Source organism: Quercus lobata, chromosome 4 (genome assembly GCF_001633185.2).
Source record: "Quercus lobata isolate SW786 chromosome 4, ValleyOak3.0 Primary Assembly, whole genome shotgun sequence".
Lineage (NCBI taxonomy): Eukaryota > Viridiplantae > Streptophyta > Magnoliopsida > Fagales > Fagaceae > Quercus > Quercus lobata.
In genome coordinates, this window is record NC_044907.1 from 33317346 (window position 1) to 33389434 (window position 72089).

The 72089-nt window shown below is 36.0% G+C and overlaps 4 protein-coding genes across 4 annotated transcripts in view; 3 read left to right on the forward strand and 1 right to left on the reverse strand.

Moving 5' to 3' along the window:
* Positions 1 to 30638: 30638 nt before the first annotated feature.
* On the reverse strand, positions 30639 to 31217 carry LOC115985070. The gene has a single exon (XM_031108041.1). It carries the CDS (start codon positions 31215 to 31217, stop codon positions 30639 to 30641), a length of 579 nt encoding a protein of 192 aa, XP_030963901.1.
* A 9898-nt stretch (positions 31218 to 41115) lies between these two features.
* On the forward strand, positions 41116 to 42485 carry LOC115985072 (UPF0481 protein At3g47200-like). Its single transcript, XM_031108042.1, has 2 exons — positions 41116 to 41994; positions 42030 to 42485. The coding sequence occupies exons 1-2, from the start codon at positions 41116 to 41118 to the stop codon at positions 42483 to 42485; spliced, it is 1335 nt and encodes a 444-aa protein (XP_030963902.1).
* A 2556-nt stretch (positions 42486 to 45041) lies between these two features.
* Positions 45042 to 49240, forward strand: LOC115984197 (putative disease resistance protein At4g19050). Its single transcript, XM_031107160.1, has 3 exons — positions 45042 to 45718; positions 45983 to 46471; positions 48931 to 49240. Exons 1-2 carry the CDS (start codon positions 45143 to 45145, stop codon positions 46007 to 46009), a joined length of 603 nt encoding a protein of 200 aa, XP_030963020.1. The 5' UTR covers positions 45042 to 45142; the 3' UTR covers positions 46010 to 46471; positions 48931 to 49240.
* Positions 49241 to 67369: 18129 nt separating this feature from the next.
* LOC115983514 overlaps positions 67370 to 72089 on the forward strand; it is a 5880-nt gene continuing 1160 nt past the window's right edge. The window contains exons 1-2 of the mRNA XM_031106222.1: positions 67370 to 67470; positions 71340 to 72089. The exon at positions 71340 to 72089 is cut by the window's right edge and continues 1160 nt beyond it. Of these exons, the coding sequence (XP_030962082.1) occupies positions 71720 to 72089 (370 nt within the window). The 5' untranslated portion in view covers positions 67370 to 67470; positions 71340 to 71719. The remainder of the gene's footprint in view (positions 67471 to 71339) is intronic.

Here is a 72089-nt window from a genome sequence, read left to right on the forward strand (position 1 = left end):
TTTCCAAAATTGATTTCTCAAAAACCTTTTTCAATTAAACTTTATTCTTGAGTTGTGATTACCTAAACTATTGTGTTCTTTTGATTATTCTTGTCTTATCAATCTAATCTTTGTGTTGTAGGCACTGAGAGGTTGGTTAAACAAACTCTAAAATCATAATTTAAAGCAAGGTGAGTGTTCTTTCCATGAAATCTTTCTTTGTTCAATAAGATTCACATGGATTTCTAAACAAAGTTTTTATATTTGTTTTATTTGATTTGTTTGATGTTCATGATTATGTTTGATATGTATTAATCTGATTTTAGGTTGTTTGTAATATGTTCTTCTTGTTCTTATATTGTTATTCCAATCCCTAGGTTAGTTTAACATGTTTATTGATTTAATGTAATTTAGTTTAATTGTTTGTTTTGTTTCATGTGTTTGTTGTTTATGTTGATGTTTTAGGTTAGTTTAGTTTTTTAGGGTTTCTAACATGCTTGTTTAATCTCACATGTTATATGTTTGTTTGATTAAATCTATAAAAATGTAGTTTTTTTTTTTTTTTTTTTTGAATTTGTATTAAAGGCTGCATACGCATACTTGAGTATGCGCACGCACCCCAAATCCAGATTAGGGTAAAATCTTGTATTATCTTTGATCATTTTCCATATGTTATTTGATTATGTTTGACTTTGTTTTAGGTTAATTATTTAGGTTTAATTGCTTTCCATGTTTGTTTGAATCTCTTGCCATGTTTAGTTTACTTTATAATCTTTCCTCGTGTGTATGTTTTAATTGTTATCTTCTTCCTTTTTAGTATAATATGATTGACTTGTGTTTTATTTGTTTCCTTTTATATTGTGATGTGATATTTGATTATTGGTGTCTTATTATTTTCCATGTTGTTTGAGTATTTTTTGCCGTGTTTAGTTTATTTTATTTTCTTTCCTTGTGTGTTTTATTTAATTGTCAACTTGCCATGTTTATTTTATTTTGTTTGTTTGTGTTTGATTTGTTTCCCTTTATATTATGATATGTTTCTAACATGTTATGTGTGTTATTTCCTTAAGTGCATGATGTATGTTTAGGATAAGGATTATAGCTCTCTTAATAAACTCTTTAAGTTAATATGGCCTAGCAACACATAATGGGGGCCGGCCCACAAGCCGGGCAATCTTGGGTGCCTAATAGCTTCCCAAGCCGTACCCAAACTTTGAACCCATAATTTGGTACGTGGACCCATGTGTGCAAGTGATTAGGCCAAAAGGCCCAATATGGTTCCTAAACCTAATCTAGGTGATGACAACATTAGTCCACACATGCCGGACCCCAAAAATTCCAAAAATATTATCTTTTCTCTATGGGGCCACGGAAACATCTAGAATGACGTGGTGTAACCTGTTCGAGCATCTTAACACTTGAATGCCTTTTTTGGTCATAATGACCAAAATTCCCTTGGTCAACCCTAGGTTGGTTGAAAGTCCAATTGGGTCAAAATCATCCTAAAACAACATTTTTCATGTTTTTACATCGAACCTGAGTTAGTCGGAGATTTTTGTCAAGTTTGACCAAGTTGACTCGAGGTTGACTCTTGGGGGGTACTAGAAACTCTAATTTTGATTTGACCATCAGAACGGGTTGGGACTAGTGTCATTGTGAAGATTGTTAAACTCCCTTTCCAACGACTATTCAAGGGTTGAAACAGGAGTTAAAACGGTTGAGATATCCAGAAAATTGTACAAAGCACGTCAGCATGCTTCCTAAGGCCATAACTTTTGATCCAATCGTCAGATTTTCAATTTAATTAGTATTTAGGAAACTAGACAACCAGAGCTTTCTAGGGACATTGAGATCAGCTCAATCCAAGTCCATAAAGACTTTCAAATACGAATCCAAATCTGGACCAAAAAAAGCCAAATCTATTGATGTCAGTAGAGGTGGCTGGTGGCCCTTGTGTGGCCGCCAGCAGCAGTCGGCACGCATACAAAGGCCGTCAGAAGCTGAAGGGTAAGATTTTTTCTATAAATACTTCTAAACCCCTCATTTTGCAAAAAAGAAGAAGAAGATTTTGGATAGTTTTGGAGCATTTTGCTAGGCAAATTCTCTCTTTTCTCTCTAATTTCTCTCCCAAACACCTTTGATTATTCTCTTTTCTTCACAATCACAAGGTAGTGTTCTTGCACCCAATCTTCCTCTCCTTGGTTCCGTACCTTGGATTTGAGGTTTAGGGGTGTGGATGTAGCTTTTTAGCTACAATCCACACCCTTTTCTTTTCATAGCTTTTTCTTGCTCAATAATATACTTTATTGCTTTTTCTAGCATGTTCTTGTTTTGTTATGCTTCGTAGCATGTTTTTATGGTTTTTCTAGCATGTTTCCCTTCTTTTTTCAATGATTTATCTATTTGATGTTGTTGGCTTGGCCTTTTTGGGCTAGGATATGTCTAAATTCCATGCTTGTTCTTAGATCTACATAATTATGCTTAGATCATCATGTTTGTGCTTAGATCTACTTGCTTATGTGTTCTTTGCCATGCCTATGTTTAGATGTATGTGTTATGCACTCCGTGCCATGTTTGTGGGCTTATATCTATACGTTGGTTGCTTATGCCATGTTCTTCTATAGCCCTTTTGTCCCTTGATATCTCTCTTTCTTGTGTTTTGGCCCTTATTGGCAGGGTGTAGATCAAGATCCCTTGGTCTAGGCCTACATCAACACGCCTACGCCTATATCAAAGGGTTTGGATCATTTCCCTATATGCATATGTATGCTTGCTTGCTTCTATGCTTTATGTATGTGCTTGCCTCTCTAGATCTAGGCTTTGCCATGCTTTATGCCCCCTGTGGGCTTGTTCTTATGTGGTTACATCCATCCCCCTTGTGGCCTATTGGGGTGTAACCACTTGTGAGATGCATCCCTATGATGCTAGTTTGCTTAATGCATACCCTTTCTCCGCCCTGTGTGATGTTGCTTGCCATGCTTGCTTTGTGCCACCTGTTTGGCTTTCTTTGCTTCTATGCATTCTTTTTGCACGCTTGCGTATATGTTCATGCATGAGTCTCTACTTGTTTATGTCATCAAGCCTAATTCCTACTATATTGTGCGAGTTCACACTCATCTTTGATACATGAGACCCCGAGTCCTTTTTAGGAATTTTGCTTGACGGCATGTGTGTCGTCCATACTCCAATCTAATGGAACTATGGACACTCAATCCAAACCTATATTTGTCCTTCTAGGACACCCACTTTTGTTTGTGTTAGGGACATATTTATGTAATTAGCTAATCCTTTGACAAAACATTCTTTACTTGTAATTAGGTAGATCTAGGATGGGTTTAGTATTTCAAGAAACAAGTGTTCAAGTTAAGTATTGAAACCATGCAATTCTGACCAAGAAACAAGTGAAGGAAGTGTTGTTCATTAAAACTCGACAGAAATCTCGACAGAATCCTTACTATCGAGATATAATGTTGAAGCTCGACACAAGTTGTATCTGTCGAGAATTACGAAACCAGAGTTTTTAGATTTGATTGCACGCATATCCTTACATATTTGTGTAGGGTTTCTTTTCCCACAACCCTAGACATATATAAGGATTATTTTAAGGGCCGTCATAAGATGATGCAAGAATAATACATGCATTGTGTGACCGGAGGCAGAAATTGCTCTAGTTCATCATTCCCTCTGAAGAAGCTACTGCGCCTTTACGCCGAGGGTTTTGTGACCAAGGAGTGTCTTGATCTTCATTGTTGATAAACTGAAGAACTTTGTAGCCAACATTTTCTTCAAGTTGGTGGAGTTAGTCACATACTGGGATCTGTGCATCATTGGTTAGTCACGTACTGGGATTTGTGCATTGAATGGAGAGATTGTCATTACAATACAAGTCCAATTGGGTATTGGGGTAAGGGTTCAACTGTAGGTTGGTATTTTTGGGATAGGCTAAAGGGTTTGGTAAGATTTCTTATACTTGTAACTATTTGTGATTGATACTAGTGGCTTCTCGGGAATGGTGACCTTAAATTCACCCGGTGGGGTTTTGCCTCGGAGGTTTTCCTCATTCATAAACAAATCACCTATGTCAAATTTATTTTCTAATGCATTTAGTTATTTGGTGATTTGTTTGTGCTACCACGCCATTGCATGTAATTTGATCTAATTAATTAACTTGGGTAATTAATTAATTTGCGAAGTGTCAATTCATTTTAACCCAACAAGTGGTATCAGAGTGGGCACACTCTGATTAGGTTTTAATCTTTGTTGTGTGATCCATTGACCCCTGTTCGTCATAGATAGAGGACAATCTCTTATTATACCTCATTTATTTGATGGCACTAACTATGCATACTAGAAAGTACACATGAGAGCTTTCTTGCAGTCTTTAAATGAGAAAGTATGGCAAGCTGTGGAGATTGGCTGGACTAAGCCAAAGGAAGCGTCTGCTGATTGATTGGGATGATGTAAAGATCAAAGTGGCAAACTTCAAAAGCAGAGCATTGAATGCTATATTCAGTGTAGTCACGAATGAGGAGTTTAAGAAAATATTCTTGACTGAAACTGCAAAAGAAACATTGACCATTCTCTAGACGACCTATGAAGGAACTAAGGCTGTTAAAGATTCCAAGCTTCAAAGGCTTACTACAAGCTTTGAGGAGATCAAGATGAATAGGGACGAGTCATTCGATGAGTTCTATGTGAAACTCAAGGACATAGTCAACTCAGCCTTTAATCTTAGGGAAACTATTCCCTAACCCAAGGTTGTGAGAAAGGTGCTCAGATCTCTCCCTAAGAGATTTCATGCCAAGATAACAGCAATTGAAGAATTGAAGGACATTGACTCCATTCCTTTGACGGAGCTGATTGGCAACTTGCAAACCTATGAATTGCGTTTGACTAGACTTGGGAAAGGAACCAAAAGTAAGAGTATGGCATTGAAGGCCAAAATTAATGAGACTGATGAGTCTTCAGATGATGAAGATTCCAGGATAAAGTCCTACATCACTAGGCAGTTCAAGAAGTTCATGAAGAATGCCAATGTGAAAGGTTTTGACAAAGACCGTAAGCAATCTAGCTCTTCTCAATTCAAAAGTCAAGATAGAGGGAAGAAGGGTGCTAAGGATGGCGGTCAGTACACTATTCCCTCCGGACCAAAGTGTTTTAGATGTCAAGGTTTTGGACACATGAAACAAAAATGTCTAACATATCTCAAGTTGATTGGGAAAAGCAAGGCTCTTGCTGCTACCTTGAGTGATACCGAGCCTGAAACTGAGTCAGATAATAGTGATGTCGAGAGAATCTTGAGTGCTTTCACTACCACAGTGGATCCTATTGAGGGGATCGTAGAAGCAGTGGAAGAAGAAAAGGGCTTGGTGGAATCCAAATTTGAGAAAATGGACGATCAAGATGACATCCATACAGCCTATACTAAGTTGTACAAGGTTTCTGAGAAGCATGAGAAACTGTATAGGTTGGCCACCAAGAAGCTGAGTGATGTGGAACTAGATCGAGAGGAGTTCTCTACCAAGGTTGATGAAGCTAATCAAACCATTGGAGCATTGTGATTTGAGAACAATTTCTTGGCTGAAAGGACCAAGAAGCTTGAAGTAGAGCTGTTTCAAGTCAGAGCTCAATTGGAGAGGACTTTCAGTGCAAAGCTCGATGAAATGCTGAATGCTCGAAAATGTGTGAAAACACAAGAGTTATTTAGACCCCCAAATTAAAGTTATGGCTCGGTTGATTTTACTCTAACTTATACTAAGTGCGGAATAGAGTAAATGTGAGCGGATAAACAAACAAGCTACTCTAACCCATAATCATTATAACACAGCTGTAAAATGATAGGTAAAAGAGTAGAGAAGAAGAATGAAATACAAGATAACACACCGATATGTTATTAAAGAGGAAACCGAAGAACTCGGTGAAAAACCTCTCCGCCGCCCTCCAAACGGTAATTAATCCACTAGACAATCAGTTGAGATACATGAATAGCAAAGGACCCTCCAAGCCTAGTCTACCCAATGCACCTAAGTCCTCCAATCTCCCACTCCAACAAGGTTGAAAGTTCAAAAACTTGTATAAACACCCTTGAACGTTTAAACCCCCAAATTACAACTTAACCAATTCAAGCATTATGTCAAACAACAAGTGTGCGGAAACTTAACATAAGCTATAATATGGAATTGGTTAAAAACTATCTAAGCCAAATAGAACACAATCCACAGCAGATAATAAAAAGGCAAAGATAGAGAGGAAGGAAGATGCAAACACAAAGACAACACGCGATGTGTTATCGAAGAGGAAACCGAAGCCCTCGGCGTAAAACCTCTCCGCCGTCCTCCAAGCTGTAAACAAACCACTAGAAAATACAGTTGGGATACATGGACAGCAATAGACCCTCCAAGCCTAATCTACCCAGTGCACCTAAGCCCTCCAAACTTCTTGCTTTAACGAGGTTGCGCCGAACCTTTTTCTTTTCTAGCTTCCTGGATTCCGCTACTAGACCGTAGCATCAACCAATGAAGATTGGTTCCTTCCTAACTGCTTCCCAGAAATCCAAACAGCTCTCTCACAGTAATGATAATGGTGAGAATCAGGTTTGGTATAATGCCTCTCAAGAATTTGACAATGGAGAGGAAGAGAGTTGAGGAATTTGAAGAGACTCTAATGTATAGATTGTGGGTGAATCAATCTTGTTTTTCTTTAGGGTTTCTCTCTTAAAATTCTCTCTGGAAGCTCTCTTACAATCGTGGATAAAAGGGGTATTTATATTAGAGTGGAAGAGGAATGTGAAACGTCTGGTTTTACAAAACAGGGGTGGCTCGCGGCTTGACCTCGCGGCTTGACTAAGTCGCGAGATCCAATCGTGAGATAACCGTATGGCCAATTGTCTTGTTTTGTCCTGTAGTGCTCCTGCTTGCATGACTGTTCACCTTCCAGCATGCTTGGCACGTGTGCTGCGTCTGGTGGCTTGAAGCCGCGAGTCTCTGTTTTCTTGCACACTCTTGAGCAATCTTCACTCTATCTCACTCACTACCCTTACATCAAACCCACCTAAATGCATGGTTACTAAATGCTGAATTACAAGCAAATTTGGCACGGAATAAAGCCAATTAGATGGTTGAATAAATTCAACCTTACAATCTCCCCCTTTGGCTATTCCGTGACAAAACCCTAAAACAGACTCTAGACTTAACATGTGAGTTGGGAACAGTTGAACAAAACTCACTTACACCTAACTCTAGAAACTGTGAAGCACTTGAATCATATGAACATAATACTCCTGAAACACAACAATACACCATGATCATTGTAAGTAGAAAATCATAAAATGCATATGAAATAGGCAATATGTGATCAAGCAAAGATGGAGTTAAGAAACAAACCATGGCTTGATCAACCAAGTGAGCACCACAAGGTAGTGATCACAGTGCTCATTCACACTTGGAATGAACACAAGGACATACAAGTTAACAAGCCCAAAGCAAGACACTTGTATGTTCAACACTCAACCAATGCATAATACACAAGGTATATGCATCTAGGAACAATCCACAAGGGCACAAAAGTGACAGTACATAAATCAAAATGCAAGACATTTAGATTAAAGTACTGATTTCAACATAACATAAAGGCTGCATTAAGCAAGGTACATACCATAAAGCCTACAAACCATGCATAAAACATTAACCCTAAAAGCTTACAAAAGCACATGGGTACAAACACAAAACATCCTGAATAACATCATCAAAATATATAAAAGATTAACCAAGAGTATGAGTTATGAGTTAGAAACAACTATACACCAAAAACACAGTGTATCAAACCCATAAAAACACTAAAAGTCCAACAAAATAAACCTAAACCTATAAGTTTAGAGGATAAGACTTAAAACAAAAGTATGACAAAAGTATGTGTGTACTCCCCTTATCACTATGCACACTTCCCTTTGAACTTTCTCCCTCAATGCTCTCCCCCTTTTTGGCACGAATAGCTAAAGGCTCTCGTCCCACTTTTGTTGAATAGCATTTAGCTGATTCTCCATAGTCTCAAGACGCATTTGAACATGGTTGTTTGTGGAGTAGAGAAGTGCCACAGTCTCATCAATGCGTTTCTGAATATGCTCAAGTACACTGCCGACTCTATCAGTATGAGGAGCAGTCTGTGCTTGCGGAATACTAGCCTGTGAAGCTTCAGGAACAGCACGCGAAGTAGATGTGGTATGTGCAGGTGTCTCTGATTCAGGGGCAGATGGAGTAACCGGAGAGATGTGAGCACTCCTTGGTGTTTTAGAGGAGTGACTTCTGCTAGCTTGAAGAGTGAACATGGAAATAGGATGCTGATGTGTCAACATTTTTCCATCTACAGGGGGAACAATGCCTTCACGAAGAATGAGCTTCATGATGAGACTGCAAAATGGAATAATTCCTCGAGCTGCAGTTCGAACCACGGTCTTCCTTAAGGTGTAGTAGATGTGAGCACATATATTAATGGGGGCTCCTGTAATAAGGTCACAAAGGAATAGAGCTCTCCCAAGATTGATGAATGTAGTGTTGGACAGTGGGTAGAGATTGGTGAACATGATCAACTTCAGTGTGGTCAGCTCTGGTGCAAACTTTGCGGTGCTGATGGATGTTCCTGCACTAGATACTTCATGATCGGATCCTAGGATTTGTAGAATTTCTTCAACTTCTGGAGTTCGTTCATCGTAAGGAGTTAGATCCACATTCTGAGGTCTGGTGATGTCGAGAAGATCTGCGATGGAGTCTGGGGAAACGCTAAACTCTGTTCCTCTAACCCAGAAAATGAGTTGAACTCCAAGATCAGTTGCATTGGAGAAGCATTCTTTGACTAGCTCATCCATTGGATCATCAAAGTTCCCAAACAAGTTTGCCCAATCTCGTTTCTCAAAGATTCAAGGGATAAAAGTGGTCCCTAAGGTGTTAAACTCCACCACCCGTTTCACTATAGGAGTTGACTTGTCAAAAATGTTTGAGTAGACATGTGAGGTAAGCGGAGTTCTGAACCTATCCTCATTGGGGTCTTGAGATGCCTGTGATGATAGTCGAGTCCTTTTAGCAACTGGTGTTGCTGGATCGTCAGCAACAATGTCTTTACCCCTGGAAGATTGACGTGACATCTGCAAGAGAACAGGCCCACAGCAAAGAACCAACACCAGTACAACACAAGATAAATGTCAACATGATTCAGTGCTAATAGAAGTAAAGAAAATTTCAATACATAAATACAAACTGAAGATAGTGCAGACCCAACCAAACTTCCAACAATACTAAGGAGCACAAAATGACAGGTGCAGCAAAATGGTGATAGTGCACAAAGGCATAGAGAGACAAAACAACTAACAAAACTGTCAATGAGACAGGTTACCATGACCATGATATGCAAACAGATACAGCATTCGAACATTAAGAACAGATATCATAAAACATTCCACAAGAGATGTGAACATGGGAATATATTTCAAAATGAAGTAACAAAGCATCCAAACTAGAGCACATGGTTGAGAGACACACATTATGTTATAAAAACTCAGTAGCCCAATACCGAAATCCTACATCAACACTCAAGCACATGAAATGAGCAAGTCAAATACATACCAAACCCATTTAATAAAAGGTTTTCAGACTCAACAACAGGAAAATATCAGAACAATGAAAAAGCACATTGTGACCACTCAACATGAAAACAGATGAGAACAATAGCAAACATAACAAGCCATACCCATCACACAAAGAGAGAAATGTTTCGAACACAATATCAATCCAAACGGTAATAAAAATATCCATGAAATAGGAAAAATGAGATTGAGAAAGCAAGACCCATACCTTTTCTTGATGATTTGGATAAGAAATGAAGCACCAATGAGATTTGAAAATGGATTCACGGAGTGTTTAGGAAGGAGTTAGTTTAGAGAGAAGATGAACAGTCACAAATGTTCGAGGGAAAATTGAAAACGATTTAAAAATTGCCCTTATTTCTGCCAAACACACGTTTTTCGCGACTTGATTGAGTCGCCACACAGTCGCCAGTTCAAGCCGCCAAAACACTCAAGGACAAAAATTTGAAAAATTTTTCTAAGTGTTTTTCGCGACTGGAAGGTCTACCCGCGAGTGAGTCGCGAGCTGAGCCGCGAAAATCTCTGAGTAACCCTCGCGACTGGACCTTCCACTCGCGAACAAGTCGCCAAAAATGACCCGCGAAGACGCGACTGAGGCACGCGACTTGACATACCCACGACTGAGCCGCCAAAACAGGGCAAAACAGGATTTTTGAAATTTTCAGATTTTTCAAACAAAATTCTTTCCAAAAACACTTAAAACACTCAAAAATCTTTTTGTGCTTGAATTAACAAAGATTGAGCATGTGAAAACACATTTCATCAAGTACAATCACACAAATGAATATGACATTTATTGAACATAAACTTGTGTGTTGTGTGTGGATATCAACAATGAGATAGTCCTTAGACTAATGTGAAGCTTCAATGATCAATTCAACCAAGACATACACAATTAGCACTAGATCATGTGACCCATCTCTATTATAGAAATATGTATATATGACCTCCCACAAAACTTGATAACATAACTTGGAGCTTTACATTTGACTCCACTTTTAATCATAACATTTGATATTTTTGATCTTTTGAGGCAATCACCTCTCATTGTGAGAGTGATATTTGATATTTCACTTTAAAGAACAAGCCTTTGGCTTTTTGAATAAACATTTTCTTTAATATAAAGTCGCTTACCCTTTTTCCTAGTCGAATACTAAAATGTGCAACAGACTTTTGCAGCTCATATCTCTTTTCATTTGGAGATTTACATTTGGTGAGCTCTTTTTAGCAAAAACAAAATAAATAGTAGGAAGATATATAGACACAAGTCTATGCATGTCTCAAGATCAACATAGCCATTCACTAGTCATTCATGACAAGTTTGAAGATCTATTTATAACAATCACATAGATTTCAAGATTTTTCCCACAGTGATATGAGTGCAAGAAAACAAGCAATGCTCGAAAATGCACAAAGCCATTAGCATAAAGGTACAAGGCAAAACAAGTTTTGAGACAAAAGCTCAACAAAGTCAATCAAGCTTTTTGATTTTCTAATTTTTTTTTTTTTTTTTTTGATTTTTGGACTTTTGACACTAGAAACAAAAAGATTGATAAAACAAAATTAAAAATATGCACAAGTAGACAAGCAGACAACCAACAGCAAAAACAGCAAGCAAACAAACAAACATCGTCACAAGACATTGGAAGTATTAATGCATGGACATGTTGTAATGCTTATGCATGAGTACCCTTTTTCACCCACACGTCACTTGCGTTTGGGGTGATTTCCTTATAGGATTGGGTACAGGAGTTAGGGCTTTCAAACCTTTGTGAGAAGCTTTCCAAGCAGTTGGTGAATGCACCAATCATCTTCATCACGTTCATCATTCCGGGATCACCATTCTGATCTCTAGATTGATCACCTGCCCAATTTCTTCTATCATTTCTAGGTCCTCCTGACCTTTGAGGAGTTGCACTATTCTTTGCTCTTAGCTTTTGGCAATTTGGTCAAGTATACCCTTGAAGTCCGCAATAATGACACACATAAGTTGCTCTAGGACCTCTTTGTGGTCGTGGGCATGACTTGGCACGAGATTCAGACTTGCCCACAGATTGATTACGGGGATTCAACATCCGTTGGTTCACCACATTCTTCTTCTCCTCCATCTTGAGCTTCTCATCAGTAAGGTCAGCTACAACTGGATCTTTGGCCTTTACAAACTTCACTTCTTTAGTGACATTTCCAGATGAACTACTTCCTCCGGTATATCCCAATCCGAATTTGTCTAAAAAGCTCTTTTGAGATGAGATAACATCATCTAACTTCTTGGTGGTGACCCTCTCTATTTTAGCATTTGCTTGCACAACCTCATGCTCAAGAAATCTCACTTTTGTGTAAGTTTCGGACAGCTCACCATTCAGTGATTCTATCTCACATTTGGCCTCCCTATATCGGATTAGGAGACTTTTGTAGTCCTCCTCTGCCTTCTTCATTTTTCTCACAGCAGCCTTGGCTACCCTTGTGTACTCACCCGACTTCTCCAAGAGTGAGTTATAATTCTCTTGAAGATTTGTTGTGCTTTCATCTTCTTCAGCATCTGATTCTTCAACAATTCCTAGTGATTCATCATCACTATGTTCTCCAAGGTCTCGTACAAGCAGATTCAACTCATCTGAAGACTCAACATAAGCAACAGTCATAAAAGCTGAATAGTTCCCCTCTCCATCACAGCTTTCTTCAGATTCTGAGTCAGATGAATCCGAGTCACTCAATGTCGTGGCATACACTTTGCCTTTCGATTTCAAATAATTCGGACATTCCTTCTTAAAGTGTCCATGTCCGTTACATTCGAAGTAAGTGACACCTTGTGTAGGTTGGGATTCTTTTCCGTCTTTCTTTTTGAATTCCCTTTTCTCCCTTCCAGAACTTTGGAATTTTCTTTTATCATCAAATTTGCCATTATTTTTGAATTTCAAGAACTTTCTGAAATTTTTGACAAGGTATGCAACATCTTTGTCAACTACATCTTCTCCCGATGAGTCTTGATCTTCCACCTTCTCATTAATGGTTTTAAGAGCAAGAGATTTACTCTTCCGTTGATTGGGCAACGACATCTCATAAGCCTGCAGAGAACCAACCAGCTCCTGTACTTTGATGTCATCAAGGTCCTTGCTCTCTTCAATCGCTGTCACTTTAGCACGAAAACTTTCCGGCAATGATCGAAGGATCTTCCTTACAATTTTTGAATCCATTGTTTTCTCCCCCAAGTTGAACTTACTGACAACCACTTCATTTAGCTTCCCATAGAAAGAGTCAAAAGACTCATCCTCACTCATTTTGAGCTCCTCAAACCGAGTGGTCAGCATTTGTAACTTGGTGTCTTTCACTTTCTTCGTGCCTTCATAGGTGGTTTCCAAAATCTCTCATGCTTCTTTGGCAACGGTAATATGAGAAATCCTGTGAAATTCATCTGGAGACACACCACAGAAAATAGCATTGAGTGCTTTATTGTTAGCATTAGATGCAGCAAGTGCTGCCTTATCCCAAGTGGATTTGGCTGCCTCAGGTCTGGTCCAACCAATCTCAACAGCATCCCAAACAGATTCATCAATAGAACACAAAAAGGCTCTCATGCGAACCTTCCAAAAAGCATAATTACTACCATCAAAATATGGAGGTGCATTTAGGGATTGAGACCGATCCATCTCAAAAGGGAGTCAAGGATCACACAATGGTAATGAAACCAATAGCAGTGTACTCGCTCTGATACCAAATGAAAGTTCAAAAACGTGTATAAACACCCTTGAATGTTTAGACCCCCAAATTACAACTTAACCAATTCAAGCATTATGTCAAACAATAAGTGTACGGAAACTTAATATAAACTATAATATGGAATTGGTTAAAAACTATCTAAGCCAAATAGAACACAATCCACAGCAGATAATAAAAAGGCAAAGATAGAGAGGAAGGGAGATGCAAACACAAAAACAACATGCGATGTGTTATCGAAGAGGAAACCGAAGCCCTCGGCGTAAAACCTCTCCGCCGCCCTTCAAGGGGTAAACAATCCACTAGAAAATACAGTTGGGATACATGGACAGCAATAGACCCTCCAAACCTAATCTACCCAGTGCACCTAAGCCCTCCAAGCTTCTTGCTCCAACGAGGTTGAGCCGAACCTTTTTCTTTTCTAGCTTCCTGGATTCCGCTACTAGACCGTAGCATCAACCAATGAAGATTGGTTCCTTCCTAACTGCTTCCCAGAAATCCAAACAGCTCTCTCACAGTGATGATGATGGTGAGAACCAGGTTTGGTATAATGCCTCTCAAGGATTTGACAATGGAGAGGAAGAGAGTTGAGGAATTTGAAGAGACTCTAATGTATAGATTGTGGGTGAATCAATCTTGTTTTTCTTTAGGGTTTCTCTCTTAAAATTCTCTCTGGAAGCTCTCTTACAATCATGGGTAAAATGGGTATTTATACTAGAGTGAAAGAGGAATGTGAAACGTCAGGTTTTACAAAACAGGGGTGGCTCGCGGCTTGACTAAGTCGTGAGATCCAGTCGTGAGATAACCGTATGGCCAGTTGTCTTGTTTTGTCCTATAGTGCTCCAGTTTGCATGACTGTTCACCTTCCAGCATGCTTGGCACGTGTGCTGCGTCTGGCAGCTTGAAGCCGTGAGTCACCCACGAGGCCCAGCCGCGAGTCTCTGTTTTCTTGCACACTATTGAGCAATCTTCACTCTATCTCACTCACTACCCTTACATCAAACCCACCTAAATACAGGGTTACTAAATGCTGAATTACAAGCAAATTTGGCACGGAATAAAACCAATTAGATGGTTGAATAAATTCAACCTTACAAAGGCTTCTTGGAACCGTGTCTTGTCTAGCTCTCTGGATCCTCCCGATTGTATTCGCCAAAGCCTGGCTTCTTCCAATGCTTCCCAGTAGCACAAAATTGTCACTTGACACTCCGAAAGGGTGTGGTAAGTGTTTAGGCTATCAACTTCTCAATGGTATGGAAATGGAGAGGTAGGAGTTGAGGAAAATCCATAAGCAATTGTGTAGAGAATTGTGGGTATAACAATCTCTAACTCTCAAGGTTTGTGGCTAGGGTTTTCTCTCAAAAGCACATCTCAACATATGTGGGTAATGGGGTATATATAGTGTGGGTAAGGATAGAGTGTATCAGAATTGATAGTTCAGCAAAACAGAATGTTTCGCGGGTATCTCGCGGGAAGGCCTTACTCGTGAGACACGCGAAACATAGCTGTCTTCATCTTGTCCAGACTTTTCACATTCTAGTCATGTGTAGGGCATATGCATCACTTCGCGGGATGCTTACTCACGAGCTACCCGTGAAAACACTTCAGTCTTCAATGCCTTAAGTCTTCACACTTTCTCTCTCTTACACACAACTCTTACATATAAATCCCACATGAAATACAGGGTACAAAAGATTGAACAGAATTACAATCAAATTTGACATTGAATTAAAGCCAACAAAACATAGTTGTAAATTACAGCTTTACAAATGCTAAGTTTTCAGAAACCTACTTCTGACGAAATTGATTTGGGGTATGAATTCTCTTCTAGTAAGATTGTTTTTGTTTCACTTGCTAATGATAATGATGCTGAAAATAATGAAGCTAAAATTGAAATAACTAGTGAGAACTTAGACAAGGGAAAATCTATTCTAAGAGCACCCCCAAAGGTTGAAAAGAAAGAGACTAGAAACCCTAGGAATAAGAAGGATAATAATAAAAAGTCTCAACCAAAGAAGCCGCATTTCTGTCATCACTGTGGAGTTTCAGGACATACTCATCCAAATTGCTATAAGTAGTTAGCCATTCAACAAAGTAATAGTATGCTCTTGTCAGGAAACCAAAAACAGTTTCCATCCTCTTTGGCTCCTTTTGGAGATCTTCTCAAGGCCCTCATATTCCTTTCGAACTTGAATGGTTCCCCCTCTCCTCAGGATCAAAGGTTTGCACAAAGGAAAGATTCTTCCAAGGTGTGGAAGGAAAAAGGCTCAAAGTGATTCAATCACTTTTTCTCTCTCTCCCCTTATGTTTTTGCATTACTTGTTTGTTTTCAAGCTTTTGAGTCAGTCTAGTTTTATGTTTTATGTGTTTTCTTTCATGTTTTTATTTTGGTTGTTTTTAGTTTTTCTTTTTTCATTTTTCATAAAAAATAAAAAAAAATTGAAAAATCAGAAAAAATACAAAAACAGTGTGTGTTTATGTATATTGGTACTTGTGTACCTTTGATGGCCATTGAAACAAAGTTTTCTAAACTTTGTATCTCTTGTAGCATAGATGAGCATCTCAATGCACAACTAAGTAAGTGAATTTTGTGGCTTGTATTTGTGATGAGTACGATTAAGATTGTCTCTAATATCTCATACTTATATCACTCTTTTTGACGAGAAGGATTAGAAAATCCTAAAAGAAAGGCATAAAAAACCATCTCACCACTAAAGCCCGCCAATCATGTATAACATCTGTGTGCTTTGGCTTAGCAAAATTGTGATGTTTTGGCTTACATAATTGGATATTTCTTTCCTCTCTTATATGCCCATGCATGATATGTTCAAAAAGAAAATATGCAAAGAAAAAAAAAATCAAAATACTTTTAAAAATGGTTGTAAGTGTGTTTCTAGGAGTTGTGAGAGTTATAAGATGTACCTCGTAGATGCTATTCCCCATCAAGCAATTATGATTGTGTGTGAGTCTATTTGATTCTCTCTAGTTTCAAATCATCATAATATGAGACACTTATGCACTCTTGCTATGTTTCACACACAACATGCATACTCTTTGCTACTTTTGATACATGTGTAGGTACAATGTAATTTGGCCATCACAAGGAATACATGTGTTAATATATGCTCACTGAACTGTCTTTACTTGTTTTTGAAATATAAAATTGGTTAGACTTGTTTAGTGTGTAGGTGTGTTTTTGGATCTATGGATGCTTTGCATATATGTTAAGAGATGTGTTAAGAGCTTAACATGTTGATTGGATCTTTGTTTGAGTTGCTTTCTTGTTGCATTCATCTTTATGTGTTTTTCCTCCTTGAAAAACTCCTTTTCTTCAAGCTCGATAGTTTCTCGACAGATCCTTGACAGTTTCTCTTTCTATCGAGCCTTTTTTCTCTTTTCTTGATAGATCTCGACAGATTCTCGATCCATCGAGATTTCTGGGTTTCTTCTCGATAGATTCTCGACAGCTTCTTTGATCCATTGAGCCAAATTTTTGAGCATTCTATCTACTCGATAGATTCTCGATCCATCGAGACACTATTTTGTCGTCGGCAGATCCTCAATAACACCTCGACAGATTCATTTTTGTCAAGATTTAGTGCTCGATAGAATCTTTGATCCATTGAGTTGCATTTTATATTTAAAGCTGAGGTGCGATTCAGACTTCACTCTTCTCATATCTCTCTTGATAGATCTCTTTCTCTCTCGCCCCAAACATTCCTTTCACTCAAATCTCTCTACCTACTCAAGTTTCGGCCTAGATCAAGCTCAAATCACTTGGTAAGCATCCTAAATCCCTTCTTTTTCATGCATTCATGCATTTTTAGACCTAGGTTTTTGGTTTTTGAATTTTTTTTGGGGGTTTTTGCATTTTTTTGTGAAATTTTTGGGTTGGGTTATGTTGATTTGGTGATATATGCTTATGCATTGCATTCTCATTACATTATAACAATGTTTCATGCATTTTAAATGTGTGATTGATTATTGTTATTTGAGTGTTGGTAGGTTTGGATTGGGTTTTTACCCATGGTGCTTTTAATTTTTGCACATCACATGTTCATGCATACATTTCTTTTCTTTCCTATTCTGAGTTGTGTTGTGCTCTGTTCTCTCTCTCTCTCTCTCTCTCTCTCTCTCTCTCTCTCATGGACTGTGCTATGGCACCTAAAGCGCGCAAGTCCACTCCGGCTCGGAATCCTCTTCAAGGTTCTAGGTCTTCTTCTTCTAATCCTCCCGTCCCTATCCACATTTGGTTCCGTGATGAGAAAGCCAGGAAGGACTTCTCTGAGAACTTCCAAAAACGTGGCATTCATCCAGAACACTAGGTTATCCTGTCGGACTTTGCCGACATTGCTCTCCCCGCTATCATTTGGACTCGAGGGTTGGGAATCTCTTCTTGAGAGACCCTTGAGGTGTCCCATTGTGTTTATACAAGAGTTTTACTTCAATATGCATGGCATCGATACCTCTATACCTTAGTTTGCTACTACATTCAGAGGTACACGTATTGTTGTTACTCCGAATCTTATATCCGAGATACTACATGTTCCCAAGGTAGCGCATCCTGACTACCCTGGCTGTGAGCGTCTCCAGACAGTGTCTAAGGACGAGCTTCTCTCTCACTTTTGTAAGACTCCTTCCACATGGGATGGTAAGCTAAACACCCCATGCTCAAGGTTTGCCAAAGGCCTGAGGTTCCTTAACATGGTGATGACTTTTACTCTCACTCCTTTGTCTCACTATAACTCAATTACTGAGCCTCATGCTCATTTTCTTCTATCTCTTTTAGAGGAACTTTCTATCAACTTTCCCTCTCACTTCATCACATCTATTCTAGATGTGTATCAGGATACCGCCACACATGATAAGCTCATCTTCTCTTTGGCTATCATGCGTATCCTCACACACTTTCACATTCCCATTCCTTCCTCTCCTTTCTTCACCATTATGGGTGCCATCAGCATCGATTCTGTTCGATAGAGTGAGGCCTAGCTTCTACTGAAGCGGCCACGAGTGGAGACAACAGATCCTGCAGCTTTTGCTGTTCCATATTCTTCTTCGGCTCCTTCCACTTCCGCTCTTTCCTCCTCCACTGCTGGTGTCACTCTTGATGCCATCATGGAGCAGCTGCAGCAGATGGATGCTCGTTTTAACTATCTCTTTGATGAGATATGTTAGATGAACACTCAGATAGGACGCATTGCACATCGACAGCTTTGGACCTTCTCCCTCTCCTTCTCTAGAGGCCTTAGCTGGTGAGGATGATGCTAATGGTGATGATGAGGATGATGCTAGCTCTTCCGGTGATGACGAGATGATGACCTCTTAGTGACTTGCCCTTTGTCATTTGTGACAAAAATGGGGAGTACTTTTAGGATTAGGAGTAGTCTTTTACTTAGGTGGAGAGTTAGTATAGGACATTTTTGTTAGGGGGAGTGTGTATATCTTTTTGAGGAATGTAGTGAGATTTATATGTACTTTTCTTTCTTTTTAGTTACATTAGTCTATTGTATATTGGTCTTGTGACTGTTTATGACATACATTGTACTTTATTTTCATATATATGATGATGATGTATGTGTTTCTTCACCTATATCTATATGTGTTGCTTCTTTTCTATCTTTATACACATGTTTCTTTATGTACACAATCATTATTTTTGTTTCAAACATGATGCCTTGATGAGTTTTGTTTAAGTGTTTCAAAAAGACATGTTGTGAAAGTCTACCATGTCGTGAAAGTCTACCATGCCATGAACTCTTTTCTTGCAAAGTTTTTCAAGAGTTTATGTTAGGGTTAGATTTATTTTGTAATATAACAAGTGGTTATGAGTTTAGTGATTTAAGACTTCTCTTATGATTATTTGTTTTGTTGTGGTTTTGTCACGGATTGCCAAAGAGGGAGATTGTTAGGGACATATTTATGTAATTGGCTAATCCTTTGACAAAATGCACTTTACTTGTAATTGGGTAGATCTAGGATGGGTTTAGTACTTCAAGAAACAAGTGTTCAAGTTAAGTATTGAAGTTATGCAAGTTTGACCAAGAAACAAGTGAAAGAAGTGCTATTCATTAAAGCTCGATAGAAGTCTTGACAAGATCCTTTCTATTGAGATTTAATGTTGAAGCTTGACAGAAGCTCGACACAAGCTGTATCTGTCAAGAATTACGAAATCAGACTTTTCAGATCTGATTACACTTATATCCTTAAGTATTTGTGTAGGGTTTCTTTTCTCACAACCCTAGACATATGTAAGGATTATTTTAAGAGCTGTCTTAAGATGATGCAAGAATAATACATGCATTGTGTGATTGGAGGTAGAAATTGCTCTAGTTCATCATTCTCTCTAAAGAAGCTATTGCGTCTTTACACTAAGGGTTTTGTGACCAAGGGGCTTCCTGATCTTCATTGTTAATGAACTAAAGAACTTTTCAAGTTGGTGGAGTTAGTCACGTACTAAGATTCGTGCATCATTGGTTAGTCACATATTGGGATTCGTGCATTGAACGAAGAGATTGCCACTACAATACAAGTCCAATTGGGTATTAAGGTAACAGTTCAGCTGTAGTTCGGTATTTCGGGATAGGCTAAAGGGTTTGGTAAGATTCCTTATACTTGTAATCGCTTGTGATTGATAATAGTGGATTCTTGGGAGTGGTAACCTTAAATTCACCTAGTAGGGTTTTGCCTTGGAGGTTTTTCCCATTTGTAAACAAATCACCTGTGTCAAATTTATTTTTTGTTGCATTTAATTATTTGGTGATTTGTTTGTGCTACCACGCCATTGTATGTAATTTGATCTAATTAATTAACTTGGGTAATTAATTAATTTGCAAGGGGTCAATTCATTTTAATCCAACAGTTTGATAACATGCTTGTTTTCCCTTTCATATGCTTAGCATGCTTTGTTTGCCCTCGTTTGGCTCTCTTTGTTAGTATGTTCTTTGCACGCTCTCCCTCTCTCCTTTGTTTCTTTCTTTGCTTGCCTGCTGGCTTGTTTCCTTGTTTATTGCATGTACATTCATGGAGCGAGGACGCTTGGAGTGAAAGCATGACCCTCTAGGCGTGAGCAAAAAGGGAAAAGATGCAAGCCCAAAAAGGGCAATGCTCAGTAGATTGGAGGCCTAGCCTCCTCGAGTGATTATAGCCTTCTATCTCCCTTCTTTAGCCTTTTCTTTAGAGCATGTATTAGGGTCCCTCTCCATGTACCCCCTTTACTTTTCCTGCTTTTTGCTTGGGCTGCATTCCCTGGGTATGGCAATGTTTGTTTTATATTTCTTGTACCTTGCTAGGCCATACCCTTGGAACATTAGCAATGTCTGATTTGCTTTCCCTCTCTGTGGTTGCATTGTGCATGATGTATGTATATTTATATCTGCTTGTATATAAGTGATTGTGCACTTTGTATGATGGACTCTCGTGACTACGTGAGTGACCCTCTCTAGTTATGAGAGCTCTTGACCTTGTAGTGTGGTTATGTGCTCAAGGTGATTGTCGTAGGTGCATATTCATGCTATATTGTGTGCATCCAAACATCACGAAGATGTACTCTCACACATGGTTACATCCAAACAAGCCACCATAGGGGAAAGGATGCAACCAAACAAACAAAGAGGACCCTAAAGACTAACAAGCACAAACCCACAAAGGGAAAACAAACAAGAACATGGCAAAGGCCTAGATCTAAGCAAACAAGCATGGATCCAAACACAAAAGGCATGGAAAAGAGCAAACAAAGCACAAACATGCAAAAATGAACAAATCCAAACCCTTTATTGAAACTTGGGTGTATGGATATAGGCCTAGACTACTAGATCTAGATCTACACCCTACCCAAAAGCCAAATCACAAGAAAGAGGCATAAATAAGAGAAATAGAGCTAAAAAGCACGAAGAATAGCATCCAAATTAATTTCCAAGAGTCCTAAAATTTGGATTTTCTTAAAATGACTTGTAAAAAGTCATGGGAATTTTATCATTGAAGGGATTTTCCTACAAAAACCCATGGGAACATCCTCCTTTTAAAAATCCTCTTTCACAAATGCTTAGGAATTTACCCTTGAAAATGATTTTTCTAAAGTTCACGAAACTTTATTTCCCTTCATTGATTTTTCACCACCTTTTAGAGTTTTCCACCGAAGTCCATTTCCTCAACCAAAAAAATAAAATCATGGGAAATTACCTTTCCAAATATCATGATAGGCCAAGAAATACTCTTTGAAATATAGGGTACAAAAGATTGAAAACAATTACAATTAAATTTGGCACGAAATTAAAGCCAACACAAAATAGTTGTAAATCATAACTTTACAATATATCTGGCTTGGCCACTTAAAGAAATATCTTAGCTCTACCACTGCTTATGAATGCGATACGTTCTTCTCTTTTAGGACAAACTTAGGTTCTATTTCTATCATTCTGTGTGAACAAGATGAAAGTAAATCATTCCCTACAAAAAAAAATAAATAAAATAATTAAGTAAACCAGGTCATGTGTGAGTGGTTCTTCTTTCTCTTCTTGTCACACAAAAACAAAGAATCAAATCTGATGATGCCGAAAAAGTCACCATTGAGCCACACGATACTTGCACACTCAAAATTGCACCTGTACAACACAAAAGAGAAGACCTTGCAAAGGGCACCGGTGTGGTGCCGGCTAAATACCCTCCAAAGGTCAAGTTAGAACTTCTCACAACTCTAGAGTGCTAGAGAGGGGTAAATTATGCGTACCTTGGTTTGTGAGGGTATTGGGGCTTTTATAGTAGCAGAGGGTTGACCTCTCTTCCTTGGATTAGAAGTCTTTTCCTTATAGGAGTCTTCTTGGATATATTTGATGGAATCCTTTCCTTATAGGAATCCTTTTGAGTAGCACCAAACGTGGAGGGCAAGACATTTCCTTACATACGTAATTGTGGGTAGCAAGCAATTCTATACCAAGGTCGTCAACTTATTCCATCCCCTTTAGCTTTAATGGCGTCAGCCTATTGATGGTGTGAGCCCTTGGGCACACCTTGTGGACTCCCTACAGTGCCCCTACCAGATCTCCCTTCGTCGATACTTGTCAGTAGAAGTCGACGGGTTTAACTGTAACTGTCAGCTTATGTCTTGTCGCTTTAGTTGTCAGCTTATGCCTTGCATGAGTCAGCATTATTTTTATCCATATCAGTTGCCTCCTACTCCATATCCTCGTCGTTTTAGACTGACGGGTTATGGAGTTAAGTTGTTATTGGCTAACTATCTTTTGGTCCAGAAGAGCGGGAAAATCATTTATGGGCAATTCCTCGAGCCACCAGTCATTTAATGCTTCGGACACGTGGCGTGCTCTCGTTGGCTTCGTTTCTGGACGAGGGCATCGCTTCGTCTTCCGTGCATTTTTCCTCCTTTACATAATGTGCATCCTTCTCCTCATTCCTCTATTTCAATCCTTGTTGATTCTTGGGAGAGAGAGATCGTCACCTTCGCTTTCGTCAGCTTTGTTGATTTGTCATTTGTTGCCAACGCCGTCACTTTTAAAGCTGTTCCTTCCTCCAAGGTTCATTTACTAGTAAGTTCTTTTTTCTTCTTTCTTTGCATTTTTGCTCTAGCTGAACAATTTTTAGTGAGGACGTCAATTTAGGTAATTAGAATGGATTCGTCACTTGTGGGTAGCCAGATGTTAAGTGACACGTCGAGTGAATAGTCGTCAGTCCACGATGGAGCGGGCTACGACGAAGTTTTTGGTTCAAGTCAAGAGTCCGACAGCTTTTCTAGGTCGTCAGAAAGGGAAATGTCAGCCCAGTCTCCTGGCAATGATGTAGAAGATTACATTGAGGGAGTTGAGAAGGAAGTAGTAGGAGAGGATGAAAGGGAGGGAGAGAGTGACGGAGATAGGACGAGAATGAGGGTGACGAGGAATCCTATGAAAAGGCTTCAGTTAGTCCTGGAGGAAATCGTCCCTTCATCCTTCCCGAGGATTGGGCTGTTAACAAATTTTTGCCAAAAATGAGTGACAGGGTTTTCAAGGAATTACGTACCCGTTTCCAAATCCCATACCACATCTCAATCCATCTCCCTAGGGAAAAGGAAAAGTGCTATAAGGATGACTGCAGACGTCGGCATGTATGACGCTGTGCTTGTTGCTAGATTAAGGTTACTACTGACGGCTTTGTACCGTCAGCTAGTTGACTTCATGGGGCTATCCGTCAGCCAGATTGCCCCCAATGCATGGAGGACTTTTATTGGGGCGGAGGTTTTGTGGGGTCATCTAAGTGGTGGGAACCGTCAGCTTTCCTTAGACGAGTTCTTCTACTACTACAAACCTCGTCAGATCGTTTCATCTAAAGGGACTTATCATTTTTCTGTCCGGGAGAAGGACTTAAGACTTGTATTTGACATGCCAAATTCCAACAGGAGTTGGAAAAGTAGATGCTTTTTCATTGAGGGGTGTGATTGGGTATGCCGCCCAGAAGAGTGGGTTACCATGCCTCGTCGTTTTGAAAATACTTGGGCAATAGTTAAAGCCTCAGGTTTTAACACCAATAGCTTTTTTTTTTTTTTTTTTTTTTTTTGCTTTTAACACCGTCAACTTTTAGTTTTTTATTGCTCCATTTATTGTGTTCTAATGTCGTCGTTTTGTCTTTCTTTTCTAGCTTGCGCCCGTCCACTTATAACTAACGAGCAGGAGGCGTTCATTCGTCGGGTTCTTGAAATCCCATTCGAGCAATGAAAGTGTAGGGACTTGATTACTCTTGACACTATTCACTTGTATTGCAGGGGTCCTGAACCGTCGGCTGAAGCTCGTAGGTTGGATGAATTTTCTCAACGACATAAGTAGATTCTTTATCGCCTCCGTCAGTTTACTCATTCTACCTGTCTTACTAATGTTAGTTATTTTGTGCAGAGATGGAAGCTGCTAAACAAAGGGTGAGGGCTGCTGTGGCCCGTAAAAAGGAGGAGGAGAGGAAAGCGAAGGAAACAAAGGGGGTATCCTCGTCAGCCCCCAAGACCGTCTCTAAGGTCTCAAAAGGGAAGCCTAACGGGAAGGACGACCGTCCATCCAAGAAGGTTGCCGTTACTCCAAAGGATGTGCCTCCTAAGAAGTCACCCCTCAAGTCAAGCCAGGGTGCGGGCAAGGGAGTGATGACTTCCTCCGGTCCCGTCATCGGAATACCTCATTGCCTTTTGACTTATAAGGACTATGTCATCGAGGAGGTGGAGTCTTTTATAAAGCCAATGGACATAGGGCCCTACGATTAATTAGGGATGGAGGACTTGGGAATGTCAGCTATTTTCGATCTTACTAGGGTATGCTTGCTTCCTCAGGTTAAGTTGGTTATGTCTCTTTCTGGTTCATTGACTGACGCCTGTATCTTTTTCAGGCCTTGGTGCATGTTAAGACCCTTCAAGACCGTTTTTTTGCCAAGGAGGGGGTCGTTGGTCGGGTTAGGAAGCATAATGCAAACTTAATGAAGGAGCAGGAGCAATATAAGGATGCCCTTTGTACTCTAAACAGTGAGCTAAAGGAGACAAAGGGGAAGTTGGAGGTGGCAGGTCGTCAGAAGGAGATGTTGCAGAAAGAGTTGTCATCTTTCTAAGAGCAGGTGGTGAAGGTTGGGGCCGACGCCATTGCGGAATTCAAGGCGTCGCAATCATTCATTAACTCTTGTGCTGAATACTATGGAATTGGGTTTGACAACTGCCTTAAACAGGTCGCATCGTCTTTTCCAGACTTGGACTTATTTGGGATCACAATGGATGAACCTGAGCCGATGATGCCTATTGGTGACGTCGCTGTTGATGAAGGTGACAACTCCTTAGGATCCAATCTTCCTCCCAAGGATGATGGCACCGTCGTTTTGGCCCAACCGGCTACCAATCCTCCTTATGTTTTTGCTTCCAACCCTTTAGTTATACCTGTGGATGTTGAAAACCCTCAGTCTCAGAAAGATGACGGGAACCTTGCTGATGCTCCTGCTACCTGATTTTACTTTACGTGTATTTCGTTTATTTTGCAAACAATGTTTAAGTGCCCTTTTGCTTTTGGGCTTTTATTTGTAAATAGTTTATTTTGTTATATGGCATGTTACTTCCGTCATTTTCCACCTTTTACTTGTTGATGCGTTGTATGTTGGATGCCTAGAATGAATTCGTCGGCCTGCAGTCCCGTCTGTCCTGGGAAACCTGTTAACTTTAAGGATGGACTTGTTTGTTTGTTTGTTTGTTTGTTTTTTTTTTTTTTTTTTTTTTTTTTTTTTTTTTTTTTTTTTTTAAATCCGTTAACACTGGCTCGTCCTTCTTATGGGAAATCAACTTATGTTCTTTTTGAGCTCGTCTATCTTATCCCTTGAGTTTGATAAGCTTGTCGATTTCATGAGCTTTACCTCTGGGCATTTGATTGTGTTGCTAACCTTATGACCATGTCTACTTTGATGAACACACCATTTTCTATAGACCTATCAGCTTTATAGCTTCGTCCATGTTATGGTCTTATCGTACTCGTCATTTTTTATATGCCTGTTGACTTTATAGCTTCGTCCATGTTGTGGACTAATAATCTTGTCATTTTTTATAAGCCAGTCAGCTTTATAGCTTCATCCATGTTATGGACTTAATGACCTTGTCATTTTTATAAGCCCGTCGGCTTTATAGCTTCGTCCATGTTATGGACTTAATGACCTTGTCATTTTTTATAAGCCCCTCGACTTCATAGCTTTGTCCATGTTATGGACTTAATGACCTTGGCATTTTTTATAAGCTCATCGGCTTTATAGCTTCGTCCACGTTATGGACTTAATGATCTTGTCATTTTTTTAATAAGCCCGTCGGCTTTATAGCTTCGTCCATGTTATGGACTTAATGACCTTGTCATTTTTATAATCTCATCCATTTGATGAGACCGTCGTTTTTTGTGATCTTCAAATCGTCCACTTTTGTGAACTTAGTCGTCCACCTTTTGTGAACTTAAAGTCGTCCACTTTTTGCAGACTTAGGGATGTTCACTTTTTGTGAACTATAAATTTGTAAATAGAAACTTCAGCCATTTTTTAATAAACTCCTCTTATTGCCATGCATTCGTAGAAAAAACTAGTTCTAGAAAGAAAAAATCCTGCCCTTTGGCCTTAAAAGGAAAAAAGGTATTGTTGCAAAAACTAAAGTAAATGATGAAACTGAGGAGTATAACTAAAATTCGCTACGGTTGACTATAAATAAAAAGGGGGCATCATTCTCCATGTTGTCTTCTCTATTGGTAGTACTTCCATAAGTGCTCGGTGTTCCATGGATGTGGTAGCTTCCATTCGTCTAATGTCTTCAGGTGGTAAGTGTCCTTCCTCTGCCATGACGTGATCCGGTAAGGTACTTCCCAATTAAAGCTGAGCTTCCCTTGGGTGGGGTCTCTTGCGGTGCCTATAACTTTCCTTAGAACGAGATCTCCAACTTGGAAATCTCTGTGTCGGACCTGGGAGTTGTAGTTTTTAGCCATGCAGTCCTGGTATCGTGCTAGCCTTGGTTCTGCCACTGCCCTAACTTCATCTACTAGGTCAAGTTGTAAACGCATGACCTTGTCGTTCTTGCTCTCGTCGTGGTTATGCACCCTATAGCTTGTGAGTTTGACCTTGGCTGGTATGGCTGCTTTGCTCCCGTACGTTAGCCAGAATGGTGTTTCTCTTATGGGCATCCTTGTCGTTGTCCTGTATGCACATAATACGCTTGGCAACTCTTCAGGCCATATACCCTTGCTCCCTCGAGCCGAGTCTTGATAATCTTGAGCAAGGATCGGTTCGTGACTTCGACCTGTCCGTTAGCCTGAGGGTGTGCGGGGGAGAAGTAGTGGTTTCTTATTCCTAACTGCGAGCAAAAGTCTCGGAGGGAGTCATTGTCGAATTTCTTCCTGTTATTCAAGACTAAGACTCCAGGGATGCCAAACCTGCATACGATGCATCTCCAGATGAAACTCCGCACGTTCTTCTTCGTAATGGTGGCCAAGGCTTCAGCTTCCACCCACTTTGTAAAGTAGTCAATGCCCACTACCAGGAACTTCAGCTGTCATACTGCTGTAGGGAATGGTCTCATAATATCTAATCTCCACTGAGCAAACGGCCATGGGGCCGTCATTGGGGTCAACTCTTCTATTGGTTGTCTAATAATATTGCTGAACCTTTGTCATTTGTTGCAGGTCTTGACATAAGCCTCGGCGTCCTTCTACATGGTGGGCCAATAATACCCTACTTGCACAAGATTGTGCACTAATGATCTTGACCTCGAATGGTTTCCGCAAATCTCCTCGTGTGCCTCCCTCATGACGTAGTTCGCCTCTTCCATACCTAAGCATCTCATATATGGATGGCAGAAGCCTCTTTTATATAGGACATTTTTTATCAAGACGAATCTCGCTGCCTGGACCTTTAGCTTTCTCGCAGCCTCCTTCCCATTTGGCAAGACGCTGTTCTTTAAGTATGAAACAAATGGTGTGGTCCAGTTACTTTCAGAGCCTATCCCCTGTACGTCGTCGGAATCTATTAGTGGAGAAAGCTGAACAAAAGAGAGTACATTTCTGGGGGTGATCATATGTTCTACTGAAGTGGCTTTGGCAAGACAGTCGGCTTGCTTATTTTCTCCTCTAGGGATTTGGTTGATTTTGGCCTCTAGGTCATCTACTCTTCTCCTTACTTGATCCAGATACTTCTTCATCCTTTCACCCTTGCAGTCATAGTCTCCATTCACTTGGTTAGTAACGACTTGAGGGTCGTAGTAAATGACCACGCTTGCGGCTCCCGCTACTTTGGCGAGGTCGAGGCCTGCTACTAATGCTTCGTATTCCGCTTCATTGATGGTGGTGGGGAAGTCGAGACGGACCATACATTCAACCGTGTCTCCTTTGGGTGACAATAGTACGATGCCGGCCCCCCAACCTGCCTGTTGGATGATTCGTCTGTATGTATGCTCCACTGACGAGACTCCTCTGCCCCCTCGTCTTCGTCGTGGGTGAATTCTGCTATGAAGTCCGCGATGATCTGTCCTTTGATGGCAGTCCGCGGGCGGTACTGGATGTCAAACTCGCTCAATTCTATGGCCCATAATGCCAATTGACCTGCAGCATTAGGGTTGCTCATCACCCGCCGCAAGGGCTTGTCAGTCAGGACGATCACCGTATGGGCTTGAAAGTATGGTTTGAGTTTGCGAGCTACTGTAACTAATGCAAAGACGAGTTTCTCCATAGGTGGGTATCTTTCTTTGGCACTGCGAAGCGCTCGGTTGGCGTAATACACGGGCTTTTGCACTCTTTCTTCTTCTCTGACCAAGGCAGCGCTGACGGCTACAGGGGAGACAGCCAGATAGAGGAAAAGCTCTTCTCTTGGCTGCGATGGACTTAGCAACAGCAGGGAAGAGAGATAAGCTTTTAACTCCTCGAATGTCTGCTGACACTCAGCAGTCCACTCAAATGATTTCTTCAGCGTGTGGAAGAAGGGCAAACACTTGTTCGTTGCCCTTGACACGAACCTATTCAGTGCTGCTATTTTTCTGTTGAGACTTTGTACTTCCTTCACATTTCTTGGGGGTGCCATCTCCATTATGGCCCAGATCTTGTCCGGGTTGGCCTTGATGCCCCTTTGAGACACCATGAATCCTAGGAATTCCCCCGCTGTTACTCTGGAGACGCACTTTCTTGGATTGAGCTTCATATTGTAAGAACGAAGGGTGTCGAATGTTTCCCTGAGGTCTTTCAAGTAATCTTCCTCCCTTCAGCTTTTCACCAACATGACGTCAACGTAGACTTGGATATTCCTCCCAATTTGCTGTGCGAACATTTTGTTCATAAGCCTCTAGTACGTCGCGCCTGCATTTTTTAGGCCAAATGGCATTACTTTATAACAAAAGAGGCCTTGGCTAGTTACAAATGAAGTTTTCTCCTAATTAGCTTCGTGCATTTGGATTTGGTTGTAAACCAAGAAAGCGTCCATAAAGCTTAACAGTTGGTGCCGAGCCGTAGAGTCTACTAGAACGTCGACTCGTGGGAGGGGATAGCTGTCTTTGGGGCATGCTTTGTTAAGGTCGGTGAAGTCCACGCACATTCGCCACTTTCCGCTAGCTTTCTTAACCATCACCACGTTCGCCAGCCAATCGGGATAGTAAACCCCCCTAATGAAATTTGCCTCCTGTAGTTTGCGGACTCTTCCGCTATGGCCCGATCTCGCTTCGAGGCGAACACCCTCTTCTTCTGTCGAATGGGTGGGAAGGAGGGCGACACATTCAGCCTATGTACCATGACTGAAGGGTCTATCTCTGGCATGTCTTCGTGGCTCCAGGCGAATACATCCCGATTACTTTTGAGAAAGGTTGTGAGTGTTTGACAGAGCGCAGGATTAGTGAGGGTTCCAATTTTGGTTGTTCGGTTGAGCTTGGAGTCGTCAAGAAGTATCTCTTCAAGCTTCTCTATGGGCTTCGTCACCGTGCAGTGTTCTTCTATGTTCATAGCTTGGAGGTGATCATCCATTTCCATCATGGCTACGTAGCATTCACGTGCAGCCACCTGATTTTCACGTAGCTCTCCCACTCCATATTCAGTAGGAGACTTAATCATTAGGTGGTAGGTTAAGGTTACAGCCTTCCACGAGTTGAGGGTGGGTCGTCTGATGATAGCATTGTAGGCAGATGAGCAATCGATCACTAGGAATGTTACGTCCTTGGTGATCTGCTGAGGGTAGTCACCTACCATTACAGATACTGTGACCGCGCCTAGGGGGAACACCCTTGTTCCTCCAAAACCGACAAGCGGGGCGTTTGTCAGAATCAATCATTCTCTATCAATCCCCATTTACTGGAACACTGGGTAGTATAGGATATTCGCCGAGCTGCCATTGTCGACCAGCACTCGGTGCATGTTGTAGTCCCCTACTTAAATGCCGACAACAAGCGTGTCGTCATGCAGGTGGTGAAGTCGTCGCGTATCTTCTTCCGAGAATCCGATGATGGGGCCTTCAATTCGCGCTATCTTTGGCACGGAGCCCGTCAGCTGGACATTCTGGACCATCCTGAGGTAAGTCTCGCGGGCCTTTTTTGACGACCCAGTAGTTGTCGTTCCCCCTATGAATATCCTTATGTCTCCTATAGGGGGTTTAGGGCGCTCATTATCCCGTTGGCAGGGCTGATCTTAAGGAGGTGGATCCGCTCTCTCCTTTCTGACGAACTTCTGCAATTTCCCTTACTTGATAAGGGTCTCGATTTGCTGCTTTAAGTCATAACAATCAGCCGTGTCATGATCATGGTCACGGTGGAAGCGGCAATATTTGTCCCTCGATCGCTTGTTAGGATCTCCCTTCAACTTTCTAGAGTAGGTCAAGCCTCCTCGTCCTTGATTTGCATTAAGACTTGGTCTATTGGGGCAGTTAACGGGGTGAAGCTTGTGAATCTTCCTCCTGGGGTCCTAGAGCACCTTTCATCCCTTTGGTCTCCTGTTCTTGCCTTCTTCCACCTTTGGTCTTGCCATGTATCTTCTTGTCTCTCCCTTTTCTTGGGCTTTTCCTCTCGAGCCAACAGCCCATCTTTAGTATTCATGTACTTGGTGGCCTTGTAAAGTACTTCTGACATAGTCTTCGGGTTGTTCTTGTATAGGGAGAACAAAAATTTTCCCTTCCGCAGCCCATTCGTGAATGCCGCTACAAGTATCTTGTCATCGGCTTCGTCGATCAAGAGTGCTTCCTTATTGAAGCAGGATATGTAGGATCTTAGCGTCTCGTCCTTTCGCTGCCTGATGCTCATCAAGCAAGCCGTAGACTTCTTATACCTATGTCCCCCGATGAAGTGCACAGTAAACTGAGCGCTTAGCTCCTTGAAAGTGTTGATGGAACTGAGCGTCAACCGGCTGAACCAAATTCTTGCCGCACCCTTCAACGTCGTAAGGAAGGCTCTACACATGATTTCATCTGCTACTCCTTGAAGGTGCATCAAGGTCTTGAAGGTCTCTAGTTGATCTAGAAGGTCCTTGACTCCGTCGTAACTATCTATCTGTGGCATGCGAAACTTATGCGATAGGGGGAAGGAATTGACGAAGGCAATGAACAGTGAGTTGGTTCGGTTAACGAGATCGTTAAGATCGCTGGACACTCGTCCCTTGAGGGCATTCATCATAACTTCCATCTGTTCCTTTATTGCCTGTATCTTTGCAGCAACAGGCGGTGAAGTTATATCCGTAAGGGATGGGAGGCTTACATTTTGTTGCTCCGGTCTGCTTGGGGCGTTACTACCCTCCAGTTCCACTCGGTCTCGTCGCTCAGCACTGGTACCTTCCTGGTCCTCTTCCTGAGCACCATGTCCTACCTTCCGACGTAATTATTCTTCCAAAATCTTGTTTTGCTTGGTGAGGCATTCCACAACTGCGGTTAGAGTCTGCACTTGTCTCTCAAGAGTAGTCGGTCGCGATTCGTCTTCCTAAACGTTGTTGGTGGTCGCCATTGATCGAGTAAGTACCATGCAACTCTTTGTCTAGGAAGCATTTGCTATGACTTACAAATCTACTACAAAACCATTTTTCCCACAGACGGTGCCAACTGATGATGCCAAAAAAGTCACCAGTGAGCCACACGATACTTGCACACTCAAAATAGCACCTGCACAACATAAAAGAGAAGACCTTGCAGAGAGCACCGGTGTGGTGCCGGCCAAATACCCTCCAAAGGTCAAGTTAGAATTTCTCACAACCCTAGAGTGCTAGAGAGTGGTAAATTATGCGTACCTTGGTTTGTGAGGGTATTGGGGCTTTTATAGTAGCAGATGATACCTCTCTTCTTTGAATTAGAAGTCTTTTCCTTATAGGAGTCTTCTTGGGCTTATTTGACGGAATCCTTTCCTCATAGGAATCCTTTTGAGTAGCGCCAAACGTGGAGGGCAAGACATTTCCTTACATATGCAATCGTGGGTAGCAAGCAATTCTATACCAAGGTCGTCAACTTATTCCATCCCCTTTAGCTTTAATGGCGTCAGCCTATTAATGGTGTCAGCCCTTGGGCACGCCTTGCGGACTCCCCACAGTGCCCCTACTAGATCTCCCTTCGTCAATACCTGTCAGTAGAAACCGATGGGTTTAACCGTAACCGTCAGCTTATGTCTTGTCGCTTTAGCCTTCAGCTCATGCCTTAGCATGAGTAAGCATTATTTTTATCCATATCAAAGTCAATCCCACTGCAATGGTAAGATCTTTACTTTTCACCAGCCAGCTTATATATAAGTTGAAAGTGATGCTTTAAATCATTAGTGTCTATGAAAGTCAATAGACAAAAAAATTAAGAAAAATTCCATATTTTTTTATGCGGTAGCTAGATTTCTAATGATTAGGGGTGTCCACGGGTCGGGCCGGGTCGGGTTTGTGCCCAACCCGGACTCGACCTGCTCAGGTTGGTTGGGAGAGAATCAAACCCGCAACCGACTGCCGATCACCACAACTCGAGTTGGATTGGATTCTTAAAAATGATCGGTCGGTTCGGTTGAAACTGATGAACGGCGGCGACTAGCGGAGGAAAACGAACTGTTGTCGGATCTGGTTGGAGGAGAGTGAAACGTCACCGATTTGAGCTTAAATATCACTGGATCTAAGCCAAAGTTACCAATCTGAGCTTACACGTCACCGATCCGAGCTTAAACATCACCAATCTGAGCGATTTTTGAGCTTAAATGTCACCGATTTGAGCGATGTTTTGAAAAATATTGCCAGATCTGAGCCAAAATCTTCGGATCTAAGTAGATCTGAGCAAAATCGTCGCTGGTCTAAGTGAAAGCCGGCTAATCGTCGTCAGATTTGAACAGAGGAGGCTTTCATCTGAAGTGGTGGTCGGGCAGGTCGGGTGGCTGCGGTTTTAGAGGAGAAAACCTGCCACTCGACCTGTCGAAATCAGGTTTGGAGGATTGAGACCCGCTGCCGACCGCCAAAGTTGTCGGGTCGGGCAGCGAGCGGGTCGGTCCAGGCGAGTTTCTTGGTTTGGTCAGGTAAACGGGTTGCATGGACACCCCTACTAATGATAAATAAAAAGATGATGTACATGGTAAGTTCAAATAAAAATTAATAAATGTTTGTCAATTCAACTATTATGAAAATTGTTATAAAATTCTGTATATATATATATATATATATGTAACATTGCTCTTATTGTATTTGCGAAAATGACAATGGCAAATTAGTGCAAGTCTTCGTTTCACACAGCTTAAGAATAATGCTAGGTCCTACAAAGATTTATTCATAAGATTTTCATAGATTTTAATTTTGGAAATCAATTATAAATTTAAAGCTGGAAAAGGATAATATTTAGTTGGTGAGATGTTTGTAAATTCGTGAAAATGACATAATAGGAGCATAATGTGTTTCATGCTTTTCATCTATTTTATGGTTCATATTAAATTTTACAAATTTAAAGATATATAGACTCTTAACAATATTGAAAATTTTAATTGACATGACAGTTTGTTCATTTTTAGATTTAGAAAATGAATTCTTTTAGGATCACACAATTTGTCACACTTTTTGTTACAACTTGTTGAATTAGTTAATTCTTAAATTTAAAAAAAAAAAAAAAAGCTTAAGTAGTCAACTATAAGTGGTAGACAGTTATTTACACATGAATTCATCACTTGTTTGCACCACTCACAATGCATTACATCATAGTTATGTCACAAAAGTTGTGTACTTAGACTATTTGTTAGAAAATAAATTCTCAACCACTTGAAATGGACAAGGAGAGGGGGTGTTACACTATAAATAGGACAACAAGATTTAGGATCAATAGCCATCAATCGTACAAGAAATCTTCTTTATGATTGAGTTTTAACTATATGAGCGGAGAAAGAATGAAAGATCCAAATTAGTAAGCTTGCTTCACCGGGCACGATCTCTAGCCAACTGTGCTGTCCCTTGGAAGACTTGAAGTGTACAAGCATTCTCATTAATTAAAAGAAAATTTGCAGGTTCTTTAGTCCATCCTTTCACTTTATTTTTGTTGTTCAATATAATTTGCCAAAATTTGACCATTTAATAATTTAATTCACTTAATATATATTGGGTAGCGTGCCCTTTGGAATTTTATTTAAAAATTTTCTATTTAAGGTGGTTCTCTAAATTTTTTTCTACTCAAATAATTTCCTTTAACAACTAAAGGAAATTCGATTTTTTTTTTTTTTTTTTTTTTAGAAACAAACACACACATACACAAGAGAGAATGAAAAGGGTTTTAACATGAAGACACACTACAACTCCACTCAAAAGTCATTGTAAGGAAATTCGAATTAAAGTTCTCTTTTTAAGAGAATTGAACAATTTCACTAAACTATAAGACTCTTAGGGTGTGTTTGGATACCGCTTATTTGCTGAAAACTAAAAACTGATGTTAAAAATACTATAGCAAAATAATTTTTAAATATGTGAATAGTACCGTGGGACTCAAAAATGTATTGGTATGCGCGTTTTTGTGTTTTTGGCTAGGTCGTGAATAGTGCCATGGGACCCAGCCAAAAACGCAAATGCTGAAAATGCTCCTCTGCCGCTATCCAAACTCACATTTAGTGTGTGTTCGAATATCAATGAAAAATTAAAATTATTTTACTATTCAGCTTATTTTTGCTACTATTCATGGACTCCACTGCATTTTTTAGTACTATTTATGGGCCCCATTGTACGATTTCAACTAACTTTTACTCTTATCTACAGTACTTTCAGCAATAAGTTTTCAATTTCAGTAAAATAAGCAGTATTCAAACAGACCCTTAGTGCAATAAAAGGAAGGATTCCAAGAAACCAAAACTTTGGTTACTTGTTTTTTCATGTTCAATCGATTTAAAATTTTACCTTTGTAAGGTCGATCTCTAAATGTACTCAATTAATTTATGTAGAGAAGTAAAGGGGGTTTGAATTCAAATTCTCTTTTATAGGAGAATTGGCAAATTCCATTGAGTTACTAGACTCTTAGCGCGATGAAAGAATGGTTTTCGAACTACCAACTATTGTTAATCGTTTCTTCATATTCTATCCAAGTCACCTCACTCATTCTTCTCCTCTCTTGACAAAATTCCCTTTCTATTTCATTACAGCATTGTCGACCACCATTGTAGAACTTCACCCAAGACCCATAAACCAACGCAGACTGATGCCAAATAGGTCAAGGCGTACTCTTCTCTCTTATGAGCCCAAATGTAGACCTAGGAAAATAGGCCAAACGACAAAATATGGCATGGGTCATATTTATTTCAATTAGTTTTGGACCTGAACCCGATCTAACCTAAACTTGGTTAGATCGAGCCTTTAGTATTTAAATTTAAATTTAAGTTTTAGTTAACTCATTTTCAATGTACATTTGTATACTAAAATTATATTATAAATGAAAATATTAATGACATTAATCTCCAGGTTTAACAAGCAATCTCAATATAAAAATGTTTTCATTGTTGGATCTATTCCTAACATGTAGTAGTTTCTTCTTTCTTTTTTTATCTAAGTTCATTATATGTTGTCTTCCTAATTATTTACTTTTTTTTTTTGCTTTACCTAATGTGTTCTATTTTGTTCTTAAAGTTGTTTTTTTTTAACCTAACATGTTCTATTTTATTCTAAAAGTTTTATATATTGTATAAGTTTGATTAGCTTTTTTTTTTTTTTTTTTTCTTTTAACTCTTTAGCTTATTTGTTTATATACAACGTTTTAACAATCTCAATTTTTTGAAGTACAACTATAATTTGGCAACTTTCAACAAAAAGCTAATTGAAAAACTCACTTAATTTGTAGGTGATTTTAACCTCTCTCTCTCTCTCTCTCTCTCTCTCTTCAAGTTTGATGTATAACATTGTATACACATTTTTTTTTTATTTAATGGAATTAATTGTTATAGTAACAGACTATTGGAACTATTATTTGATTCTAATTTTATTTGCTTATAACGTATGTTAAAGTTTTGTGTGTGAAAAAATACGGGTTATTATTATTATTAACATAATTCTCTTACAATAACGTGATCTTGCAACATCCTAATGCCAAAGTGACTTATTACTAAATTTCTCATGAAATACTCTTTGTGATTCCTAAGTGTTGGGGTTTCATGCATGGTTTTAAAAATCGGTATAGTTAATGAATCAAAAAAGGGAGTAGTTATCGGTTTTTTGGTCCGACTGGTGATCAAACCAATGACATCATAAATAAATAATTAATAATTTTAAAATTATAAAAAGTAACAAAATATATATAATAAATTTATAACTAATAATATTTAGTTTATATATACATATATACATGTCTAGTTTTCTCGTACTATATTTAGAAAATTATTCTACAACTCATATATAATTTTTTTTTTTTTTTGAGGGGGATTTATATATATATATATATATATATATAAGAAGTTATATAAGTATCAAATCAACTCCAATAAAAAATATCAAATTAGCAATAAATAATAACAAAGTAGTAGTAAGGTTGGTTTATTATTTAATTTATATATTTAGTACTTATATATAATTATTTGGTTACTACCATATTTTTTTTTTAATCAGATGCTTTTTTTTTTTTTTTTTGACTGAAGACGATAGAAAATCGGGTGTTGTAGTGTTGTTATTTGGGAGCAGCATGCAAATAATGAGCTGTAAAGTAACGTGGGTATGTAGGTCTAGGAAGTATAAAGAAAAAAAGTATTACTCTCTCCGTCCCACTTTATTTGTCCTCTATTCCATTTTGGGATGTCCCAAAATATTGTCTTGTTTCTAAAAATAAAAGTTATTAATTTACTAATGTTCCTATTAGACCCATATTTTATTAATAATTCAATTTTTTGATAAATTTATTTAAGGGTAATTTTGAAAACTTATACATTTTTAAAAGGTAGACAAGACAATAAATGATATTCCTTTAAAAAGTTTGACTTTTCAAACAGGACAAACAAAATGGGACGGAGGGAGTAATAAATAACTAGACACTCCCCATTAAATATCTCACCTACTCCACTTAATACCACTAATTTAGGAGTAATTCTTAAGTATTCATGGAATACGGATAACGGGAGAATAGTGACTCATCCTCTCACATTTATAAGGGGGTCTACTCATTAAATTTATGATAGGGTCTATCATAAATGTGAGAAGAGGGATGACTATTTCTCTATACTCCAAGAGTACCTAAGAATTTTCCCTAATTTAGACTTCATATTTCTCTTTTTATTTAGTCTCCAAAGTTCAAACTGCTTCTTCTATGCTCCAGTCTTAAGTTTATCTCTCTGTCTCTCTCGTTGTAGCAAAATTCAAGATAAAATATTAGTGAGTTGAAGAAGCTGAAGGTTATCCGCCTCAAGAAATAATCAAGGATCACACTCTCTCTTCGTAAAACATGTACACAGTTCTAAAAAAATTTTAACCTATATTTCATCTTCTTCTTTTTTTTAATTTTTAATTTTTATAGTTCAAAATGACTGTGTTTTGATCTATCATCAAACATTTTAAAACCAGTTCAATCGCACTTGTTTTTGGTTTTGCAGATTGAACTGGCGGTTTTTGGTTTTTTATACTTTTTTCTTAATTTTCGGTTTTTACTGATAACTGGACTAGATTGGTGTCTGGTTCTCGGTTGAACTGTCTGTTCTGGTTTGATTTTTTAAAACCATGGTTTCATGAATATCACGTTCAGCACATGTTGATTTCCTTTTCTTTTCGTTTTTTAGAGAAAAAACACACGATGATTTCTTTGGTTGACTTTGTTTGTTTCGACGATAATATTTTTTTTAAAAATGAGTTATTTTCTAAAAAGTATTTTCAATAAAACTATCTCATTATCTAATATTTGGTAGCAACCTTAAATGAGTTGGAAAAACAATCTCATTATTTCCTTTATTTAGCTTGTTGTGAGACAAAGTCATTTTCTAAAAAATTTAGTGAAAAACAATCTCTAAAAATAAGCCACTCTTTTTCTATTTACCAAAGATAATTTTTCTTTAACTCATTTTTTTTTTATACTACCAAATACTAAAAAATATGAAAAATTTTCTTTACACAAGATTTTCTATTGAAATAAAGTTAATTGATTTTGAAAGATTTTTTGGACTTAGTTACATTAGTGGGCTCAAGATAATTCACATATCATCATGTCATAATTATTACTAAATTGGACAAAATCGGGATACAAACCAATTTGTAGCAAAAACTACAACTCCATTAAATATATTTGTATTATATGTAAATTTTGACAAATTCAAATTTGAATTACATTTTCTTCTTATATTCTCCATCATTACAAAATTTCAAAAGATCAATAGTTATGTCATCAATCAAATGTTGAAAGTTTAACTTTTTGTAGTCTTATTATGTATAAAAAATAAGTTTATGAATCGAATAGTAAACAACATCCGATTGGTGCAAATTTTAACTTCTGTGCTAAGAATATAAAGAAATTGCATGCAATCCAATAGTTTGATTTTCAAATTATGTAGCCTATGTTAATCTTTTTAGTGGGAGTTGTAATCATTGATTATAACCAAGTTTCTAATAAAACTTTCTCATGAAATACTCTATTCACAATTGTTGCCTAAGTGTTAGTGTTTAATAAATATCACATTCAACACATGTTGATATCTTTGGTTGACTAAAATCAATGAATTTTAATTGTCCTAGAATTTATTCTTCTCAAAGGATTCTCCTAATAAGTTAACCTTAGTTCCAATATGCATTATATTTAAGGTTCATTGTAAAATAACAATTCAAAAGAAAAATATAGCTACTAAGAGTTTTGATTTATTTTTTTCTTTTTTTATAGACATAAATCACAAAGCCAAATTATGTAAATCCTTCCCCTTCTCTCTCAAAATCCTTTTATCTTTACACACACACACACAAATAAGCACAATTAATAAAATCAACTAAAAATTTTACACTATTTTTAAGGAGGATTCATTATCCACTTAATCTTGTTGTTAAAATAAATTGTTGTTGTTGTTGTTATATATATATATATATATGCACAATTAAGGTTAGGTTTAAGACATTAGGTTATGTTTGGTAACAGTTTTTGTTTTCTATTTTCAAAAACTTGTTTTGGAGAATATAAAGAAAAAATAATTTTCTTGTATTTTTGAAATAAAAAACATGTTTGGTTAGTTGAAATTAAAAAAAAATAGTTTTTTGAAGAAAAAAATAGAAAATATTAAAATATGTTGTTACTAGGATTTGAATTTTAATGCTAATTCATTAAATGAGACATATTCATTAAATTAAATGCATATTTTCAATGACTTTTGAAAATTAGAAACTGAAAACAGCCTTTTGCATGTTTTCAGTTTCCTTCACAAATTGAGTTTTGAGAACAGTTTTTGTTTTTTGTCAATTTTTGGTTACCAAACAAGTTTTTTAATCTTAAAAATAGAAAATTGTTTTTGAAAACAATGTTAGGACATATATTATTTGATGTTAGGAACATATGTCAACATTTTATGTAATTGGCTAATTATTTGACAAAACGCACTTTACTTGTAATTGGGTAGATCTAGGATGTGTTTAATGCTTCAAGAAACAAGGTTTCAAGTTCAAGTGTTAAAGCCATGCAAGTCTGTCTAAAAATCAAGTAATCAAGTTCCAGATTTTAAAGCTTGACAGCTAGCTCGATAGTTAGCATCTATCGAGGTTTAAAAGTTGTTGAAACTCGTGGCTCGACAGCTAGCTCGACAGATGGCTATCTATCAAGGTTTATGAAATTCAATTTTTCAGAGCTGATTTCAATCCAATCCATGAATGTATATTTGGGCTTTCTTTTCTCACAGTTTTAAACATATATAAGGATTATTTTAAGGGCCGTGAAAGGTGACATAAGTTGCATAAGAGCACAATTCCACAAGTGTGAAGAGAACTATGACCGGAAACCTAGTTTGCCTTAGTTCTTCTTTTTCTTCAAGAAGCTGCTGTGTTTGTACACCATAGAGTTTTGTGTGAAGAGAACTGTGATCAAAAACCTAGTTTGCCTTAATTCTTCTTTTTCTTCAAGAAACTGCTGTGTTTGTACATAGAGTTTTGTGATCAAGCAACTTCGTGATCTTTATCATGTGATTAATAGAAGAACTTTGCAACCAACATCCTTCTCAAGTTAGTGATCAAGTCGCATACTGGGATTCGCGCAATTGGTTAGTCACGTATTGGGAGCCGTACATTGAAAATAAGAGATTGTCACTACAGATCAAGTCCAATTGGGTATTGAAGTAATGGTTCAACTGTAAGTTGGTATAAGGTACTAGAATTCCTTTACTTGTAACCGCTTGTTTTGATAATAATAGATTTTCGGGAGTGGTGACCTTAAAATCATCAGGTGAGGTTTTTGCTGTGCAGGTTTTCCCCATTCGTAAACAAATCACCAGGTCTATTTAATTTTCGCTGCATACTTAGTTTAATTGGTGATTTGTTTGTACTACCACACATCTTGCATGTTAATTTGATTATTTAATAAACTTGGCTAATTAATCAATAATTTATTACAAGGGGTCAATACGTTCTTGGCCTATCAAACAAAAAATAAAAGAAAAAAACAGTTATCAAACATACCCTAAATTTTTGTTTATTGTTTTCTTAAAAAATATTCAATTGTCTAATTATTTATCTTTCAATCTTGGCCACAGTGTTCGGATGATTATGTGATAATTTCAAAAGAAAAAACCTAATAAAAGTCCTGATGAAGATATGTATATTGGGTTGGGTTGGGGCCTGGAGCCTAGAGCAAGTAATGCCTCGTGGATTAAATTCTGGAATGATTGTATTCTAGTGCTAATGATTGTTGTTTATCTATCACAGAAAAAAGGAAGCTAACGATTGAAAAACATGGCCATGCCTATCTGTGAAAAAAATGATACTATCATTGACATTAAACAACCCAGGGAGCCTAACTGGGGCCCCAAGTGTTGCATCTACAGGGTCCCCAAAAGACTTCGTAATGTAAATAAAAAAGCCTACACTCCAAAGTTAATTTCAATAGGCCCTGTTCATCGCAACAATGACGAACTAAAGAACATGCAAGGGCTGAAAGAAAATTATTTAGAGGTGTTCTTTTGTCTGACTGGCAAATCCCGGGAGGATTTTGAATACATCATTAAAAAAAATGAAGATGAGATCCGCCATTGTTATGCAGTAGAGATTTCTCAACCCAAAGATTTCGTGAATATGATTCTATTGGATTCCATCTTTATCATTGATCATGAGCTCTTCTTGAGGAATGAGGATCAAAAAGATGAAAAGGATTATATTTTAAGTAAACAATGCCTAAAGGATGGCATAATGCAAGACTTGATATTACTTGAGAATCAGCTTCCATTTTTTATTCTCGACTGCTTATATGATCAATGTGGGATTACAGGCTTTCATAAATGCTTTCTTACGCTTGCCTGTAATTACTTTTTTGATCGCAAGAAATTGCCCACTGACAAGGAATTATCCACTGATGAGATGAAAGGCGTAAAACATTTCACTGATTTGTACAGACATTTCTACCATCCACCCAAACATGGAATTGGAGATCAAAATACTGATCAGCAACCACATAGTGCAACAAAGCTGGACAACGCAGGACTGATATTCGAGAAGTGGGAACCTAATGATCAGAAGCAGAAGAAATATTCATTTGAAGAAAAAGGATGTTTACTAGACATACAATCCAAGGATAACTCGGACTGTTGTCCGAGCATCAATTGCTTATGTCCCACAGTTTAATTTGCTTGGAAAATTTTCCAAGCTTGAAGCGTTTTCAAATTCGCTTGGTAATCCCAGAGTTTGTGGTACATGACCGAATTGAAGAAATTTTCCGAAACCTCATGGCCCTAGAGCAGTGTCATTATCCAGATGAAGCTTACATATGCAATTATATCAAACTATTGGATTTTCTTATCAACAGAGAGGAAGATGTGGAGTTGCTTGTTGACAAAAAGATTATTGTTAACTCATTGGGCAGCAACCATGCAGTTGCCAAAATGATTAACCACCTTTGCCGTGAAATTGTGGGAACAAAATCCTATTACAGTAAAGTCACTGAAAAACTTGATAAGTACTACAATAGCAGTTGGAACAAAAATATGGCATCCTTGAGAAAGGTATATTTCCGGGATATTTGGAGAAGCACGGCAACTGTTGTTGGGTTCGTGGTCCTGCTCATCACTATCTTGAATTTCCTTAGGCCTTTTGTGTTCACGAATACCTAACTTTCTTTTCATTGTGATATTTTAATATGTATTGGAATTTTGGCATTGCTAGTAGTTGTATTCGAAATCCAGCTCGTTATATCCTTTCCTTTTCTAAAAAATATGAAGCATATTTGTATCCTCTGTTCCCTAATAAAAGAGTGACATCCATTTCCGTTTCAATTTATATAACACCATGTTGTATTATTACATTATTAATTGCATTCTTACTAGTGCTGGTAATAAATAAATTTAATATAGACTCGGTATAAAGGCCCTTGTATTTCACCCTAACATAATTCAATGTCACGCCAGATTTTTTTCAAACACATAAATCACAATCCATTAAAACCATTTTTTTTTTTTTTTTGAGAAGAAAAAACCATGCTCTGTATTCCGAAGGGTAATGCCTTAGATGCAGTACATAGGAGCAATATATTATATTTTTTAATTAAATTCAAACACTTGGTTGTATTGACCAATAAAATACAAACAGTGTTATTATTTCAAAGAATTATTAAATTCAAAGGTAAAATACAATTAGACTCCCTAAACTTTTATAGGGTTGCACTTGTTGGAAAATTCCCTCAGATTCTTATTGTGACTTGGAAAACTAATTGGATTTTCTACTTGAAAAAAGAAATATCAATTTGGTTATTTTTTGGGTTTTCTTTGTGTGGAAGGAAAGGCTATTCCTCGAAATAGAACTTAAGGTTATATATTGTAACAGTTTTTTTTTTCTATTTTCAAAAACTTATTTTTGGGAATATAAAGAAAAAAAAAAATTCTTGTATTTTTGAAATAAAAAACATGTTTGGTTAGTTGAAATTAAAAAAAAAAAAAAAAAGTTTTTGAAGAAAAAAATAGAAAATACTAAAATATGTTGTTACTAGGATTTGAATTTTAATGCTAACTCATTAAATTAAATGCGTATTTTCATTGACTTTTGAAAATTAGAAATTTAAAACAGTCTTTTACATGTTTTCAATTTTCTTCACAAATTTAGTTTTGAGAACAATTTTTATTTTTTGTCCATTTTGAGTTGTCAAACAAGTTTTTTGGTTTCAAAAATATAAAATTGTTTTTGAAAACAAAATAAAGGGAAAAAAATAATTACCAAACATACCCTAAGCTTCTTCCTTATCAAAGACAAATATATTTATGCTTGTCTACCATGTTTAGGAATTAAAGTCTTATAAATAGATAGTGTAGCAAATGATTTGATAACTTTGGCCCAAAGGACCTCCCCAGTGGGGAGAGGAGACAATCTTAAAATTGAGCATGAAACCAAAAGAAAGGAAGATAAATTTTAGGTTTTCTCTAAGGAAATATTTTTGGGGTGCTACAACCATATAAGTAGTTGTATCCAAGGTGAGTGAAAATCTTAGGTGAGTTCTATTATTTTCTATAGAGAAGATGTATTGTATTTGGCGTAGATCTCAAGTTAGGCATAATCTTAAGAAGATATTGTAATTTATTTTATAATAGTGAATTTATTTAGAGTTTGTCCTATGACTTTTCCTTTTGAGAACAAATGATTTTCCTAAATCTGTGATTATGCGTGTGATTAATATTTGGATACAGTAATTCTGCTGTGACAAAGTTTTTGATTGATTAAATTTGTTAGTTGAATTTATTATTTCAAGTAAGACTAGATTAGGATTCAACAAGTGGTTTTAGAGCTTAGTTGATTTATTGGATTATTTATTGTGTCAATTATGAGATATCTAGGACTAGTTGGTCCTTATGGAATTCGGGAGAAGATTATATTCAGTACAAGTTTGCAGTCCAAGTGTGCATGAGTATGGGTTAAGCTAAATAAGTAGTGATTTAAAAAAAAAAAAAAAGTTGCTTTGATTAAGTTGGACTATCTCAAAAGGAAAAAAAAAAAAAAAAAAATTGGTGTAGAATTTGAGTTAAAGTGGAGATTTTTGTGAATGCCTTAAATTCTGTTGTGACTTGAAAAGTTATTGGTTTTTTTTTTTTTTTTTTTCTTTGGTAAAGAAAGAAAAACTAAATTGTTTTTTTTTTTTTTTTTTGATTTCCTTGTTGTGAAAAAAAAAAACAAAAAACAAAAAACAAAAAACACTACTCCTTAGAGTGGAAGAAAAGATTATTCCATATCAAATAAGTAATGAAATGGGAAGTCTTACAAATAGACAATGATGCAAAGAATGTTTTGGCCTAGGAGTTCTTTCCTTAAAATTGAGGGTGAAATGAAGAGAGAGGGAAAGGTGGGAAAGGAAAAACACAAGACTATGTTGTTTTAGAGAGAGCTGACTGAATTAAACGAATTTGAAATTACACAACAGAATTGAAATTTAGGCAAAATTAGATAGTGCAATTTTTAATTGATGGGTTTGATGAGTTTTAGGTACTTAACGTCGCCGCAGAAGTACCTAATAAATATTATGCTTGAAGTTGGTTTTTGTGAGTTAATGGGCTGGCTGTTTTACAATGTAGATGGTGTCATTATCATACCCACACATTAATTCATCTGTGTAAAAAGCCCATTAAACCCGGTTGAAAACCCAGCAAAAAGAGAGACCCCATCCCCCAACAGGTATAAAACAGTTTTAGACGCACGTGAATGCCCGAGATTGATCAGTCTCTTCTCGCCGTCCCTTGCTCAAAGTCTAAAAAAGCTGAAACGACTCTCTCTTGTCGGATGCGATGGAATGAAGCAAATAATTTCAGATCAACCAATTTGTCTCCCAAAATTAGAGACTCTTTGGGTAACGAATTGCCGAGAACTGGAATATATCTTTCCTATCTCAGTTGCTCGAGGTCTTCAGCAACTAGAAAGGCTAGGCTTAGGAGATCTTCCCCGATTAAAGAAAGTATTTGGCCAGAACAGAGAAGGAGAAGTTGGGGATTGTGAAATAGAGAGTCACCATCAACCTACAGGCTTCCCAAAATTAAAGACTATTGAGGTAGTGAATTGCGGAAATCTGGAGTATTTGTTTCCGATCTCAATTGCTCGAGATCTTCCCCAACTAGAAAGTCTATCATTAAAAGATCTTCCTCAATTAAAGCAAGTATTTGGCCATGAAGAAGGAGGAGATGATGGGGATGGAAACAACAGCGTGCTATCTAAGTTGAGAAACTTAAGATTAAAGAACTTACCAGAGCTTGTCAGTTTGGGTGGAGGAAATAGTTCTTCAGTTTGGCCATCATTGGAGAGGCTAGAAGTGGTGAACTGTCCTAAAGTGAAGTTGGCTGATGTGGAAGCGAATGTGCCAGCTCTGCAAAAGGTAATTTCCTAATTCTATTTATTCTACTCTTTCTTCGGTTTCGCACTTTTTTTTTTTGGGGGGGACAAAAACTAGCGCACCGGTGTTTGAATTCCATTTTTGTTTGGATCCCTCAAACTGAAAGATCCACACAATGATGGCATATATCCTTTTTTTTTTTTTTACGAATTCATTAAAACTAAAGAACAAGGTTCAGCTCAGGACCGTGCCTGATCGAATACAATCCAGATAAGTCAAAATCCAAACTATTTCTAATGTCCACAGGTGGACAAGAAAGAGATAAAAAACTAATATCCTGCTCAGCACCCATCCTAGCAAGAGCGTCTGCACAGCGATTTGCTTGGCGATAAATGTGCTTAATTTGGACCTGATCGAGCCTGGAAATGAGCTGCCCATCAATGACACTCTTGCTCAACTTCCCATTTAAGCTCAACCAATCCTGCAAATCTGACCGCCACAAGCCATGATTAGTATCCTGCACTCCTAGTTTATTCAGGAGACGGCAACCTGATCTATGGTTGGATCGCAGAGAACGAAGGTGGTGGTGGTGGGACTGGGACTGAGACCTACAGCCACATCTGGTGGGCCCTAGCTAGTGCTGCCCAGTTGGGGTGGGCCATATCTTCCTTCAAAAGAGGCCACGCCGGCGACTCCCACTTCATGCCTTTCAAAGCCTTCTCCGTCGCCTCCCTCTTCGTCGGTGCCGCCGCAACCGCCGCAGTTTCCGCCCTCCATGTCTCCGGCATCCACGAGGTCTGCTTCTCTCTCTCTCTCTGTGTGGCATTTTAGGGGCTTTTTAGTCTTTTCAATATCAAGTCGAGGCTGTTTTATTGTAAATTTTCGAATGTTTTATAAATGTGAAACAGTGTGGAACAACTTAATAATTCATGTGCTATTTATGAGAAAAAAAAAAAAAAAAAAGAATCATAGGAAACTGCAACATAAACCATTTTCATTACGAAGAACTAAGGAGTTTTGGTCGTTGCTTAAACTGTGTGTCTTTTTTGGTAGTTCATCTGACATGATTCAATATGTTATCTGCAGATTTACTTTGCAATCTTCAATGTGTCTCCTTCAAAATTCATATGATAGAAACCCGGATTAGGCTGCTTCGGAGTCCTTAGGTAATTCAATGATAGGTTTCGTAAAAGGGCGAAACTTAGGTACAATTACTTATGTACACCACATTAGGTTCCTCAATTAAATTCAAACACAAGGCTGTATTGACTAATGAAGCATAACTACTGTAATGAATTTAATTGGGAAACATAATGCACCTAAGTTTTACCCTTCACAAAATCTTTTTATATCTATTTTGAAATGGGCGGGTTAGATTTTGTTTGCCACATCATCAATAATTTAAATTGAACCAAAATGGCGATAGTCAACGTTTGTTTAAATGTTGCTGACGTGATGAAATTTAGTTCACTTATTCCAATATGGATGGATAGGATTTCAGAAATTTTATGGTGGAGTTCCCTTAAGATCTCTAGAAGATGGATCCATAGAAACACAGCCTGAGAACAAAATTAAACGAACCTGTCTGTTCATTTGTCGACACTGTTTAATTTGAGTATGTTGAATCATTGATCATTGAATAAATTGAAAGAGGAAAAAGAAAAACATTTGATTTGATTTTGGTCTTCTGTTAGTTGCAAAAAGTGTTTATCGATTACAGGTAACTTCTAGGGTTCTAGTCCTATTACAGGCTTTAGTTAAAAAAGGTTGGCAGTGCTTCCGGGTGGTAACTTGCCCATGCCATGATAAGCATTGAACAAAACAGATATTCTTTCCTCATATTTTCTGGAAATAGAATTTCTTTTTTTTAGTGTCTACCTATTGTTTGATATATTTAGTTGTTAACAGAATGAGTCATCTAATTTTTTATTTGAAGTTAAGTTGAGTCCTTTACCCCAACTTGATTTTTTTCAAATATGAGTGATTTTAGCTGGGGTGTACTGAGAGCATTCATGCTTGAAAAGTTTTCCAACACATGTGAGCTCTATTTTACCTTTATTGGTTCTGAATTTTGAACCTCCTAACTGGAATTATGCCCTCTTGGCCATATATAAAAACTGAGCTATACTTCGTTGGTTTGTCATTACTTGGAAGGGATTGTGTTTCAATTATATCTTTGCTCCATTGCTTTGAGTTAAATTTTGGGTGTAAAAAGATGTTCTCTTTCTTTTGGTAGATATTAGAGATAATCTTTTAAACTTTTATTTCTTTTTTCTCTTCTCTTTTTCTTCTTCCAACCTCCCGACAGTTAGAGTCAAGTACTTTTACCTCTTTTTTTCACCCTAAATTTCTACTTTTTCTATTCTCATCTCCAAACATACTTCAAACCCTCTATGATGTCACCTAAAATCCTAATTTTTAATTCTATACTAAGCTGATATTTTTTTGGCAGACAAATTGCTATTATGAGTTCAACAATTTATCAGCTATGATAATTGATCAATAAATCATTGTGCATCTTTTCCACCTCATTATCACTAATTATATAGGGATTATGAAACTTACTTCACTTGTTGTTTCGCTGTTTGTAATGGATAATAATTTTTCATTTGACAATGTTTGAAGATCTTATTGCTAATCACTAGAAAAGAGTAAAAGGGAGGGGGGACTAACTTACCAATAAAAATTAATTTCCAGTGAGATCCAGCTCGAATGGAACCTCCTTGAAAGAGCAAGGTGGAGGGTAAACTACTTATCCCAAAAAAAAAAAAAAAAAAAAGGGCAAGGTGGAGGGTAAAACTTGTTGGTGTAAGACCTACCAAGTGAGTATGTATCTTACCAATAAAAAAAATAATAATAATAACCAATATTTTATTATTATTATATCCATGTTTACTCCCGCACGTAGTGGGCTTTGAACCCAGTTACAGTTTGAACTAGAACACATTGGCATAATAATTAATCTCTCACTATACCTAAAACTAAAGAACTTTTCTCAAGCGAGTGTTTGGTTTATTTATTAATTATTGTTTCCTTCGCCACCCTTTGTGTTTGTGTCAGCTGTTAGCTTGTGTCCATGCATGTCTAAAGTTTCTTCTTTTCATTTATGGGATGGAGAGTGGCATTTATAAAGAAATATAAGTGTTTCTATTCTCATATATGACCTTTTAAAGGTAGCAAAGTCAACATAATTATCCTTTTGAATTGTATTTTGAATCCTTGAAAATGTGCTCAATGTTGCATATCTTATATAGGTGGAAGACCTCCTGGAAGTGGGTGCAAATATAAGAAATGGACTTGGAGTTCGTCCAAGGGCACGAGATGAATAAGTTACTTCTCGTATACATAAATTGGAATATTTTTGTTATTTTTTAGGCACTGAGTTTTATTTCTAAGAATGATTGTAGCTTTGTCTGGCCATCTTCTTTGAAGATCATTGTCTATATTTTTTAATGAAAACAAATCCATTTACAGAGAATGGATATCATGCATGCGTAAAAGCACACTCATGGTTACACTTTTCTGTTTCTTTCCAAAGAGAAGCTAGCAGAAGATTTTTCTATTATTAAGAACCGTCCTTGCTTCTCTCAAACCAGAAGTAATATGTTGTGTGCTCTTTGTTCATGATGAACAAATGGGTGAGAAATTTCCTGTATGCTTGAATTTCCTTTTCTTTTTCTTAGATAATCCATGATAAGAAGCCAACCACTAATTACATTGAGTTAATATCTGGATTTAAATTCTATAAGGATTTAGTGTAAAACCATATGGTTACACCCTCCAATAATGTTTGCGCAAGATAAAAAAATTAGGAGTTAGTGACAGCGAGAGTAAAAGTATGTTTGGAGGTCAGTACTGAAAAAGTAGATGTTGATTGAATGAATCATCTTTTCTACATAGGTAAATCTTTGCCTACTCAGAAAGAGGATAGCAAGTTACAATCGGCCTTCTAATTCTCTCTGCACAACACATGGGTTGGAAGTTGGGAAGGCCATCAGTGCAGGGTGAGACTCTTTGTATAGTTTTGTTGGATATAAAGTAGGGATGGTTTTGACATGATGCTTGGAGTGGTATTAGTCATTTGGTTCCTTTATTTCTAAAGCTATTCTAGCTAGTTGCAAATAAAGATGCTATGATGTTTGAAATTAGAATATATGGAGGTGATTAATGGTGGGGTGCATTGGAATCCATTTGAGGCCTGTTCAAAATTGGACTAATTTCTTTGTGGTGGTGTTCTCAGCTTGGATCAGTATGGGTATGGAGGACAAGGTGTTTCAGAAATTAAATAAATATGGTTGTTTTAGTGCTCATTTGTATTATGAGGCATTATAAAGGAACCAATACATTTTGAGAATGTACCAGTGCTCAGAAATGTTGGTTAGAATCAGGGGTGTTGAAAAAGCTCTCGTTGGGTCAGCATATGCCTTTCATTGAACTGGTGGGAAAAGTGTTGCAAACACTTCACACACTGGATCCGAAGACATTTTTCGTGGCTATATGGATGTAACAGAAATGCTCAATTGAAATGGAAGCCACCACCAACTCATCATTTTAACATGAACATGGTACTGTGTGAGCTTTGGGATTGTTATTATAGACAGCAATGGAGCAGTTATGGTGGCTTGCAGAGACCAGCTTCCTCTCTAGGTGATCAACTACGGACGGCTGCCTACTTATCACTGAAAGCCTTGAACTTCAGTCAAGATATTAGAATTGTGGACCTGGTTGATGGTTATCGAGTTTGCAAATAGCTCCTTGCACTGCTTAACTCAAAGGAACCTTGCCTATTGGAGATTACAGATTTGGTGGAACTTATTCGATCTTTTTGTTGCATTGATCAATACTCTAGCATAGTTGAATTCAATTGTGGTATCTAAAAGACTAATTTTGTTAGAGATAAAGAGCGCCTATCAGGGTGATTTTATTTATGTGGACTCGTTCTTTTGGAAAGTTACGATAGAAAATTTTTTGGAGTATGTTGATCCATCGTTGCTTCAAGGAAACACAGTGGTATCATCCAAATAGTGACCCATTTGATAAGAGTTCTGAACTTGACTTCCCCCAAAATCATAGTTAACCATCAATGTAATAAGATGAATAATAATTAAAAAAACAAACAATATGTTAATTGGAATAGCAAATACGAAAATTTTAGCTAGAATTTTTACTAAGACATTGTTATGAGGCCGATGTTAATGCTCTTGCATAGGTCCTACATCTTCTTCTAACTGTGGCAATGGTGCACATTCATTCACATTGGATTTTATTATGTGGTGCTGAATTTAAGTGTCAAGGGTATCTATCATGAGGCACCTGGTCCTGCTTTGGTGGATTTTGAGCGGATAAGTATCAAAATGCTTTCTGAGTGGAGGATAATAAGTACTTTAATATACTTATCAAAAAAAATAATAAGTACTTTAATATAATGGAGGATAATAAGTACTTTAATATCCATTTACAAGAACAAGGGAGATTCAAAACTGTACAAATTACTGTGAAATTAAACTTCTGGGCCACACTATAAAACTTTGAAAAAAAAATGATCGAGTATACATTAGGACATGAAACAACAATATCGGAGAATCAATTTAGTTTTATGCCAAAACAAACTACCCATGAAACTATTTTCTTATTTAGATGTTTAATGGAAATATACATAGAGGCTTGTAAAAATTTTAATATGGTTTTCATTGATTTAGAGAAAGCAACAATAGGATTCTTAAAAGGGTTAAGTGGTGGGTTTTGGAAAAGAAAGGAGTTCATCTAAAGTATATTAAGTTGATTAAAGATATAAATTACGAAGTTGTAATTAGCGTGAGAACAACTGGAAGAATCACAAGTGAATTTCATATCACTATATGTTTGTATCAAGGATCAACATTATGTCCATATCTCCTTTAATAGTGATGGATGAGCTCACTAAGTCAATTTAATAGGAAGCCCCTTGGTGTATGCCTTTTGCTTATGATATAGTTTTATTGGATAAAATTAGAAGTGAAGTTAATGCCAAATTAGAATTTTCGCGAAGTGCTCTAGAATTTAAAGGCTTCCGATAAGACTTGATGGTTAAGAGATACTAAGCGACAATATCTTAGATCAATAATTCATAAATATAGAAAGATTGATGAGGATTTGAATTATAGGATAAGAACAGGGTGGACGAAATGGAGAAAAATCTCAGAAGTTTTGTACATTCATAGAATACCAATTAAGCTGAAGAGAAATTTTTATAAGACTACTATATGACTAACTTTGCTTTATGGTTTTGAATATTGGACTATTAAGAAGTAACGTATTCATAAAATTTACCTCTGCCCTTGTCGTTTGGCCTTAGCTTATTTGACTTGATTTGCTTATTATTAGTTTTGACTTCACAATAACAAGTCAGTCAATCTTAGCAATGGCAAGATTTTGACTTGTGGCACTCTATCTAAGCATTGTTCTCTACCTAGCTCATAAGATGTGAGTGACACAGTAAATTAATCTTTTCTTTGGTAAACAACAATTACAATGGTCCTTCTTATGACCAATCTATAGCAAGTCTTTGTCTTACAATGAAATGCCAAAACCACACCAAATGGTGGTCTGATGGTAGGAATTCCTCACAACTTATCACATTGCAAGTTTGATGTTGTAGGTTCAATCAGTGGTATGTCTCACCTAGTGTTATTGTGGTCCAATGCCCTACACAATAGGGTTTAAGTGGGCCGGAAAAAAGGAAAACACCTACAGATTCCATTTTCAATAGAATAATAAAAATGTATTAAAAATGTCATTAGTGAGGGAGACTCCATTGTACATCTTCATGGTTCTTGATAGTTGATTGAGGAAAATGGCGAAACTAATGATATGAAATTTTTTGGAAATACTATGGACGGTGAGACCGTAACATATACAATTGGATGATATTGTCAATCAATTGAAAAGTGCAAAGAAGAAATTTTAGGTTATGCAAATTTTGGGAAATTATTTTAAACTAGTTTCAAAGATGGACAAGTATTCGAATTATCTAAATTTATCCAAATGCAATCAATCAGATACGAGGAAGTGGATCTTATAATAGGATGTGTAATTTGATTTGTTGTATTGGATTCCTATGCATTGGCAAGTCAATTCAAGTAATGGCAAGATTAATCTCTTTTTGTTGTATTTGATTTGTTGTGTGACCCTCGACTCATCTCTTTTTGCCAGTCATAATGAGGGTTACACTTTCTGAATTATTTTTGTGTTTGATAAAAAGACATTATCAATGGTCCTGCTTCCTTAATGAACGAATTAATTGCAAGTGTATCGTTTCATTAGTGATTGCAACCTGCCGGGTCAAGAGTTTGATTTTTTAGCATTGTAGCTTCAAACTGACATTATTGAACTGAAATCCAATTACATGATGATTATCAGTCTGAGAGTGAGAGAGAGAGACAGAGACAGAGACAGAGGGAGAGCAAATGTCATCTGTGAGGGTGACTTCATTTTTACATCTTGATGGTAGACATGTATAAAAATCTTATATGTATTTGAAAATGTGATCAACTAACATTTTAATTTGTGGCAAAACAAAGAAATATGATTTTTTTTTTTTTTTTTTTTATGATAGAATATGAAAGGTTTAAATCTTATTTTAAATAGTGCCACACTCTTATTAACTATAAACTAGAATACGTTGTTGGCCATTATTTAAAATTTAAAAAAAAAAAAAGAAAAAAGAAGGGACTTCACTGTTGATCCTAAACTTGCTCATAATCGATTTTAGTTTTTGGAATTTTAAAGTTATCTCATTGTTATTACTTGACATAACAAAGTTAAAGTGATCATTTTCAATCCTAAAATAATTTAAATAATCAATCATCCTGTAAAAAAATTAGAATGATCACTTTTTAATTCTTAATGTGTTGAATGAAGTGATGACATGTCAGCTTTTAAGTTGGCCACATCATCTAAAGGACAAAGTATTAATTTTGAAATTTAATAACTTCTACACTTTCTTTTTATCATTAGGTCAAAACACCGGTTAATTTTGACTAGTGTGGCTTTCCCACTTGAGTATGATTATAATAGCACTCTAACCGCTTTTAAGCTAAAACACAACACCATAGTCATTGATAAGCTAGATGAACAGCCTACAGGTAGGGCTATAAGGAGCCGTAACACGCTCCTAGTAGAGGAACTCAATCCCATGCCTAGAGCATGTTGGCTCAAGCCCTTACCAGTAGGCCAACCAATGTGTTGGTTACATTACACATATGGGTTTATATTCAAAAGGTTTTGCAAACAAATTGACCGGTCATTATTGTAATTACATAAATGTAAATATTCAAAATGTGATGTTCATGGGACGGTTGCGTAGCCAAAGGCATTTTAGCATTTGACTTGCTGTGATATCTATAGGCAGCATTTGCCTTACTGTGAAGAGCCTTCCTTAACCTTAAATAAAATATTTATCCGTAGTCTTTTATCCAGTAGCCTAAAACAAACATGAACTTTGACCTCAAACTTTTCTCTCTCAAAAATTAAGTTGATGCTAACTTTCAGCCAGAACTATAAATTTTAACAACCTCATGGACAAGGATCTCCACTACTGTGACTATGACAGAATTGTATTCACGTTAAATTCTGTGATAAATAATACACCTAACTTCAATTATCCAAAAAAAAAAAAAAAAAAAAAAAAAAAAAAAAAAAAAAAAAAAAAAAAGAACTTCAATTATCCCAACTAATGCTATTTACGATATTGGGTCCACCTATGATACACAATATTATTCACATTTGCCATATGCATCTCTTATAAGATAAGTTGGGTGTTGTTAAAGTTTGCCTTAGAGTGGTTGGAACAAAATAAATTTATAGAATCATACAGGTTAAAAACAAAATACGTTCATGGTCAAGAATGAGAAAAATATGCTAGCAAATTGATTTTTTTTTTTTTTCTAAAAAAAATTTTACTCTAGAAATTATATTGATGACTCTACATTTAACCATTAAAAGAGGATATAACATTGGTGATCAATAACATAGAGGCAAATTATCAAGAAAATCTAGAAGTGATGAAAAAATATCAAGTCTTACAACAAGCAGGGAAATTAAAGCTTGAAGATGTTATGGAGAAGAAGAATGATATAAAAATTTTTGGAAATACTATGGACGGTGAGGCCGTAACTCACACAATTCATAAGATTTAGTTGATTTCTTGAGAATTACTACAATACAAGCTATTAATTTTCTTGGAGTTGAAAAGTTTAATGTATTCCCTAATCTTTTATTGGTTGATATTGTGAATCAATTGAAGAGTGCAAAGAAGAAATTCTAGGCTATGCAAATTGTAGGAAAATATTTTAAACTGCTTTCGAAGATGGACAAGTATTCGAACTATTTGTTATTTGGAGTGGACAGATTCAGTTTTCAAACGAGAACTTGAGGTTGAGTTTCATTTAAGTGGAGGGGTGTGATATAGGACAAGATGTGCATTTTAATTTTTATCATTTTTTAATTTTTTAATTTCCATGATTTTAAGAAATGAGATTTTATTTCCTTGATTTCAAGGTGTTTTTAACTTTTAAGGGTTTGTTAGTCAAAATCGATTCCTATTAGAGTACTCAATCAATTTGGGTATTCTAGGAATATTTTTATTTTAATAAATAAGTTTTGTGTAGTCTTTAAAAAGACCTGCAAATATATAAAACGAAAATTTGGAGTTCAGAATACCAATAATATTTTCAAAGAAGTTTTATCTTCTTTATGGCCGATTCTAGAATTCTTGTTTGTGGATTCACAATAACAATTTTGATTTGTAGGAGAGAGAGAGAGAATGACTTTGCTCTATTGTTTTGAGATATATATTATCATAATTAGTCGCTTACATGTGCTATGCATGGGAATCTACCTATTTATGAGGTAGATTAAAATAATTTTATAAAATCTTAAATTGATTAAGAAACTACACCATTGCATGATTTGCCCTTGTATGACTTCAATTTGTGTTACAATTTGATAGAGAAGTCATTGCTTGAATATGTAATGGCTTACAAAAAAATTTTCAGAAAGTTTCAAATACTGCAAAAAAATAACTCAAAAATTCATATATTAAAACTTTTAAAATACCAAAAAATATTAAAGAATCAGATGATTCACTACTTAGAAAATATTGAAACAAAACAAAATATATATAACTAAATAGTAAAGAAATATAAGAGAAAAATAAGTTACATTCAAAAGAGTAATTTATGGCTATAACACACGTGTGTATGTGTGACTACACAAATTCGGATGTTAAAACTTCCAAAATGCCAAAAGAAGATATATAATTAAAGAACAAGTTATTGAACAATTCAAAAAATATATGACTATTCAAAAGAAAAATACAAGAAAAAGAAAATAGTACATGAACCCATAAAGTATTAAGTTTTAAATTTTAACGGGTCTAAAATTTAAACAAACCTTATCAGCATGTGGTTGACGCTAAAAAATGTTGAGTAGGAGCCCACATTGAAATAATAAAAACCATACCTCCTCTGAATATATCGTATATAACCTTTCTGCCCAAGAACTTAACATACTTTCATATTCTGAGGTGAAGCAAAAACATATGCAATAACAGCAACCTTAAATTTCAATTATTACAAGCTTTTTCTATTTTGTAAAAAATGGCTAAAAAGAGTTTGGTAGTTCATGTACACAAGTTACTTTTAAAAAAATACATGAAAAATCATAAAATAATTTTTTTTTTTTTTTTTTTAACAAAGTAGAGAAGAAGAAATAATAAAGAAGAGCTCATACCTCTACTCAGTGATTTTTTTTTTTTTTTTTTAATAATATTGGGGTTTGCACAGCTTTTATAGTGCTCATGATTAATCTCGCAAATTTAGAGATAAATTATCAACGTTTGAATTTGAGTTTGAGTTTAAGTTGAACTTGTTAGAGAGATAGAGTCGCACTTCTTGTTAAGTTTGAACTATACAAAAATAATTTTGTTTTAAAAAAATGATAATAATGAGTTTAAGTTTAAGTTGGACTTGTTAAAAAAATATAGTTTCATTCCTTGTTTGGACTAAACAAAAATAATTTTATTTAAAAAGAATGATAATGATGTGGCAAGCTCTAGGAAGATCAATAAAAAGTTAAAGGTTTCAGTTATATATATATTAAACTATTGTATTTTAAATAACAAGAAATATTTATCTAATTTTTGTAACTAATTGTAAAAATATATCTTCTTTTCCAAAATTATAAGGATATTATAAACGGCAAGGGTCAGGGCATGATAATTTTTAATTTTTTTTTAACTAGAGGTGATTTTTTTTTTTTTGGAACATGATTTTTCTCTTTTCAATAAATTTGGGTGATTGCTCTTTTTAAGTGGTTATTTTTGTTACTTTTTTGTTTTAATTGGGCATCATTCTTTAAGAAGGGTATTTGAGTAAATTTCTTCAAATCCTTTTTCTTTCATTGCTCCACTTTTCCACTCCCAACCAATCAAAATGGAGAGAAAATAAAATATTTTCTATTTTCTTACTTTTCCATCGTCCTACCATTTTCTATCCTTTTACTATTCCACTCCTCCAACCAAATGGACCCTAATGGTTATGTAATAAATAGAATATTTATCGATAATCTTTTATCCATTAACCTAAAAATAGAGAAATTATTGTGTACTCTCGGAGTACCATAAATACATACTCTCTCCTCTCACATGAATAATAGATCCCACTAATTAAATTCATGATGAGACCCACTATTTATATGAGAGAAGAAACAACACATTTATAGTACTCCGAGAGTACTTAATAATTTTCCCATAAAATAAACATGAACTCTGGCATCAAACTTTTCTCTCCCAAAAAGTTGATGCTAACTTTCAGCCAGAACTATAAATTTTAACAACCCCATGGACAAGGATCTCAACTACCGTGACTATGATAGACTTGTATGCACGTTAAATTCTGCCATAAAGAATACATCTAATTTCCATTATCCCTTTTCCTCAAAAAAAAAAAAAAAAAAAAAAAAAAAAAAAAAAATCAAAAAAAAAAAAAAAAAAAAAAAAAAAAAGGAAAAATCCATTATCCCAACTAATACTATTTACTATATTGGGTCCACCATTTTCCATATGCATCTCTTATAAGTTGGGTGTTGTTGATTAAAGTTTGCCTTGTGGGAACAAAATCATTTTTATAGAATCTGACAACATAGATGAGAGCTACACTTTCTAAAGGAAAATGCTAAAGCAATTAATTGCTTCTTTTTTTTTTTTTTTTTTTTTTTTTTTTTTTTTTTTTTTTTTTTTTGAGAATGAAGCAGCAATTAATTGCTTGTATTCGGTAAAACGACCTTTGCATCATTTCCTTAATGAACGAATTAATCGCAAGTCTCTCGTTTCACTGGGGATAACAGCCGGCGGGGCCAAGTGTTTAATTTTTTTTGTTTCCAGTGAAACAGACAGCATTGGTCCTCAGTCGATCATGACATGACCAAAGTGAATTACATGTTGATCATCAAAGAGAGTGAGAGAGTGAATGTTTTTTTTTTTTGGATAAGACAATAAAATTTAAACATATAGTGACAGTTCTCCGATTGCGTACTTTATTATCAAGTCAAAACACTATTTGATTTTAGGTGTAGATTAGGTTTAAACCACATATTTCGTATTCAATGACAACAATACGTTACTAATTGAGCTAACGGGAACTTACAAATAGTGTTTTGAGAACTTACAACCTAGATGAGAGCTACACTTTCTAAAGGAAAATGCTAAAGCAATTAATTGCTTTTTTTTTTTTTTTTTTTTTTTTTTTTTTGTATTCGGTAAAACGACCTTTGCATCATTTCCTTAATGAACGAATTAATCGCAAGTCTCTCGTTTCACTGGTGATAACAGCCGGCGGGGCCAAGTGTTTAATTTTTTTTGTTTCCAATGAAACAGACAGCATTGGTCCTCAGTCGATCATGACATGACCAAAGTGAATTACATGTTGATCATCAAAGAGAGTGAGAGAGTGAATTTTTTTTTTTTTTTTTTTTGGATAAGACAATAAAATTTAAACTTATAGTGTCAGTTCTCCGATTGCGCACTTTATTATCAAGTCAAAACACTATTTGATTTTAGGTGTAGATTAGGTTTAAACCACATATTTCGTATTCAATGACAACAAAACGTTACTAATTGAGCTGACGGAAACTTACAAATAGTGTTTTGAGAACTTACAACTTAGATGAGAGCTACACTTTCTAAAGGAAAATGCTAAAGCAATTAATTGCTTTTTTTTTTTTTTTTTTTTTTTTTTTTTGAATGAAGCAGCAATTAATTGCTTGTATTCGGTAAAACGACCTTTGCATCATTTCCTTAATGAACGAATTAATCGCAAGTCTCTCGTTTCACTGGGGATAACAGCCGGCGGGGCCAAGTGTTTAATTTTTTTTGTTTCCAGTGAAACAGACAGCATTGGTCCTCAGTCGATCATGACATGACCAAAGTGAATTACATGTTGATCATCAAAGAGAGTGAGAGAGTGAATGTTTTTTTTTTTTGGATAAGACAATAAAATTTAAACATATAGTGACAGTTCTCCGATTGCGTACTTTATTATCAAGTCAAAACACTATTTGATTTTAGGTGTAGATTAGGTTTAAACCACATATTTCGTATTCAATGACAACAATACGTTACTAATTGAGCTAACGGGAACTTACAAATAGTGTTTTGAGAACTTACAACCTAGATGAGAGCTACACTTTCTAAAGGAAAATGCTAAAGCAATTAATTGCTTTTTTTTTTTTTTTTTTTTTTTTTTTTTTTTGAGAATGAAGCAGCAGATTAATTGCTTTGTAATTCGGTTAAACGACCTTGAGCACATTTCCTTAATGAAACGAATTAATCGCAAGTCTCGGCGTTTCACCTGGTAGACAACAGCCAGCAGGCGGCCAAGTGTTTAATTTTTTTTGTTTCCAATGAAACAGACAGCATTGGTCCTCAGTCGATCATGACATGACCAAAGTGAATTACATGTTGATCATCAAAGAGAGTGAGAGAGTGAATGTTTTTTTTTTTTTTTTTGGATAAGACAATAAAATTTAAACTTATAGTGTCAGTTCTCCGATTGCGCACTTTATTATCAAGTCAAAACACTATTTGATTTTAGGTGTAGATTAGGTTTAAACCACATATTTCGTATTCAATGACAACAAAACGTTACTAATTGAGCTAACGGAAACTTACAAAGAAAATGTCATTTGTGAGAGTTATTTCATTTTATGTAATGGTAGTAGACGTATAAAAATATTATAATAAAGTACATTTTTTGTCCATAGGGATGCGTTTATTATATCCCTTTACATTTCAATTTTTTTCATTTCTACTCTTCATGTTCGACTCCATTTTCATATTTGTCTTGCCATCCATTTGTTTTAGTAATCTAACCATTAAGTGTCATTCATGTTGAAATAATTAACATATCACTACATGTAAAATGCTGTGAAATCCAAGAATTCCATTGTTATAGGCACAAACACACACACAAACAGAAAAGGAAAAAAACCATAATATGAACTTTTAGATTACTAACAGAAATGGATTAGGCAGTATAAAATTGAAATCAAACACACAATGTCAAAATGAAAATTTGAAAAATAAAGGACCAGAATGAAATCAACATCAAACTCGATGGAGCAAAAGTGTACTTTAGTCGAAAATGTTACATTTATTTAAGAGAGAATTACCAAATTGAAGAGTTGAAGACTAGAGAGCAAAAGCCCACTTGTTTTCTCTATCTTTTACCTCCCCAATTGTCAATTAAAACCATCACACAGAAATAAGCCTTCAATATTTTTGGCATTGTTTGGAGCTTGGGAGCTTGGGACTCATTAGAGAATAATCTCAAATCTTCAAGTGGTCTTAAAGTGACCAAGGAGACTTGAATGTGCGGTTGGTGGCGTAACTTGTGGATCGAGTGGCTATCAAGAAGTGATTCTAGGAATTAGTTGCTAGCCGGAATTGATAACTTAAGTACATAGTCATTACTTAGCTTAGGGTGTTTTTTAGGTAAAACATATTGCTACTATTCTTGATTAGTGATTTTTTTTTTTTTTTTTTGGTTGGAATTGTAAGCTTACATAAATAGTCATTACTTAGTTTAAGGGGATTTGTAGGTAATATCCTGGGTTTAAAATTGGAACAGTCAAAGAATCGAAAATGGGTAAAGTTTTCGGTTTTTACCAATTGAACCGCTAGTTTTATGGTTGAACCATCGTTTTTCCCAAATTTTACTAGAACAATTCCATGTTTGGTTCTCGATTGAACCAAGAAAACCGATCAATCCAGTCCGATTCTTAAAACCATGGGTAATATGTATTGCATCTATTCCTGATTAGTGGATTATTTATTTATTTATATATTTATTTTGTGTTATAGCCATTGGAGAGTTTTTTTCTACTTGGTTCTTCAGTTTTTCTTTTTTAAACACTTTTTTGGTTCTCGTGGGTGCTTGATTATTAATTGGGATTGTTATGTTGTTTATCTATCTATGCATATATCAATTGGTTAATTATATTAGCAATCAAACTTAAATTCTATAAATATTTTAAAATGGGCATAAGTCATAAAATCAAGTTCTGAATTCTTCTATCACTTTTCTTAGCATATGCCCATTGATTGTAGTTTATATCCAACAAGAATCAAAGAGAATGACTGTGTGTTGTCATTTTGATTCATTTATAATACTCTAGCGTAGAAATGAATGGCAAATTCAAATTCTATGCAAACACCTCAAACATCTCAATAGTCTATAGTGAGTAAAAGTCGCTGGTCACTACTATTGGGTTACACGTGTGAGTGAAGTCCCACATTAAATAAAGGTGAGAAGAATGAGTGATTAACATAATATAATTGAGCACATACCCATTGGGCTTAGGCCTTTTGGGTTAAAGTGTGTCGCTATATATTATATTAATTACTTAAGGAAGCTCCCTAAGGTGTTTTTCCCCCCGACAAGTGGTATCAGAGCCTATGGTGGTGTTCGGCAAAAGTGGTAAGGTGTTCATGGTCCCTACCCAACGGGGAAAGAAAAAGCCTAAACGGCCCACACACAAAGATCTTGGAGAAGAAAAAAATGAGTCCAACAAATGAATATTGCTAATGGTGCTAAATAATGGTGTGATGCAAGGTTCCCATGGACATGGACGTGTGGGGTTCCCATGGATGTGTGTGCGGGGTTGACACGTGGTTCCCATGGATGGCGTACGAGAGACTCATGGATGATGCATTGATGAAGTGAAAAGCCCATTAGGCAAGGGGGAGTGAGTAGGACTTGTTTATGGCCCATAGAGAGGTCTTGAAGCCCACAGAGAAGCAGAGACTCACACGTGAGGGGGAGATTGTTGGGTTACACGTGTGAGTGAAATCCCACATTGAATAAAGATGAGAAGAATAAGTAATTAATATAATATAATTGAATGTTTATCCCCTCGACAACTACTAATGCCACTTGTTGACATCATCTGCTTACAACATTGATGATGTCACATGCCAGCGATAGTACAGTGGTTCTAGAATCTGAAATTTATTCACAAACTCTTTGTAACAATTACATGATAGTGATTATTTACCACTTACACAAAGACTGATAATTTTTATGGGACAGAATTTGGTTTCTGATTCTATCACTCTGTGTGAATAAGATGCAAGTAAATCATTCTACTTATAAATAAAAAATAAAAAAATAAAAAAAGAACACAATAGTGCAAGTCTTCGTTTTACACACCATAAGAATAATACTAAGTATTATTCACAAACCTTCCATAAATTTTGCTTTCGCAAATCAATTGTAAATTTAAAGCTGGAAAAGGTGAGAATTAAGTTGGTATGTTCTTTTGTAAATTTGTGTAAATGACGTCATCATAGCATGGTGTGTTCTGTGCTTTTCCTGAGAGAGAGATAAAAAAAAAATTAAAAAAAAAAAAAATCTTTGTTTCGAGTCATGCCCATTTAATTTATTTTATGATTTAGATTAAATATGACAAATTTAAAAGTATATAGACTATCATACCATTTTAAATTTTAGTGTAAATTCTATTCACATCCTCTGAGGTTTGGACTAAAACCAATTAGATGTAAGATTTTTCAACACTAACCAATTTGATCCTTAAACCTAATTTAGTCCCTAAAACAGTTGAGAAAAAAATAACTATCTGTTTAAGGACTAAGTTGGCTTTAGAGACTTTGCCGTTTATCCTAAAAAAAAAAAAATGGTTTTAGTAATCAAATTGGCTAATTTTGAAAAGTCTTGAACTTGGTTAGCATTAGCCCAAATCTCAAGGTATGTTAGTGGAATTTACCCAAAATTTTAAAATGAGGTGATAGTTTGTAAATTTCTATATTTGAAAAGTCAATTATTTTAGAAACACACTATTTGTCACAATTTGCTAAAGTAGTTGTGAGAGGTTAACAATTGTTCACAGATTAAGGCTGTGTTTGGTTCATGTAAAAGCATTTCCGGAAATGCTATTTTCCGGAAAGAAAAATGTTTTCATGTGTTTGGTTGTCACAAAATTCGTTTTACGGAAAATTAATTCCGGTGTTTGGTTCATTCAAACATTTTTACAGAAAATGCATCAAATTCGGCAAAAGAAACAAAACCCAGCAAAAGAAAATGAATCAATTCCACACTCATTCACAAAAGAAACAAAACCCAGCAAAAAAATTCATCAAATCCAGTCAAATTGAGATCGCACGGCGGAGGAGAAGATGAGATCGCGCGGTGAAGGCGACATTGAGCGGAGGCGAGATCGGTGCAATCATCCGACCAGCGGCACCATCGACAATCGCGATCGCGCCTCTCGTCGATCGACGAGCGCGCTCGTCGAATGCACACCGCTTGTCGATTGCGCCGCTCGTCGAACGCGCACCGCTTGTCGATCGCACCGCTCGTCGATCGACGAGCGGTGTGATCGTCCGACGAGCGCGTTCGACGATCAACGAGCGGCGCGATCGACGATCGCGATTGATGAGATCGCGCGGTGTGATCATCCACGAGCGGCGTGATCGTCAATTGCGCTCGTCGGACGATTGCACAGCGTGATCTCATCGATTGCGATCGTCCGACGAGCGGCGCGATCGACGATCAGTGCTCTCCGATCTGGGCTCTCTCTCTTCTCTCTCTCTCTCTCTCTCTCTCTCTCTCTCTCTCTCTCTCTCTCTCTCTCTCTCTGGAAATGAATTGAAGTGAAAATAAGGGTGTAATCCAATTTCCAGGTCAAAGGAGTAATTGTTGGTCAACAAGAAATGATTTTTCGGAAAATTTTATTTTCCGTTGCTGCCAAACACGCGGGTTTGTTTTCCCCTGAAATCATTTTCCCTCAAAACAAACGCACCCTAACCCACTACTTTTTGCTTTATCCTTATACTATTTCTTAAAAAATAAAATCTGAACCACTTGAAATGGCTGGGGGGCCCCGCCGGTTTACAATATAAATAGGAGCACAAAAGACATTAAGGAACCATCAAGTGCACAATATCTTTTCTTTTATAATTGAGTTTTAGTTATGAGCGAAGAGAAAATGAATTGAAGCTTGCTTCATCAAGCACCATCTCTAGCCAACTGTGCTGTCCCTTGGAATTAACAAGCATTCTCTTCAAAAGAAAATTCACAGGTTCTTTAGTCCATATCCCTTCACTTTATTTTTATTCTTCAATATAAAGTTTGCCAAAAATTGAGCATTTACTAATTTAATTGAGTTCATATTTGGTAACGGGTACTTCGGAATTTTACTAAAAATTTACCTTATAAGTTGGGTTCTAAATGTTTTTATACTATGTCTGTGACACTGTCCACCACCACAATAGAGCTTCACCAAGGAACAATAAACTACCACACACTGCCACAAATAAGTCAAGACCTGCTCTTCTCTCTTCTGACCCCATATGTAGACCTAGCAAAATAGGTCAAGCCTTTAGCAATAAAGTTAAACTTATTTTTAATTGACTCATTTTCAATAAATGTTTGCATAATAAATTTTTATTAAATTTTTATGTTGTAGATGAAAATACAAATGATATCACTTGTCAATTTGACAAGTAGTTCTCATACATAAAATGTTTTAACCATTGGATCTACTACTAACCTAGGTAGTTTCTTTTCTTTTTCTTTTTTTTCCATTTTTTTCATAAGTTCATTTTATATTTTCCTCCAATTTTACGTTCTTTACCTAACATGTTATTGTTGTTCTTAGAGTTATATATATATATAGAGAGAGAGAGAGAGAGAGAGAGAGAGAGAGAGAGAGAGAGAGAGTATAAGTTTGGAGAGAGAGTATAAGTTTGGTTTTTTTTTTTTTTTTTTTTTTTTTCGCTTTTCATAGTTTTATTTGCTTATATATGTACAGTTTTTTTTTTTTTTTTTTTTAATTTCAATTATTTTGTAAGTACAACTATAATTTTGCATGCTTTCAACAAAGAAGCTAATTCAAAAGCGCACTTACTTTTAGAGGTGATATTAATCTTTTCTTTTTTTCTTTTTTTTTCTTTTTTTTTTTTTAAGTTTCATGTATAACATGTATAAATTTTTTTTTCCTTCTTTTGTGAAATTTGTTAGTTTTTTAAGACCTTGTAAACTCAGATTGTTTAACCTAATTAATTAACCAAGTTAATACTTATGTTTATTATTCAAATCTAAGTTAAACACATACAATCATATCACTTAATTCGGAAAATTAAAGAAGACAAGCAATATGATTATCCAAGAAAACCAATGAAACCAACAATTTCAAGGTAAAAATTTGAGGAGGATTTAACCTAATCTATCCTCAAGACAACAAATTTACTATGATAGAATGGAAGCTTTACAATAGATTTTTCCCTAATTGTAAAGCTACTTCTTGTAATACTTACTCAGACAACCACATACAGTTTTGAATCCATGGACTCTTCTATTTGAATTTGTCGCACACAAACACTCACGTTTATGACTTTGAGATCCCATTCCAAACTTTAAATCATTAGCTATGTATGATCTTGCGGCGGCAACTTCATATCTACCAATTTTAATAATGTGTAAATGGAATTCTGGTAGTGACTTTGAAAGGAGAAGACATAGTATCTTTTAGATCTCACAAAAGAACCTCCAAAGTCTCTTCAAAATGTGCCTTAAGATTTCCTTTAAATACTAGGAGAATTAGATCTGAAACCCTAATCACTAATGGGCTTAACGAGCTGTTGGTCTTTAATTAAATTCTGTAGAAATGCATCTTGATCAATCGAACCTGTTCTCTCGATCAATTGAACCTGGCGAGTTTCTAATTTCCTGAACCCGTAGCTTTCTTGTTCTTGTGTCTTGTAACACCTTAAGCATTGTCCAATCAAGCCTATAGACATAAGAATCTATATCTAGACAAATTTGTATTCACAGTTTGCCAATTGTTCTAAACTTTTAGAACCTAAAAAAATTAGTTATCAAAGTAATAGACCATCAAAACTAATTATTGGACTCTAAACTGTTAGATTTTAGATTCCTGTAAACTAAATTGTTTAACCTAATTAATTAACCAAGTGAATACTTAGATTTATTATTCAGATATAGGTTAAAACAAAACAATCATATCATGCAAAGTAACGGAAAAGTAAATAATACAACGATATGATGACCTAGGAAAACCAAATTGGTAAAAAAACCTGGGGATTATTTAACCTAGATATCCTCAAGGTAAAAAGAAAATCCACTCGAAAGAATTGAAGTTTACAATAAGACTTAGACTACTAACATCCTATTGCTACTACACGTATAACATACTTAGGTTTATTACTAATAAATCATATCAAATACTAATAAATAATAAACATTTTGTATATATTTCTCAAACATTGGTTATTCAATAAATAGGGAACTACCATAGTCACATTCCATTGTTTAACTAAAATTTTGCTGAGATTAACGTGAATGCTCTTATAAACTGATGTATCACTTTATAAAACACAACTAAAAAGTAATTAAGAAATTTATTTATATGTCCGGTTAACAGGTGCACTTAGAGCATTTGTTAATGGATAATTTTAGGAAAGTTTTAATACAACTTTTATGATAAATATAAAAAAAATTGAAAAAGTTAGTTTCTTTTTTATTTTCCCATAAAAAGTTTCTAAAAATATTTTCTAAACTAATGTCCTTAAAGTATTCGTTAACTTTTTCATTTATTTATTATGTTGCTGATGTAAAATTAATCACATTGATTTATTGTCTCGTTAGCTTGTAAACATTATGTAGCAATTTAAAAAAATATATATATACATATATATATATCAATAGTTACAACAATAAGGAAGGGCAATGGTAATGGTCCTTCATGAATGACTAATGAACAAATTAATAGCAAGTTTTTTTTTTTTTAACAAGAAGAAATTAATTCCAAGTCTTCTTTTGGCCTTTTTCATTTATTTATTTATTTATTTTGAGATAAAAGAAGGAAATATATATATATATATATATATATTTATATTTATATCTTTTGGCCTTTTTTAGAGTAAAATAAAACACGTTGGTCAGGCTTGGGTAAAATATAGCCATAAAGGTCATTGGTCCCTATCGTGCACTGTTGCCCGACGTGACTAAACATTATTGCGGCTGACTAGGGGAAAAAAGGAGATTAGTGTTTGGGATTGGGACAGTCTGGACAGACCACGCCAACTATATATAAGAGTGCAAGCGGAAGAGATCAGGGCACGTAATCAACAAAAAGAGACAGACTACAAATGAGTGTGATGGTATTTTAGAGGAGGAATCTCAAGAAATGCAAACATTTCTTTCCAGTGAAGTTTGCAGGTTCTTACCTTCTCATTTCAGTACTTACTATATATTCTTTTGGAAGAGATTTATTTAGAGAGAAACCACGTTTCCTATATATTTTTGTTGAATGTGGATTTTAAAATTTTAATCATTAGATTATATGTTTTTATTATATTCTCTATGTTTGTAAAATTTCAATAAGAACAAGATCAAATATCAATAGTTATATTATCAATCAAATATTTAAATTTAAAAAATAAGTTATTGATCAAATAGTAAATAATATTCGATTTGAACAAAATTTGGCATGTGTGTTAAAAAAATAAAGTAAATGCAATCAAATGGTTAGGTTTTTAAAAGTTATATCTAATACAAACATTTATAAGGAGTTTGAAGGGTTTTTATCCAAATTAGTTAAGAAACAAATCTTGTCCTATTCTTTTTTGGAAAATTTGTTGTGTTGGGAATTGGGATAGAGGCAAGGGGATAGGATGTAGGAATGTTTAAACTAACCTTTATATATAAATATATATATATATATATATATATATTCCTTAAATAAAGAGGGAAGAGATTTGGAGCCAAACCCTTTATTTTTAATCTCAAAAATTGGGGAAGAGTAGAGGTTTCACTTATATTAAAAAATATATATTAAATTATCGATTTTACACTTATAATTGAACATAAAAGAGTTATATATACTTCTCTCATCATTTTCTTTCTTTCCCATTTTATTTTATTTTATTTTTGAAAAACAAGCACGCACACACACACACACTGAAGAAAAGGAATGAGATTCTAACATAAAGACATAACATAAAAAAGATGCATACTTGTCCCATTTTAATTTTTAAAACATCTAAATATAGGAGATAGATATTTATTCTCATACCCTCTAGTAATTAATTTCTAAAACATCCAAACAAGGAAAAAGATAACCATTCATCTCCCCTCTTCTCTCATCTTCTCTACTTTCTAGTTGCTCTAGAGTTCAAACTTTCAAACATACTATTGATTAATAAAAAAATATTTTAAATGAGTAATTACTTGATATTTTGGAAACAATATTCCTCAACAATAACAGGTTTGATAAGAGATATTCTAATATGATCTATGTACAACTTATGAAAGAGAAGAAGAGATTGGTAGGTAGTGGAGAAAAAGGAGATGAAATTCAAATCAAAGAAATGGGGCAACACATATTCCATATTATTATGAATATAGAATAATAGTTTTATTGAAGAAAGAGAAGTGCTACTATATATGTTACAACATCACTAATGAACATACAAATATTATCTCGACTGGAAAAAAGAATAAAAAAAAAATAAGCCATGCACCATGGCCGTATATGAAAACATATGTGGATACTTTTTCTTTTCTTATCTTTTCATTTTCTATTCTTTTCATTTTCTATATAGATATAATAGAAATTTAATTTATTGTAACTGCTCCTTGATAATTGCGTTATATTATTGGGCAAGACACCAATTAGTTTTTTTTATAGGCGAGGTTTAAATCTCAAATCTCTTATTCGACAACAAGAACTTTACTAGTTAAGCTTATTGGAACCCACTAGATGATTTTTCTTTAAATGTTCATAAATAATTTATATTCATGATAAGAAACAACCAAATTTATATTAATGTCTTTAGCAAACAAACAAACATTTAATCTAATTTCAAGTTTGACTATTTGTCAAATTATGCTTATACATAATAATGTATTTATGAATAAGTTAGTAAGCATGAAGCTTTATTTTAATTATATATATATGAGACAATCAATTTATTTTTTCTTTATTTTTTTCCCTTTCTATACAAAATTTCTTTTAAGGGTTTGTATATGGGTTTTACTACCAAAAAAAGCAAAGGATGAGGTACTACTGTTGCCGACCTTTAGATTTTGCAATACTAATACAATTATTACATACATACAAATAGCTGGTGCATGTGCCTGTGTTTTCCCACTTTGGTGGTGAGTTAGAAGGACTACCAAGGGTCAATCATGAAATTAACGAGAACCTAGGCTTGAAATTTCTAACAAACATTTTTAGGCCATCTCAAAGGATCATTCTAGTAATTACTAGGTGCAGTGGTATAGGGAGAGGACCCAAACCCACCCCTCTCCCCGCACACCACCCCACTTTTTAAAGGAAAATTATTAGGTACTGCTGGAGTACCATAAATGTGTACTCCCTCCTCTCACATAAATGATGGGTCCCACTATGAATTTAAGGCATATAAAAGTAATATTTATTAATTAATGTATTTGAATTAATTTATTTTATACATTTCATGTTTTCTAAAACTATTATTATACATTAATGTGTAATCTTCAATTTATTCAACACAAAAAATTATTTAAAATATTCAAAGTATTAATTATAATTAATTTAAAGGATAACTACACAACTTAGTGAAAAACAAAAATTCTCTTAAATTGTATAAAATTGACTTGATCAAATTTTTATATATAAATAAAAATAATATATATATATATATATATATATAGGCACACTCAATCATCTAATAGACACGTTTTAAGCATAAATTGATATGTGTGGGTATGAATTATAGATATATTTTGCTTGGCCCTACTGGAAAACATTGTTGGCTTTGCCACTAACCTAGTATATGTGAGGCAAGGAATTACACTCATTTGAGAGAATAGTGAGGTGCTCAAATCTCCAAGGGCTCTATGTACTCCCCTTAGCCAAAAAAAAAAAAAGCACCTACCTCTTAATATTACTTCAGGTCTTTTTTTGTTGGGGTGGGTGTCTTTAAAATCCTTGGATTTATTATCCCTCTTCCTTTTTCTTTTCTTTTTGTCTCTTATCTCCTCTTGTGTAAAGCTTTCTAGGTTTTGCTAATTTGGTCAGATTTCCTTATTCCCTCTTTAAACTCTTTTTCCCCCTTTTTTCGAACACCTTTTTGGATTATTGAGAACCATATAAGTTAAAAGGATGATTAAGCTTTATTTTGTCTAATGGTATTCAAATTAATTAAAATGATGATTAACCTTCATTACATCTTTATGAAGTCTTTTAAGTCATTGCTCAGAAAGCCAAGGGTTTCTTTGTTCTTTTACCTTTCTTAGTCTCTCGCATCAAAAGCTTTCGGTGTTATTTTCTATTTTATTTAAGAAATCCTTTGTCACATAGACAAAGTTTAGTTACAAACTTAATTGAATGAGAGGTGACATCCACCTAAATTGAACAAGTATCCTGTCATGTGAATCTCACATGATGACCTTAACTCATTTAATGGACCCATTATGGTATGTTATGAGGGGCATGGTTGAGTGGGTCTTAGATAGATATGGGTGGTGGTTAGTTATTTGATTGGCAATTGGTGGCTAATTAGGTAAGGGAGTAATTGGATTTTGTGTGGGTGATTCTACTCATGGGTTTAGGTTGAGTTATTGAGATCAGTTGACATGAACTTGGGTCAAATTGGATGTAGTTGACGGCTTTGAAAAATGATATTGATTCAGTGATGCGGTGACACTATGGAGGTGAAAGGGAGTGGGGATAGGGAATGGCAAAGAAAGACAGGGGATTGGGGGTGCCAATGGAGTGAGAGAAAGTGGTTGAGAGAGAGAGAGACGGACGGGAGAGTAACGACTTAAGTTTTGAATGGGTTCGTTAAATGACTTAAGAAGGTTGGGTGAGATGGCATGTCCTCCAACTTGATTAATTTGTAATTAAACTTTGTTCTTGTTACCATTTCATTTGTTTGTTTGTTTTGTTTTGTTTTGTTTTTTTCTTTTTTTTTTTTTTTTCTTTTTTTTTTTTTTTTTTTTTTTTTTTTGTGCGTATTAATATATTAATGTATATGCAACAAGTTTTTGCCCATTGAGAGGTGAGACTTACCCCTGCTTGTTAATGTTGTTTTTGCGGCTAGGAAAAAAAGAGCACGACAGGTGGAAAAGTCGGAAGGGTAGCATTTCCATATATTAGTGATTCAATCGGTCCGTGCAAAGAGTTGATTATTGACCTTCGACCTCACAAGCGGTCCGTGCAAAGAGTTTCTATGGCAGAACAACGTGGAGATTCAAACAATTTTCCGGACATGGAAATTCAAATAACGCCGTCAGAACAACGTGGAGGCAAAGAGTATAGTATAGAAATTCCACCACCAGCCCAGCAAGTGGAACCTGAAAAGCGGCGCGAGTTTGTATCTACAAAGTTCCCCTGAAACTCCGCAGAGTAAATGAAGATGCCTACACTCCAAAGCTAATTTCAATAGGCCCTTATCATCACAAAAGAAAAAATTTGAAGAAAATGGAAGACTTAAAAAGAAGATATTTCTGGGATGCCTGTGATCGGACGAACAAGAGCCCGGAGGATCTTTCAGGACGCATCCAAAAACTCGACTACCAGAAGATCCTTCATTGTTATGCAGATGACAGTCACATGATGAAGAAGGAAGATTTCATGACAATGATTCTTTTGGATTCTATTTTTATCATTGAAGAGTTGTGGAGGACTAATGAAAACCCGCCAATGAGCCCACCAGCAATGACTGCCATTTACCAAAAGTGTGAGTGGAGGATGTGGGGTGCATGTGTAATAAATTTCCAAAAAGAAAGAAAAGAAGACAATCCAGAAAAGAAAAACCATGAAAAGGAAAACCCATGGCGAAGCTATAACA

Coding starts and splice junctions, on each gene's coding strand:
- LOC115985070 (XM_031108041.1), bottom strand. CDS start 31,217: ATGTGTAGAGCCTTCCTTACGACGTTGAAGGGTGCGGCAAGAATTTGG.
- LOC115984197 (XM_031107160.1), top strand. CDS start 45,143: ATGAAGCAAATAATTTCAGATCAACCAATTTGTCTCCCAAAATTAGAG. Junction 45,719..45,982: donor ATGTGCCAGCTCTGCAAAAG/GTAATTTCCTAA, acceptor TAATGTCCACAG/GTGGACAAGAAAGAGATAAA.
- LOC115985072 (XM_031108042.1), top strand. CDS start 41,116: ATGGCCATGCCTATCTGTGAAAAAAATGATACTATCATTGACATTAAA. Junction 41,995..42,029: donor TCAATTGCTTATGTCCCACA/GTTTAATTTGCT, acceptor CCAAGCTTGAAG/CGTTTTCAAATTCGCTTGGT.